This window comes from Poromitra crassiceps, assembly GCF_964638095.1.
Source record: "Poromitra crassiceps genome assembly, chromosome: 16".
In the NCBI taxonomy this organism is placed as follows: domain Eukaryota; kingdom Metazoa; phylum Chordata; class Actinopteri; order Beryciformes; family Melamphaidae; genus Poromitra; species Poromitra crassiceps.
Window position 1 is genome coordinate 10,509,894 of NC_139645.1, and position 72,089 is coordinate 10,581,982.

The 72,089-nt window shown below is 44.3% G+C and overlaps 2 protein-coding genes across 2 annotated transcripts in view; both read left to right on the top strand.

The window, feature by feature from the left end:
• The window catches only part of LOC310790876 (very-long-chain (3R)-3-hydroxyacyl-CoA dehydratase-like), a 14,735-nt gene extending 10,965 nt beyond the window's left edge, over positions 1-3,770 (top strand). Inside the window, exons 9-11 of the mRNA XM_083652582.1 lie at positions 448-554; positions 850-981; positions 2,669-3,770. Coding sequence (XP_083508708.1) covers positions 448-554; positions 850-981; positions 2,669-2,745 — 316 coding nt within the window. The 3' untranslated portion in view covers positions 2,746-3,770. The remainder of the gene's footprint in view (positions 1-447; positions 555-849; positions 982-2,668) is intronic.
• Positions 3,771-11,934: 8,164 nt separating this feature from the next.
• LOC310791079 (sodium/potassium/calcium exchanger 1-like) lies at positions 11,935-32,463 on the top strand (the record flags this gene model as incomplete). Its single annotated transcript, XM_083652789.1, has 10 exons — positions 11,935-12,894; positions 17,261-17,419; positions 18,708-18,821; positions 19,057-19,177; positions 20,051-20,266; positions 28,626-28,786; positions 29,030-29,290; positions 30,089-30,178; positions 31,517-31,683; positions 32,214-32,463. The coding sequence occupies 10 exons, from the start codon at positions 11,935-11,937 to the stop codon at positions 32,461-32,463; spliced, it is 2,499 nt and encodes an 832-aa protein (XP_083508915.1).
• Between the last annotated feature and the right edge of the window lie 39,626 nt (positions 32,464-72,089).

The following is a 72,089-nucleotide window of genomic DNA, read 5'->3' on the forward strand; positions in this document are numbered from 1 at the left end:
TGTTGAAATGTTAATAAATGGGAGCTTCCCCAAACAGCCATCGCTTTCCCGACATTCCTCTCTGTGCACGAACCCTTTCATATGGTAATTAAACATCAAAACACCCGCGGCTTATAGACCGGTGCGGCTTATAGAAGAAAAAAATAGTCAATTTTGGTCCCGCGGCTTATAGACCGGTGCGTCTTATAGTCCGGAATTTACGGTAGCTTAAAAATACATGTGAATTTCGCGGCCGTAGAATAGCTAAATCTGTCCATGGTTAAAAAATAAAAATAAATCAGCAGATATTGATTGAGCTAGCAAGGCAATTTTGTGTTTATATGTGTGGTATTTATTCAGTTTGGGAAATCGCCATCTCTAGTTGGCTGGCTGGCTGACTCAACAGAGCTACAGGCTGATAGTACGTATGTATGGTATATGATGAGACTGTCCTTCTCTATACAATAGGTATCCGTTCTACATGCTGGCCTGCATTGACACAGAGTGGAAGCTGTTAACCTGGATGAGATACACCGTGTGGATCCCTCTGTACCCTCTGGGGGTGCTAGCTGAAGGTTGGTGTTCTCCTCCTGGTACAAACTCTAGCTCAGGAGTTGGCTTCTGTTCCCGGGACGTCAAACGCATACAGTGGCAGCAATCTGCAGGTGGCGCTCCAAGCTGAAAGGCTACACTTTGCTACACTATAAGGGATTGCTTTAGATAAAATATTTATATTTATCTATATTGTTTATTACTGTTTATTAAGAGGTTGAATTGGGTTATGTTATGTTGGTCCTGTGTGTTTCCAGCGGTGGTTGTGACCCAGTCCCTGCTAACTGTGTGTCGTGTCGTCCTGTGTGTGTTTCCCAGCGGTTGCTGTGATCCAGTCCCTGCCCATCTTTGACCAGACCCGTCTGTACAGCGTCCCGCTCCCCGAAGCCTTGGGCCGCTCGCTCAGCTTCTCCTACACCCTGAAGCTCTACCTGGTGCTCATGTTCCTGGGTGAGGCGTCTGCTCACACACCATCACCCACTCTGAAGCCCTGTTCGCACCAGACCAGTTTCACATCGGGACATCGAGCGATTTGTGATAATTACGGAGACCGTCTGGGTTATTATTCCAGTAGTAACAATTACATCGCAAATTACCTTACCCGTATTTCGGTGAAGACGGGGGTCGTCTGCTAACATTCTGCCCGTGTGAATCAGTATCTCGGTAATTTAAGGGGGTGTAATCGTTTTTTCGCCTGCATTTTGTTTTTGTTTGGTTTTTGCGCATTATTTCCGACTCTAGTCATGAACTATGGAGGCTGTAGTGGAAACCTTGCAGCAGAGCTTCGACAGCAATTTGGGCGCAAATTCAGTGACAAGCAGCTAATGATGGAAACTCCTCAACTATAAGAAGTCCCCAGATGATACTAGTCCTTTGTGAATAGGTTATTACCCACCTTCTCTGTCTCTTCCTTTTGCTCTCATTCCTTGGTGTTGACACAATACTTAAAAGGAAGGACACTTATGATGAAATGTCAAGTACCAATCAGGTAAAAAAATTATTGTGGGCAAAAAAAATCTAAAAGTGCAGTCTAATACAATATACACACTACTTAGAAGGTCCTCAGTGATAAATAGGAATTTATGATCCAAAAGGTGCATGATGTAAGTTAAAGATAATATTTTTTTTTAACATGATGGGCATCCACTTCCCGGCTCGGGAACACACCGACCAGTGAGCACGGAGTCTGTACGGCCTCGGGAGGCAATGCAATCTGTTATTGAAACGTGACCAACAAATTGGTCCCATAAAATAAATTATTTACGGACACCGGACCTAGCGGAAAACCCTCTATAAAATGTATAGTAGTATCCTATAGTCCCCTATTATGTACTTATAATCATGTTTTCTGACGATTTCTGAGCAAACCAGGTGACTAATAAAAATAGTATATTGTTTAATACAACTTTTTGTACAACAGTTGTACAAACATTTTCTTCTCATAGATGCATGATGTTTTTTTTATATATATATTTTTTTTTCAAAATTTTTATAGAACAGAACACAAAACAAAACAAACAGGTTCAGACACAGGAAAAGCGAAAAAAGAACATAATATACAAAAATCACCAACATTAAATATTGCAACACAGTGCTACATAAGGTGCTTATGCACTTGTAAGAGATGTACATGGGATCTCGCAAAAGGGGTACATGAGGAATCGACTGGTTGAGTCACCCATCGGCCCTAAGCTCATCGAGGTAGGCTAGAAACGGCTCCCAGATAACTAGAAATTTTCCAAGTGAGTTGGTTCTCAGGGACCTGAGTCTCTCCATCCGTATAACAGAGATCATATCCATCAACCACAGTTGATAAGAGGGTGAAGAAGGGGACTTCCACTCCTTTAAAATTAGTTTTTTTGCAACAGTTGTCCCCAGTGTATAGATGCATGATTTTCAAATGAAATGTAGGCACTAGTGGACTCTATAAAGCAAAGTTTTGAATGCATGCTTGGCACAAAATAAGTGAATTTCATGATCCTGTGCGAATGCAGAGGTTAGGGAGAAAAGCATGAACTACATCAGGTCCCAACAAAATACCAGTCCCGTGTGAATAGGACTTTGATTGGTTTGGTTGCAGAGACAACATGACAATGAGTTTAACTATACATTGACAGACTCCTCCTCTTCCCCCCAGGTCTCTTCATCAATTTCCGACACCTCTACAAGCAGAGGAGGAGACGATTCCGCTCCAGGAAACGGAAACTCAACTAAAGGAGTCTGGTTCATTCTGCACACCTTGTAATCCCACCGACTTAAAATAATCTTTCCTTTCCCGTTACTGCTGGCTGCCTTCTCTCCCTCCACACACGCAACAGACCACACACTGGAGTGCCGTTACCTTATTCCTCCACTAGGTGAACTGTCGGCCAGACAAAGCCCCGTTACTTCTAGCAGCCTGGACTCACCTGGTGAGACTGTACTGGCTGATCCAATGCTTTACTCATGTGAATTGGAGCTACTGCCGCGGTTCTCTTCAAACTCCTCCATCTTTATGGAGCTTTTCAGATTAGAAGCATCGACCTACAGCCACTGTCTGAGGCTTCGTACACACTTGTTCATTTAGTTGTAAGTGGATTTTACAACTTTAAAGGGACTGAAACCATTTACAGGGTAACTGAAGTTTGTGCAGCTATTCATAGTATTCTGTTGCATCAGTACAAGGCTATTTCAATCAGGAGAGACTCATTAAGTGAAACATTTATTACATATTAGACTCCATGACAAGGTGGTAGTGAAGCTGAGAGTAGACTAGAATATGTCCCCTATGGAGTCTAGACCTGGTGGTGGACTGATCCGATTTCCTCAAATTCATGACGATGCTATAGACATTTTCAAACATGCAGGCCTGAACTAAGAGTTGCGTTACGAGTCTTCGATACATATTCCGAAAATGTAGGAGTTAATGTAGTTAATGTAGGAGTTAATTTTGTAGTTAAGTGAAAGTTGCATGGTAAATTAATTCTCAGACAAAGTTTTGGACTTGTCTTCACACAATGGACACAAACCTACAAGAGAGGCAAACGGAACTGTTCTTGGTAAACAGCAAGTTATTTACAAAATCAAGTCCTTGGTCGGTCCTCGTTAGTGCAAGTGTGATTTTGATCGTTTCAAGGATCTAAAAAGGCTCTCGAGACATTTTAAAGCATGTGTGTACGATGCCGCAGTCTCACTGGTTTCATCTCCATAACCCTAAAATGATAAAACACATTTTGAAATAATCTGATGTTTTGAGGCATTTTAACACATTGAGTGCCAAGGACGTCTGTGGACGTCCTAAAAAAAAGTAACGAGGAGTGCCAAGGACGTCTGTGGACGTCCTAAAATCATAATTCATATTATTCCATAATTCTGCTGTTTAAGGTCGTACCTAGCCAGTGAGCATGAATCCCTTCAAGGGATCACACGGCGCCACCTTAAACATCGTCACAGGAGCTGCTCCACCCACCTCAGATCCTTTACTTTGTACAGGAGACAGCGGAGAAAGCGTGGAAACCGATGCATGCTTTCTGCCAGAGCCGTATATATTGCTCTGTCTACAGCGGAGAGTGGGCTCGGCTGCATCCGCGCTCACAACTGAGCTCTTATGCTTCTATCTATCTACACACGATTTCCTAGAAAGCCAGCATCCGAAGCCGAACGGCCAAGCCTTTTCGTTCAGTCGCGTTTGCCAGCGCGCATCATTTCCTTGATGGGCGCTGGGATCTGTCCGGGGCAAAAACGGAGTCGAAAAAACAAACTCTGTGCGTGTGGGAGGAGCCCGCAGCTCAGAGGTGGAGAGGGGAGAGGGGAGAGGGGAGAGGGGAGAGGGGGGGGGGGGGGGAGAGGGGTGTGGGCTGCACAGAAACCACACCACACGCCACCACATCAGAAAACACCAGCCAGAGTCAGTGAATGTGCTCGAAATTAGAGTGCAAAAGGTATTCATAAAAGGGACTATATCTTGGAAAGTTAAAAAAAACGACAGAAAACCCTTGAAAGTGCACTTTTTTGAGAGGCTGTCATTTCATAATGGAACTGTCTAGAAACAAAATTTCTTCTTTGGAAGAAGCAGGAGTGTTCAATGTTTCATTAAAGTCCAGCCCTGTTAATATAGCCATAATAGAAAAAATTCTATAGCTGTTTTCAACTGAATGGAAGTGAATCTGGCACAGGCTCCAGACAATTTTACTGAAGCGCTGTGGCACTCAATGTGTTAACCCCAATTTACATCCATAAGTGCATTCCTAACGTTAAGCCTTGCATGACACATGCAGTCATTTCCTACTTTTGAGTATTGACCAAGCCATATAAATCATAGTGATCCACCTTATTTTTGAATGCCCCACTGTAAAAAATAATTGTGGGTACAAGGTCCGGTTTAACGTGACTTTATTGTTGCAGCTTGCCATTTCCTTTGTTATACTCGGCTGCAGACCCGAATTATAAACCGGAAACTGGAGTACGTTATAAAAGTTATATAGTCACGTTATAAACAGCTAACCAACCCTGGGGGTCCGTATGGAAACAGTGTTACTCGAAATGGTTAAAAGTTAAATCAATTTGGTCATTCAGTGGCGTTTTACTGCCATGTAAAGTAACTATTACGCTAGCTGCTAGCATTAGCCACAGTAGCAGACTACCCACAATGCATTACGTTATCCCAGCACCCGAACTTCACGGCTGTAGAGCAGAATGGCTCGGCTGTAAAATCCTCAGACGTTTTTTTGTCAAGTTAAAACAGTCTATTACACCGGAAGCGGAAGAAGCACCCATCAGGCATCATGGCAGCTAGAAATAAGGTGGATAGGAAATATTTTTCACTCTTGTCCTAGAACACGCAATCCTTAACAGACTCATGCATGGGTTATATTGATAACCAATACGTGCAGATACCTCGACTAAAATATGTTTGCCAGACCCGCAACGGGCCGGCGTAGAGGAGCCCTTGGCGGGCGGGCTGACTTCACTCTACCCCATTGTTAAAACACGCATGCTTGGGCAGCAGCAGGTAGCTGAATGAAGCCTGATACAACTAGTTTTCCTGAACAAGCTGGTATGTGGCCTTTGTTGACAAAAAGTGACAATACAGCTAGAGCTGATCTAAAACAGGCCATTTACACCTGGTATTAACATGTGTTTTCTGCCATCAGATTGCAATCCGATTGTGCTTGACCACATTAGCCTGATTTCATTTACACCTGGCGTTAGCATGCGTTTTGGGTGATCAGATTGCAATCTGATGGCAATCTGATCACCCAAAATGGGTGTCCTCTCAATCCGCATAAAGTTGCTGTATCCAGATTGAGAGGACACATTGCATTTACACTTCTGTTCAATGTGTACACAATGCATCCCTGACCACCTCCGGAGGTAGCCTAGGTAAACCCAGCCCCCACGTGACCTGCTCTCTCAGTTCCCAGTCACTAGTGACTGAGAACAGGGCCCCGTTCCAATACCCATACTTGTACTTCTTTCTTGTAGTATGTACTGCCGCTGCCCTCACAAAGTATGGATTGTAGTGTGCAGCATGCACGCAAAATGCATACTATTGGGACACACTACATCTGTCGTCACGTGAGCTTCCTGAACTCCGACCTCTTGCTCACTTCCGCCGACGTCCGCAGCGCCACATTTGATTTTTTTTTTTTTTTTATTCAATAAACAAAGTCTGGCAGTAACAAACAGTACATTATACAAAAAATTCAGACTAAACATTTACAAAATTGGAACAGACAATCAAATAAACAAAATAAAATAAATAAAGCAAAAACATTAAGTCAGAGTTCTAAACAGGAATCAAGATATGCATGTTTTGGTACACACCATGCTTGTTTGGTTTTAACATATTTCAAGGCTTTCTTAATGTTAATTATCTCATTCATGAACACGCAGCTCAGTCAGTGCGACGTAACTCCAGTAGGTGGCGGTAATGCACAAAAAGTTGTTTGCCAACCGCCATAAAACATTAGAAGAAGAAGAAGACATAACTTCCTGCTGCGCAAAGGATTGTGGGGAAGATTGGCTGGTGAAGCATGCATCGATGCATACTCCGAAATAGGAGCTGATGTAGTACAACATCCTGGTACTCTTGGCATACTGCATCTGACATACTATGTATTGGGACATACTAAATCTTTTTTTGCCTACTAAATAGTATGGAAGTATGGGTATTGGAACGGGGCCCAGGTCTGAGAGCAGGTCACGTGGGGGATGGGTTTACCCAGGCTACTCCGGAGGTGGTTTGGCCGATCAGATTGCAATCCTTCTTCAATGCGTTTTGGGGGTGTTTACACCTGTACTTTCAAGTGGTAACACAATCTGATTGCAATCTGATGGCAGAAAACGCATGTTAATGCCAGGTGTAAATGGCCTAAGAATAAGCATCCCATCCAGTTACCCGCTAAACTTTTCACTAATTGGTTCTTGACACTTTGGGCTCCTTCAACTTGAAAGTTCGCCCGAGTTCTCCTGATCACTCGGTTCAGGAAAGTTCGACTATCAGCGTGGGGCATCTGATTAGGATGCAGGAAGAAATCCAGGAAACTTTCTCAATTAACAAAAAGTTTATTTAACAGTAGTCAGTTGCTTTTTTTTTTTTTTTTTTTTTTTTTTTTTTATATAAAAAAATAGTCTATTTTTAAAATACGGCCATAGACACCCTTCACAGCTGCAGTCCAAGAGAAGTTGGCAAGGATAAAGTTGTGCTTAACCCTTCTGCACAACTCCTCTTGGACTACAGCTGTGAAGGGTTGAGCACAACTTCATGAGAAAGAAACAAAAACTTCTCCTCGTCATCGTGGACAATGCAGCGTCTTCAGTCTTCAGAGATGTCAGTTGCTTTTATGATGGAGCATGGACATAACACACTGCTTTAGGTCTGGAAGGAAACAAACAGGATTAAAACACAGTAAATCAAATTAGTCCATCTTAAAGAAATAAGGATAAATAAGTCATTTAAACCAAACTGGACATATGATATATAAACTAAGAGAGAAAGGACACAATAGCCGAGAGCGAGACTTCTTACCAGCGCTGCTGGCAAAGGTGTGTGATTGAGGGAGTGAGACTTCAAATAAGGAGTGATAGGGAACCCAGGTGAACTTAATTAGGAAAGTGACTAACGAGGGAGGCAAAAAGTGTGAACACATGAACCAATTAGTGAGGAGTAAAGCTGAGGAAAGAAGTGCGGTAAAGGAAGTGAGCTAGGTGAGGAGAGGAAGTGGAAAATGGGGATCTTTAGAACAGTATGCATGGAAAGATATGCAAAAATATATTATGTCATTAGCCTCATGTTCACAACTCAGATTTTTGCCCCTGACTGTATGGGAATCCCTATGTTTAGTTTTACTTTTGTCCTATCCAGTCTATTCACCATTGCGCCTACCTTTTGAATTTGTTCTGTATTTATTTGGGTTAATTTAAGGTGTTTGTTTTGTATTTGTTTGTTGTTGATTGTTAAATTTCTGAGTCTCACTGTCCTTTCAGCAGGCACCATCTACGTAATTATACTAATAATAATAATAATATGAGTAATGATGAGTAATTATACTCATGTACGTTAAAAAACGAGACGAAAAAAAAAGCTTCACTGGTGCGAATTATTCACTGTGACATTTCGCCCCTTGCACACTGATCAGATTTTTTCCGCGTGTAGACACCTTCTGTCGCCTGGCTGGTCGCTTGGTGCTGCAGCTTGATTGGCTGTCTTGCTGTCTTTCTGTCTTCAATTGGTTCGATTTCAAATTTGCCCCTCTCGTCGCTGCCGTCCGCCGCTCATCGCCTTGCAAAGCATGCTACCTGGCGACGTATCCAATACAAAATGAATCGGCAGTAGCGACACCAGGCGTCTACACGCGTTTGCATTGACTTTGTATGTAATATCGTTGCGTAACCTCTCACATCACAACCTCCCTTCACTAAATGACTCAAATCCGTCCAATCAGGCCAGTTTGCAGCATTTCAACTGGAAGGCCTCCGCTAATCTGAGAGGAGCTGCTGCTGTTGGCCAATCCGGGTCCAGTATTGTGACAACTTGGTCTTCGCATTCATTTAATAAATTACGCCTTTCGATAAACTACATTTATTTGTCAAATATAATGAAGAATGGTTTTCTTAAACTGAGCCGTAGTTTATTACAAGATAGAACTCCCAAACGGAATAATACAGGACCTTAAAATCAGTGTGCTGAAATATTGTTGATCTGCAGGTACGGTATATGCTAGTCTCTCCCCAGACTCAAATATTACGTTGAATCGCTGTGCTCCGCATACTACATAAATGAGTCTGTGCCAGTTCACAGCCACTGCTGTTTTTTTTAAGGCAGTTTGAAATTGAATGAGTGACACGTCGTAGCACCGATGAGAGAGCGGTTTGAAAAATGGGCTGCGCCTCCTGTGTTGTCTGATCGCACAGTCGTTACTGATTGGAGAGGACTGAATCCATCACTGGCATATGACTGGCCAAGTGAACGGTTCCCTCCCATAACCAGCCCTCTGAGGGAAAGTGTCCCAGACCCAGAAAGAGCTCTGCACGCAGTAACGTAGTGTATCAGCGTAAGAACTCTCATGGGTCTGGTGTTGAGACTAGGTATATGCAGACTGAGACTCACTTTACTGATTTTTTTTTAAAGCGCCATTATGGGCTCCAGTAACTACATGCATATCAACACTTTTGTCTGTTTTCACGTTTATTTGTCTGTTTTTTCCCATGTGTTTTACTCTACTTTGTTTTTATAGGCTATGTTAACTTACAATAAAACAAAATAACTGCCTATATAAACAGGTTTTTAACTTTCAGCATTGGTTTGCCGAGTTCTGATAATAAACTTGTGTGAAATGAAATGAACTGAAAATCGAGCTGTGTCTCCGTGCAGATTACGAGACAAAGACCCCCTGGGGAGTGGGCACAAATACCTACTAAGCCCCCTTCCCCACCTGGATATCATTTTGGAATCCGTTTAAGACAGGTCACCTCAAGCAACTGAATGCACGTCATGTTGCAAATTAAATAGCAAAAACAGGTAAACAGCTGTAGGCTAAACAAATAATCGCAGTGCCCCAAATCTATGGCCATAGGTGCATGGTATGAGTCAGTGGGTTATTTTTTTCAGATCAGGAGTGGCAAACAACATTTTGAGGTCTTTATAAACCTTGACTTTACATTAATTAGTGTGACCAGATGTCCCACTTTTTGTGAGACTGCACAGCATTTTCATGCCTTCTCCCATGTCCCACATATTAAGATGATGTTCCACATTATGATTGGTTCTAGTTTTCAAAAGCCAAATGACAGAGAGAGAGATAATTGTTTAAGAAAAGTCTTCTATGACAGACTATCTTTGGGTTGTGGACTGTTGGTCACTGGTCACTACTAAATAAGATAGAGGATGTCATCTTGGCCTTTGGGGGGAAGATTATCACCATTTGGTGACATTTGAAATAATCAACAGATTAATCGATAATGAAAATAATCATTAGTTGCAGGCCTACTCATCAATTGGTAACGTGTCCCACACAAACATACTCTTTTTTCCCACATCGTTTCCTGGGATCTGGTCACCCTACAGTTCGGACAATAGTGTAGCACTCTACTGCTAAAGTGCTATTATACTGTAGAACACCCACGTGACAACGCCATGTTGACCCCTTCCAAACAAATGTTTAGGTTACTATGGGAGATTATGGGGCTTTATTAATTTGTTGATGTAAATTATTATAAGCCCTTTGACAGCAATGGAAGTTTTGGACAGTTAATGGAAAGTTTGTGACAGCAGCAGCATGTGTATGAGGCTCTGGCTTGGGCCCCTCTGAGCTCTCGGGCCCCTACGCCTGTGTAATGTAGCCTATGTCAGACTTGTTTATTTATTTATGCATTCATTTATTTATTCATTTATATTGCAGATCAGTGTTACTCTGTTACTTTTTGCTGGACAAAGTGTAGCCTATGACTGACAAGATGTTATTAGGCTATTTGACAGTATAATAGTGTGATAAATTATCAGATGTAAATTGACCAATCCGGAAATTCATGGCTATCCTTGTGTTTTTAAATGGATTCTCGGGATTATTTTGTATGACCTGACAAAAACTATTAGACCGAATCTAAACTCATTAGGAGGTAATTGGCGATGGCCACACATTGGTCCACACCATGGACTGTATAGTCCACACCCAAACGAAGCCCAAACTCCGCCTGCCAGTGGGACAGCCTCCCAACAGCAAATGATTGTTGTGCAAATGCACCACGCGTCGACTTTCCCCTTTTACCGAAAGTGTGACGAGCAGAATAATGTGAACGTTGGTGTGTTGATATACATGATAAGGCTAAAGGCTGTGTGTAAAGGAGAAGGTGAGATCTGTATCGCCCTAATCCTCTTTAGTAGCATTATGCTGAGCCTGGTGGAAGCCTTGCGTGGCCTGACATGCGGTGCGCCCTTGTAGCTCCCCAAAAAACCGGAGTCAGCATCTTCGCGCTGCGTCCATTACGCACAGCTGGAGGGACCGTCCGCCCGCACGGCACGCAGCACCCGGCCGACCCGACCGGCCTGTGAGGTAAGAAGCTGCTGCTGTACACGCTTCCCCCATGGATGACAGTGTGTGGTGTTGTGTTTTTCTTTTTGGATGGTGGGGGAATATAGATTAGCTGTATGCCCTTGCGTGATACAGTAATCCACTCTGATTACAATAAAAGCTTGATGTGCGTTCCCCCCCACTATCATTCGTTTCGAAGTACCGTAATTGCATGCTGCAGGTAGGCTATTTTGTGATTATGTTTTTTTTGAATTCACGTTTCTAATCATAGGCTGTATAGTTGCGGTTGTCTGGAGTTGCGCGCGTCAAAACGTCCTTTCCCGAACAGGTTTAAATCGTAATCAGAATGAATTTCTATGTTTTTAATTTCGATGCAAGTCTTAAAGTTATTATTTTTTTACCGAGTTGACGGCCATTATGTGTCTTAAACGGACGTGTTTATGAGAAGCAGAAGCCTGTATGATTATGTAGCCATAGTAACAGGTGGCTGTCTGTATCCCCATCACCACCCCCCCCCCCCTCCCCACACACACACACACACACACACACACACACACACACACACACCACCGCCACCACTACTACTCTCCCTATCTACAGTAGCCTATGTTCTGCCTCTGGAACTATGTGAGCAACAATTACCTTCAAAATGGCCAGATTATAGGCCTACCCATTATAATGTGACATAGCCTATGTCATTTTCAGTCCTGTATTAGCCTGTTGTTCTTCACTCCACAGGTTGAGGATGAGAGACACACACTATGCATGCGTGTGTGTGTGTCTCTGCTCTGTCAGCGCCGTTTTCTTGCCAAATAACGGTGCTGGAACTCTCAAAGTATAGCGATGCCTCCGACTTAATTAGCGTCGGGAGTGGAGGAGAGCACCAACGAACATGCATTCGCCCCTGAGGAGGAGGCTCAGGCGGGGCCGCGTCCTGTTCTTCCTCTCAGGTGTGCTGCTGTGTCTGGTCTACACGCTGACTCTGAGGGCCGGGCCATCGTCGTCACCGCTGCCCGGGGGCGGGGGGAAAGGCGCGGCGCTGAAGGTCCACATCCGGGAGGCGGTGGCGCCGAACGGGACGGAGTACGAGGAGGCGGTTTTACCCGAGAGCACCAGCAGCGCTCCTCTGGTGATACTCGTCAACAGGACAGATCTAGAGCAGTGCCTCTACGTGGACCCGGAACTCAAACCTCTTCCGACAGAACCGCCCCCGCCGACGACCACCGCCGACGCCCGACCACCCCCCACGCTCCGCACCCCGCACAGGAAGGGCGAGTACCCGGAGGACCTGTTCTCCGTGGAGCAGCGGCGGCAGGGCTACGTGGTCCTGCACATCATCGGCATGGTCTACATGTTCGTGGCCCTGGCCATCGTCTGCGACGAGTTCTTCGTGCCGGCGCTGGGCGTCATCACCGACAGGTTGGAGATCTCCGACGACGTGGCCGGCGCCACCTTCATGGCGGCCGGAGGCTCGGCCCCCGAGCTCTTCACCTCGCTGATCGGCGTGTTCGTCGCCCACAGCAACGTGGGCATCGGCACCATCGTGGGCTCGGCCGTCTTCAACATCCTGTTTGTGATCGGCATGTGCGCCATCTTCTCCAGGGAGATGCTGCACCTGACCTGGTGGCCGCTGTTCCGGGACGTCTCCTTCTACATCCTGGACCTCATCATGCTCATCGTCTTCTTCCTGGACAACACCATCGTGTGGTGGGAGAGCGTCATGCTGATGCTGGGCTACATCACCTACGTGACCTTCATGAAGTTCAACATCCAGATCGAACGGGCCGTCAAGACGCAGCTCAACAAGCACATGGGCATCGTCAAGGTGTGGACCGCCGAGAGGCCGGAGAAGGTCAGTAGGTGGCGCGAAATCTGGAGAAAAACCCTCATAAGATGGGTTAGTTTGTCCTTGTTAGATGGTCTTGATAGCGTAACAGGAGAGGAAGCAACAACACAGCAAAATCATCAGTGTTAACCCATCACAGTTAATTTAATACTTTGAGTTCTGAACAGCCCACCTAGAGCCACATGGCTATATGAGTGGACTAACAGCTCTCCAGTCGACACCTCGCAACTCCTACTCCAGGTCATTGAAATATCAACCCTTGTTAACACGGGAAAGTGGGCTGTATGTAGGACTTTTAGGCAGATTACAGCCATGATTTGGAAACAGGACTGATTTGCAAGATCAGGCCAAATCTACACGACACAGCATCTTCCAGTCTTAATGAGTGCTGATTTTTCAGTGAGAATAAAAATAATATACAAGTTGCAGATTGTTGACTGGAGAGTTGTTTATCCAGAACTGATGTGGCAAACTGGTCTGGGGCTGGTGTGTTAAATTAACTCTGCTGGATGTGGACTGATGGAAACACATTGCGTTGATTTTCAACACAGATTTTGCTTTACAGCCACCGTCAGTCAACACGACAATATCAGCCATAATCAGATAAAACAGGCATACAGGCGAAGCCGATTGTCTCCATATAGCACTTGTCACTTGGATCAGCTTCTAGATACATAGAGGCCATTTACACCTGGCATTAACATGTGTTTTCTGCCATCACATTGCAATCCGATTGTGCTTGACCACATTAGCCTGATCTCATTTACACCTGGTGTTAACATGCGTTTTTCCTTATCCAGATAACATCCAGATAACTTATTAACACCCAAAATGGTTGTGCTCTCAATCTGCATACAGTTGCTGTATCCAGATTGAGAGGACACATTGCATTTACACTTGTGTTCAATGTGTACACTACACAATGCGTCCCTGACCACCTCCAGAGGTGGTTTGGCCGATCAGATCGCAATCCGTCTTCAATGTGTCTTGGGGGCGTTTACACCTGGCATTTCAAGTGGTCAAACACAATCTGATTGCAATCTGATGGCAGGAAACGCATGTTAACGCCAGGTGTAAATGGCCTCATAGTGTATTTTCTAGCCTTTCATCTCAGCACAGTTGGGGCCATCACCTGCTCAGCTGCAGTGAGAGAGGGACAGTGATGTACCCGTCTGAGCGCCTGAGCAGGTGACGGCCTGCGTTTGTCTGGAATCCTTTGATGCCGGTGAACAGAAGCGATCCCAGGTGTCAGAGACGCTGTGTGACGTCACACTGTCTTTGTCACAACCTTAAAATGCCAGGATGGAAATGTCCAATTAATTCTCATAGAAAATACTGCAGTTCCTTGGTGAAAAGATGTAGCCTATGTTTAAAAAAAACACAAGCGCAAATTCACAATAGCTGTGACCAGATGTGCAAATGTCCTAAAATGCATGATGGCAGGGCCAGCCCACCCTACTCTGCCTTATGTGTCCTCTAGAGAGAGAGTGGCGTCAGCGGAGGACCAAAATGCGTGACTCAGTAGCCAATGAACAGCCAGGAAGGGATCTCGCGCTACTTTTGAATGCTAAAATAAAGCTGATAATGTACAATTTGATTCTAAAAAAAAACCTTTCAAAGTACAACACAAACTGTCGACAGTGCTCCTTAATCCAGGACCTTACTTCCTGGAACTCTAGAGAGTAAAAAAACGGTCCATTGGAGTGAATGGAGATGTCGCGACTCTTCTATATATACGGCTCTGCCTCTGCCACCCTGCATTTTGCCCCCCCCCCCCCCCCCACTGCCCCCTTTTAGCCAATTGGCATGAACACAAACACACCTTTACACACACACACACACACACACACACACACACACACACACACACACACACACACACACACACACACACACACACACACCACACCACACCACACACACACCTGACCTCCATGCTAAATGTGAGCCTTCTAGGGCCAAAACTGTGGCTCCCAAAGGGGGGGGGGGGGGGGGGCGGCGGGACTTTTTGTGGACTGACTGACCGACAGAGCGACCTATAGATCTGCTGGTCGCAGCTAAAAAGGAACTGTATGTGTTACGGGGGGCTTGATTGGCTGCAGACTGAGCACCACTCTTCAGCGGTGGTTGAGCATAATAATCACATGCAAAAAATGTGATCCAGTATTCCAAGTATCACAAAGACATTCTATAATTATCCTCAAGGACCTGTGCATCCTGCTGCTCCTTCAATCAGCGTGCTGAGTGTGCAGAGGCATGGCTCACTGTGCATCCTGCTGCTCCTTCAATCAGCGTGCTGAGTGTGCAGAGGCATGGCTCAATGTTTCCTTTATATATATCTGTGCATCCTGCTGCTCCTTCAATCAGCGTGCTGAGTGTGCAGAGGCATGGCTCAATGTTTCCTTTATATATATCTGTGCATCCTGCTGCTCCTTCAATCAGCGTGCTGAGTGTGCAGAGGCATGGCTCAATGTTTCCTTTATATATATGATCAAAGATGTTGCATAACGATATGGCTTTTTTTTAAATCCACTCCTTTTGTCCAGGCAGTATCAGACGAACTCCAGGAAACGCATCGCAGCTGATGAGTTGTAACGAGTAATCACTGAAATCTGTCCAATCGGGCCAGTTTGCAGCGTTTGAATTGTCATGCCTCCTCCACTCAGCAGGTTTAATTGAGCCAATCAGGGTGCAGTATTGTGACGACTTAAGTCTTCACATTCACTCGGTTTACCTCATTCAATTCAACGTTCAACGAAGCTACATGTAGGCTATCTGCAGAACGTCACGGAGAACATTACTCTGATCCCGATTTTGAGAGTAGATTTGAAAAGTGAACGTGCCTCCTTTAAACGGGCAGCCTGCATCAAGCGGCTGAGGATTATACTTGCAGATTAAGAACCATTTTAAATCCATACCTGCATCTTGGCCTCCTCACCTGCCGTCTCCTTCACATGAACATCATGAGCTCTGGAGTCATGTGATTTCATTTCAGCAGTGTTGTACTCGAGTCAGGACTTGTGACTCGACTTGAGCACTGATGACTTGGACTGGATTTGGACTCGAGAGATTCACGCATTCAGGCTCAGAGGTTGGAGACGAGGACTCGGACTTGTTAATGATGAAGACAGTTTTTTGTGTGTTAGTTTTTTGTAATAGGCCCTAATAATTTGGCAAAAGATATTTATAACTGTATTAATACCATGACATTATTAAATTTCGTGCAAGGGCAGGCACGTAGGTGTGTTCCACCACCCACATGCGGATTCACACTCGCAAACCACAAAGCAAACACATTCCAAAGTGTGTGCTGCGTATCCATTTTGGCATCAACTCATCTATTTAGGGGTGCACCGATCGATCGGCAAGCAATCTGTATCGGCCGATTTTGACCTCAAATATGCGATCGGCTGATTGCCGATATTTCAGCTGATTGCCGATATTCATATATATATATATATATATATAAAAGCCCTATCACTAATCAGGCTTTCCAATGATATAAAATACAATGGCAATTGGTATTATTAAAGGGGAGAAATAATCGACCGAAATAACGTTTCCAAACTTTTTTTGAGGAGTTTATATATCGGTGATCGGTAATCGGTGATCGGTCGATGATCGGTTGGGCAGATATTTCCCATAGGCGATCGGCAATCGGTGATCGGTGGCAAAAAACGTGATCGGTGCGCCCCTACATCTATTACCTGACATTGATTCCTCGGTACTTCAGAGGAAATCCTATAATAAGAATCTCTGTGTGTGACTGAGTCAGCAGAACTTGTGTTCGCCACAGCTATACCATTTTACGTGCCATCACGCTGAATCTTTCAGGAAGTGCAAAGAGCACTAGGGTGACCTAACGGAGCCGGATTTTTGAATTAGGTCATTAGGGCAAAAAAAAAAAGGCTAATTAGTGGCCAAAATGAACAGACACAAGTTCAGCACAATGGATAGCTCCATTTGTTAGCTACTGATGGAGCACACCTGAGTGGAGGCACAACCCTCAGGTGTGGTATAATAAGCATATACCACGGCCTGTCGTGATCTGTTGCTTAATTATACCATGGTCTGAGTGAATACTTGTTTCTGATTGGCCAGCGGGTGTGCATGAAACCGTATACGGTGGTTATTTGCCTCCACGTCGTGCAGTAAAATCGTATAACGCACACCTAGTCGTTGATTATCCCTTACATATGCCAGGCTGAATTTGAGTTTCACTGTACTTTGGAACAAAACTGTACTAGTACAATGTGTGTACTAGTACAAAACTGTACTAGTACAGTGTGTGTACTAGTAGTACACACAAATGTACACATACATCAAAGTATACAGTATGCTAATGTATTGATATACTCTCCTAACCTTCCAGGAGAGGGAGCCGTCTCCTAGAGCTCCTGCTCCTGCACTTCCTCCTGCTCCTCCTCCAGCTGCTCCTCCAGCTGCTGCTCCTCTGGATCCTCCAGAGCCTGAGCTGAGGCAGGCCAGCCCACAGCCTGAGTCCAGACAGGGCAGCCCACAGCCATCACAGGCAAGACTCAGGGTTCAAAAACACTGTTTATGAGTTTGATCGGTGGTAGTTACTTTGCGTTTGAGTGAGTTTGAGCTTTAGCCTACGTAGGTACGTTAGCCAACCTCGCCGCCGTCGGCAAGCTCCAATCATCCAATCAAGCACAATCAGTCAGCGAGCTCCACCAATCAGAGATGTCGATATTACACTTTAGTGTAGTGTAGTATTTCTCCATGACATCGCGAATAAAACATGTTTTTTCTTAAAAGTTGGAACGGTCTATCATGTGTTTTTATATAGAACCTACAGTAGGGCTGTCACTTTTCATTCGAAATTCGAATGCAACTTCGAATGTGGGGGAGGGGTTCGTGTTCGATATGTAAATTGACTGTTCGATTTCTTTTTCTTTTTTTTTATGAACCAAAATTAACCAACTGCTGCTTGCTGGTAATGTTAATCCCATGTCAGAAAAAGTCTCCAGATTTGTCGCATTTGTCTCTTCTGAGAAAGATTGTCTCCAGGGTCTAAAAAGTTGTCTCGAGTTGGATGCAGCCAAGTTTGTGAGGCAGTGTTGTGACTGTGAGCGTCCAAGCTAACACGTCGGGCTGATGATGCCCGGTGGCCTGGACTGATTTTTGTTTTTTAATTAACCAAAAAACTTTGAATATATTCGAACGAATTTCGGGCAATTAAAGTTCGTTCGAACTTTATTTTGGGAAAAAGTGACAGCCCTAACCTACAGTAGGCAACATTATTTGACTCCCCCTGCTAGAATAGACTTGTGCCAGTTGTGGATATTAAAATTAGGAGTGCTGTTCTCTCTGTTTCATCACACCTACCTGTACAGAAAAACATCCCGGAAAACCTGACTTGACATTTTTGCACATTTTATTTATTCAATTGCTAAATTGTGTTTGGTCTGATATCCAGAGTCATTGAAACAGTGCAGTGGATAGTTTTTGTGTCCTACTGTATGATGGTCTTGGTTCAGAAGCTTTTCCACCCACAAGAATACATTCTGGGAGAACAGAAACACTGAATCCTTGTAAGTGTTTTTGGCATAAATAGTCAAATTTGAAAGTAGTGAATACTGGCACAGAATATCAGCCATCGGTAACTTCAGTCTGGTGTTGTTGTTGTGTCGGCCTTCAAAAACCCTTAACGGTCAAACCTGAGTGTAGCTAGTATCTGAACTTCATGCTCCAGTATGCTGTCTTTCCTCTGACTCCTCCTCTGTGTGTGTGTGTGTGTGTGTGTGTGTGTGTGTGTGTGTGTGTGTTTGTTCGTGTGTGTGTGCGTGCGTGCGCAGGGGCCTCCCACGCTGCAGCGCGGTGGCAGCGCTCAGTCGCTCCACAACACCTCGCAGAGGAGCACCATCTTCCAGCTGATGATCCACACGCTGGACCCTCTGGGAGAAGGTAGAGTACAGACCTCCTCACCTGGACCCTCTGGGAGAAGGTAGAGTACAGACCTCCTCGCCTGGACCCTCTGGGAGAAGGTAGAGTACAGACCTCCTCGCCTGGACCCTCTGGGAGAAGGTAGAGTACAGACCTCCTCGCCTGGACCCTCTGGGAGAAGGTAGAGTACAGACCTCCTCGCCTGGACCCTCTGGGAGAAGGTAGAGTACAGACCTCCTCGCCTGGACCCTCTGGGAGAAGGTAGAGTACAGACCTCCTCACCTGGACCCTCTGGGAGAAGGTACAGTTACAGACCTCCTCGCCTGGACCCTCTGGGAGAAGGTAGAGTACAGACCTCCTCGCCTGGACCCTCTGGGAGAAGGTAGACTACAGACCTCCTCACCTGGACCCTCTGGGAGAAGGTAGACTACAGACCTCCTCACCTGGACCCTCTGGGAGAAGGTAGACTACAGACCTCCTCACCTGGACCCTCTGGGAGAAGGTAGAGTACAGACCTCCTCGCCTGGACCCTCTGGGAGAAGGTAGAGTACAGACCTCCTCGCCTGGACCCTCTGGGAGAAGGTAGAGTACAGACCTCCTCGCCTGGACCCTCTGGGAGAAGGTAGAGTACAGACCTCCTCACCTGGACCCTCTGGGAGAAGGTAGAGTACAGACCTCCTCGCCTGGACCCTCTGGGAGAAGGTAGAGTACAGACCTCCTCGCCTGGACCCTCTGGGAGAAGGTAGACTACAGACCTCCTCACCTGGACCCTCTGGGAGAAGGTAGACTACAGACCTCCTCACCTGTCCTGCTCTTAAATTCACAAGATGCTTGGTGTGACAACTGTAGCTCGCTCCTCAAAGTTTGCAGAGTAAGCAGCCCGTCCTTCGGCCTCTTGTTACTTTTAGTAGATAGTCTGATCGTACGATATACTTTCTGTTCCAGTCAAGTCAGAATGTAATAAATGGGTTGCTAGAAAGCTGTATAAAAAAGACATTGTAGGCTGCAGTATATGTGGCTGTGATCCTTTCACTGTGTCACAGCACATCGCTGTGTGTGTACTGAGCACCTGCTGGTGGAGTCAGTAATGCTGCGGTGACTCAGTGGTGGTCCTCAGCAGCTGTGTGTTCTGTCAGCGTGGCGTGGGGGCGACCTTCAGCGTGTCCCTGGCCGGCCGCTCGAGTCCCTCGGCCTCGTGGCGCTTGGCCACGCTTGATCCTTAATCAGCTTTTCAATGCGGGCTAATAAAAGCTAGGATCAGAGCCAGCCCGCTGCTACGCCGAGCTCTTCATGCCCATGGAGCCGCTGTGGCTGTTAGCCCGGGCCTGTGAGCCTGCCAGCTGTGAGTCACTGGACGGCCAGTGTCTTCAGCATGAACCTGAGCTTCCCGAGAGAACTCAACCAGCTTCTTCTTCTGAAGCCGGGTTCCTGTTTATGTTTCCCAGTTTGCTGTTCAAGGACACCAACACAGGTGTGGAACAACAGCTTTTAGACCTGTGTTTTATTTTCTTATTTTAAAGATTATTTTGGGGGCATCTTTGCCTTTATTACATACAGTAGTTCAAAGAGCACGCGCACACACACACATGCACGCACGCACGCACGCACGCACACTCACACACACACACACACACACACACACACACACACACACGCACACACATACACCAATTAGTGATAGCACTACTCACAGCAGTTAACAGGTAACACCCACACACAGATAGACAGACAGACAGCGATTTAGTGATAGCACTACCCACAGTAGACGGCAGGTCACACGCAGATCAACACACACACACACACACACACACACACACACACACACACACACACACACACACACACACACACACACACAGTGATTGCATGATCCAACGGTTATCAGAACAGAACTAGTCAATATGAATCATTAAAACCCTAATTAGAATTGGAGAATTGCAACACAGTCACCCACCTTCTCTATTTTTTTTTTGCATGTTACTTTTTTCCTCTTTCTTGATCTTGAGCTAAAGGGGAAAAAAATCCACCCTAAAACACTTTAAAAAAGCAGTTGGTGATTCTGGGTCCATTTAGTAATTTGCCAAGAGATGTTCAGCAATCATTTGATAAAAGCTTCCTTGTTGTCTCCATAGAGCCGTCCTTTAGAGGGGCGCTAAAAAGAGACAGACCGAGGAGAGGCAGACGAGGTAAGAGGGGCAACAACACGTCTCCCCGCTCTCCTGTTGTCTTGTGGTGTGTCTCGCCCAATTCGTTTACTGACATCTGCCCAAAAACATCCTCATAGTCATGAAGATCACGATGTGTTTACATGCTGGTGGGAAGGTCTCACATCCGATTGCATTCACATGCTATGTTGTCGACAAAGCAAAACCCGGAAGGCAAATGATAAACAAAGACAGAAAGACAGAAGTCCAGGAAGAGGTTAACAGCTAATTTGATAAATTCCCTTCAAACAAAATGTCATGTTAAGATGGCTGCTAGTCTGGCAAACTACAACGCTGTAATAAAGCTCTATGTGTGGCGTACACAGGTCTTTTCTTACTGTTGACTGACACAAAACCGCCATGTTGGGAAGGTCAACAATTGCCATTGCATTATGACGCAGAAACAATAATGGCGTAGCAAAATTAACCCTGATTTATCAACTTCATATTCACTTTACTTCCGATTGCGTTGACACTTCCTGTGACAGTACAGTTATTGTGTTCATTGTGTTATCAGCCTCTAGAATCACTCAATGTCAAATCGCAGCCAGTGTTTGCAGACTAGGTTTCAGCAGGTAAACCAGACGGCGTTTCGAACAGGAAGTCATAACACAACTGGGTCAAGTGGGGGCGGGGCTACATAAGGTGACTTGCGAAATTTCCAAGAAGGAAATTTGTTTTTTTCTGAAATACCCCGATAGCATGTGAATGCAGCGTCACTGATAGAGACAGTCCGCATGTCAGGGAACGCCCATACAGGCTCTAGGGACGCCCACAATAGCTGGCACAGCCTGGCTGGGGGCATGGTCAGGGTGGGGTAAAAACCCCCGTTCTATCCATTCAGCAAAGTTAGAATTTAGCTGATAGCCCAGCCCAGGCAGACACGATCGGGGATTTAACCACCGCAGTAAACGCACATCTGAGCAGACGTCTTGTGTTCTGCTCTAGAACCCCCAAACATGTAGTTTAGAGCCGCAGCACCGTCTTTTGGTGAGTCAGCCCATGAGATATATCGGCGGTTTTACCCCACTCGCGCGCCAGCCGTTTAACATTTTGTGGGCGTTCCCAGACGTGCGGACCGTCTATGACGAGACGTGGCCTCAACCTATGGGAGGAGAGAGCGATAACATTTGTAGTAGTAGCTAACTCTGCTGTATCTCTGCCAATCAGAGACATCCTTTAATGGTGATGTCAGAGGGGAGGAGTCAGTGCAGAGGAAAGGTAAGCCGCTGAATGCGCCGCTTGTGTTGTGTTGTGTCCACGTCTCTCCCGATGCTGCATCCTGCTGAGCACAGTGGCTCTGCTTGTGTCATTTTTTAATTGAATGGGTGTCTGTGTGTTTGTGTTTGTGTTTGTGTCTGTGTGTTTGTGTGTTTGTGTCTGTGTGTTTGTGTCGCAGTGTGTCGTCGTTATGAAGTCGTGTGTCTTGTGGGTGATACGTAAGGGATAATGTATACTGAGCCGGTGATTACTGTGGAAATAATGACCGACAGGTGAATGATTTAGCCCGACGCGGAGCGGAGGGCTTAATATTCACCTGAAGGTCATTATTTCCAGTAATCACCGGCTCAGTATACATTATCCCGCTTAGAACACGGCCTACAACTAAATCATTCAATAATCTGACAAAAATAATTATTCAAATAGATTTTTTAATAGCGTTTTCAACACAAAGCGGTTTCATTCGTAATTGGCACACAAGACATCACAGCTGCAACTGGTTGGCCTAATTAGTAGCGTCTGCGGACAAAATGCTCTTACCAACTGATTAATCCAGGTGTGGCAGAGCAGCGGTCGGTTGTCGAGAAATAATGACCGGTGAATATTGTTGATTGACCAATCAGAATCGAGTATTCGAGAGAGCCGTGTTCTAAGATGATATATATCTCGGTATTTTTCTACAAAGTGGGCTAAACGTTCAGTTATTATGAGTCAAAGCCCCATGTGTGATGTCACAAGCACTTTTATTAAAACAAGACTGTGATCCAAATCAAATGCAAACACAGGGTTTCCTTCCCTGACTATAGAGAGGCAAAGTGAACGTCACTTCCTGCTTCAGCACTGCACCAGGGATTTTCCTTCCGCAATTTATTTTCCCCGTAGACATTTCGTTAAATGTTTATAAAAATAGTTTTACTTGGTCAAACCAAACGGTTCAGCTATATTTAGAATCGGGAGAAACCATGGAACATTTCACTCTGACCAACAACAAAAAAACATAGTTTTTTATCTTCTTTAAACCCATTCTTTTTTATGTTTTGGTCTGAGTGAAATGTTATGCGATCTCTCCTGTTTCTAAAGATATCTGTACCGTTTGGTTTGAACAAGTACAACTATTTCTATAAGCATTTTACGAAATGTCTATGGGGAAATAAATGGCGGATGAAAATCTCTGGTACAGTGCTGAAGCAGGAAGTGACATTCCACTTTGGCTCTCTATTGGTGCGTTCACAAAATATCTACGCAATATTTTTGATAAATAGTCATCAGTAATTTGGATATAATGACTATAATAATAGAACAGCTCAAACAGTCTGTTAAGTTCAGAAGATGACATCACTTTACTGTTATGCAGCCTTTAAAACCAGGAAAAAACAAAACAACTGCCATATCATGATATTACGATAAAGTATAAGTAAAGATATAAGATGATATCTAGTCTCATATCATGATATCGATATAATATTGATATATTACCCAGCCATATTGTGGATGTGCTCACACTTGGTGTCGGCTTGGCTGCACAACATTGTTTGTTCAGATGTGAAGAGAGGTCTGTCTTACGTCCTGTAGTCGTACAGTATGTGAGACCTGTATGAGATCTGTATGAGGTCTGTCTTACCTGTAGTCGTATGTGAGACCTGTTTGAGATCTGTATGAGGTCTGTCTTACCTGTAGTCGTATGTGAGACCTGTTTGAGACCTGTATGAGGTCTGTCTTACCTGTAGTCGTATGTGAGACCTGTTTGAGATCTGTATGAGGTCTGTCTTACCTGTAGTCGTATGTGAGACCTGTTTGAGACCTGTATGAGGTCTGTCTTACCTGTAGTCGTATGTGAGACCTGTTTGAGACCTGTATGAGGTCTGTCTTACCTGTAGTCGTATGTGAGACCTGTTTGAGATCCGTATGAGGTCTGTCTTACCTGTAGTCGTATGTGAGACCTGTTTGAGACCTGTATGAGGTCTGTCTTACCTGTAGTCGTATGTGAGACCTGTTTGACACCTGTATGAGGTCTGTCTTACCTGTAGTCGTATGTGAGACCTGTTTGAGACCTGTATGAGGTCTGTCTTACCTGTAGTCGTATGTGAGACCTGTTTGAGACCTGTATGAGGTCTGTCTTACCTGTAGTCGTATGTGAGACCTGTTTGAGACCTGTATGAGGTCTGTCTTACCTGTAGTCGTACAGTATGTGAGACCTGTATGAGATCTGTATGAGGTCTGTCTTACCTGTAGTCGTATGTGAGACCTGTTTGAGACCTGTATGAGGTCTGTCTTACCTGTAGTCGTATGTGAGACCTGTATGAGGTCTGTCTTACCTGTAGTCGTATGTGAGACCTGTATGAGATCTGTATGAGGTCTGTCTTACCTGTAGTCGTATGTGAGACCTGTTTGAGATCTGTATGAGGTCTGTCTTACCTGTAGTCGTATGTGAGACCTGTTTGAGATCTGTATGAGGTCTGTCTTACCTGTAGTCGTATGTGAGACCTGTTTGAGACCTGTATGAGGTCTGTCTTACCTGTAGTCGTATGTGAGACCTGTTTGAGACCTGTATGAGGTCTGTCTTACCTGTAGTCGTATGTGAGACCTGTATGAGGTCTGTCTTACCTGTAGTCATATGTGAGACCTGTTTGAGATCTGTATGAGGTCTGTCTTACCTGTAGTCGTATGTGAGACCTGTTTGAGACCTGTATGAAGTCTGTCTTACCTGTAGTCGTATGTGAGACCTGTTTGAGATCTGTATGAGGTCTGTCTTACCTGTAGTCATATGTGAGACCTGTTTGAGATCTGTATGAGGTCTGTCTTACCTGTAGTCGTATGTGAGACCTGTTTGAGACCTGTATGAGGTCTGTCTTACCTGTAGTCGTATGTGAGACCTGTTTGAGACCTGCATGAGATCCTTCTCTTGATTGCAGCCAGGAATAAAATAAAGCCACTGAACCGTCCAGTCACAGGGACATTACAGAGCAAGTCTCAGCACCGCCAGTCTGAAGGTGAGTTGTCTGCGGACGTTTAGTCCTGATCCATTTCAAACAACTGTTGCTGTCTGTCGTCCAGTTGGTATTCTCTATATTGTGATTCTTGTTAACTGGGTCTGCCTAAAAACAGGAAAACACCTTATTTGTATGTATAAGAAAATATATTGATGTAGAATAAATTAAAGTAAGAGTTCTTGAGTCAGAGGTTTGACTTACTCGAATATATATATATATATATATATATATATATATATATATATATATATATATATATTCCCGCTATTCCCATCAGTTCCCTTCCGTCCCGAGCATACAGTAGGGGGCAGTGTGTGTTCTATTATGTACCGTTACTCTCCGAAAACATTCAGACTTTTTCAAACAGCCGCTGTTCCCCTATAATACACGACATCTCTTCATTTTGACCCACTCTTCAGTCGCAGCCAGGCCTTGATCTGATCTGTGCCAGCTTCTCCAGCTCAACGCTTGTCTCCAGTCCATCATCGGTTGTTAGTGTGATGTTTGGCGATTGAAGGAGGTTGTTCTGTACAATCAGAGCAGCCTCTCAGTGGACGTGTGTGTGCGTCACAGCGCAGAGTAAAGGAGGTACTTGAGAGTCGGGGGGCTGCTGAGTGTTGCAGAGTGCAGTGCGGCCACAGGGAGGCTGGAGAGGCCTCTCTATACAAGCCTGACTCACTCAGATCAGGGATTAACATGCAGATGTGACCCTGTGTATATGCATGAGTGAGACACAAATCAATCTCTTTTCCTCTAGCAGCAACGCATGTTTCCCTGCAAACACTCCACAACAGGGGCGTAGACAGAAATTCAATTATGAGTGGGCCTGGATAAAATTGGGTGGGCCTGGATAAAATTGGTGGGGCAATTGCATGACGAATTTTTGCGCGCAAAGCGTGCAAAATTCCTAGATGTCATGAAGTCGTCATGCATTAGACTCTGGAGATGATGTGCCCTGCATTTTTAAGCTACAAAACCATTAGCTAGCAAGGCAGCAGCAAGTTTGCCTCTAGAAAACAAAAACAAAAAAAATATTTTTTTTAATTTTTGGGTGGGCCAGGGCAAGAAGTGGGTGGGCCGTAGAAACGCCCCTGCTCCACAACACTGGCTCTTGATACTGGCCAACATGGCAGAATGATATTTGGCAGAATTTAAAATTCAATTCAAGAGAGCAATTTTCAGTCTAGGGTCAGGCTGCAATATAAATAGAGACACTGCCGAGCGTTGCACACAAAGATCATATATATATGGAAGATGAACACTCCAACTTACTTCCTTGACAGCTAGATCCACATTTTTCTTCTCGCCAATTCTCAATGGCTTCCTTGCTTTGCTCGGGAGTACAACAAATCTTTAATTCGGCGATGATTTTTTTTTACATTTGTTGTCTACGCAGCCCAACACACAACAGCTTTTAGCGATGTTTCATTCAAGGAAAATGACGCTGGTGTGTGGAAATGAATGGAGAGCTTTCCCCCCCGTGATGGGCGTGGCCTATTTCATGCAGTGTCTCTATTGGGGGCTCGTCCGCTCCAGCGTGTGGCTGTGCTGGGAGGATTGGTTGCAGTGACAGGATTTCAAAACATTCATATGTGAGAAATGAAAGTTTATTCCTCTCAGCTCCAGAGCGGTGGATTTCCTAACTCTTTCCTCATTGGTGGAAATGTGTCTGATTTAACGTTCAACGTGTTTGTTTTTTACATCTGTGAGCCTCACCACCACTGCAGATTGCTTTTGCATTGACCTTTTAGGCATTTCGCTGATTGTCCAAAGCGACTTACAATGAGGTCAACGGTAGAATTAGCCTCAATTACTAGATCACCCAAATTAAAGGCAGCCAGTAGTCAGGAGGTCAAGTGTCAGAGCGATATCGCCCTGACAACAGACACAATAAGATCTGAGGAGGGAGAATGCGTGAAATCAATCCCTGTTGTGCTTTCGGGGGCTCTTTTCTCACCGGACACTTTGTGGATAGGAAACTAAAAGAACAAGATAGCCGTGGTCGGAGGCATTATGTTTTCGGCTTGTCCGTACGTACCATGATCGTTAACGCGATATCTCAAGAACGCCTGTGAGGGAAGTTCTTCACATTTCAAACATCCACTTGGACTCAACGATGAACTGATTAGATTGTGGTGGTCAAAGTTCAAGGTCACTGTGACCTCCATGTGGTTTCGAGGGGTGGCTTTAGGGGAGTGGCTAGACGGGCTGTGGGTGGTGGGAGAGGGCGGTGCTAGGGAAAATGGGCCGTAGCTAGGGATAGGACGGTCGTAGAGAGTCAGGGTTTGAGGGGTTAGGGTGGGGGAGTGGCTAGGTTCATGCTAGGGGTATGTGGGTGGTGGGAGGGTAGGGTGAGGGGTAGGACCATTTTCCCTGTTGAAAACGATTAGCCGTGTTGTTGAGGTACCCCCAAACTTTGCCTAAAGTGCCATAAGGCTGAATGGCCACACCACTGTGTCGTGAGCTTCAAGGTATTTGTGCTTGTATGAGTCTGGACACAGATGGGTGTAGACTGCAACTTGACTTGTTGGCAGAGACATACAACCGTGAGGCGCTTATCTCTAGTTAAACCAGCCATCAAAGTAACAGTACTTAATCAAATAAATAATAATTGATTGGATTTATATAGCGCCTTTCTAGATACTCAAAAGCGCTTCACATATCAGGGGAGGGAACTCAACTCATCCACCACTGATGTGTAGCACCCACCTGGGTGATGCACGGCAGCCAGTTTGTGCCAGAACGCTCACCACACATCAGCTATCAGCCTATCACGGTGGAGAGTTGAGGACTGAATGTGCCAATTAAGTAACGAGGGATGATTAGGTGGCCATGATTGAAGGAAGGCCTGTTTGGGAATTTGGCCAGGGCACCGGGGTCACACCTCTACTCTTGCGAAGAGTGCCCGATGCGATCTTTAATGACCACAGAGTCAGGACCTCGAGTTAACATCTCGTTGGTGCTCACTCACAGGACAGAGTCCCTGTCTCTGCCCTGGGGCATTGGGGAGATTATTCATCAGATCAGATTACTTCTACTTGAGTAGTTTTCTTTTTCTGTTTTTTTTTTGTACTCTTTCCACCCCTGAATAGGAATGAGTTAGGCGGATCGGTAGCATCCTCGCCTCTCAAATTACAGCTTTGAATGGACCTCAACTAAGAAAGAAAACAAAACATTGCAAAGTGGAGAATACAGGCTCTTTAAAGCTCGGTAAAGTTGCACTCCAACTTATATCTAGTGGCCTGTCTGTGTGTGTGTGTGTGTGTGTGTGTGTGTGTGTGTGTGTGTGTGTGTGTGTGTGTGTGTGTGTGTGTGCGCGTGTGTGCGTGCGTGTGTGCGTGCGCACACGCGCGCGTTTGTGTGTATGTGTTGAGCCAAGATTAATTCCTTTCTCTCTTCCTTCTTTATATATAAGGTGACCGAAAGTCAGAACCGAAGGCTGACCAGGCTAACACTGCCGGAGCAGCAGGGGGCGCTGCAGCGGAGCCGTCCACCTCACAGCCTGCCAACGCCGAGGAGACGAGTGACAAGACTGAGAAGAACGAGAAGAGTGAGGAGAAACCGGACAAAGCCAAGGTACACACAGCCGGGCAACTAAATATTCCCCCATTTTGACAAAAATTTCGTTTTTATTTATTTATTTATATATTTATTTACTTATATTTCATCGTAATGGTTTGCAAATGATTTGGCAGCTCACTTGCAATACTTTAGCAGCCCACCAGTGGGCCCCGGGCCCACAGATTTGGAATGGCTGCACTGCAATGGCTGCTTTGACAAATGTGCTACTGTCTCTGTCGTCCCTGCTGTCTCCTGCAGGAGGCGCCAGATGAGGGCGGCGGATCGGACGGCTCCGACGGCAGCGACCAGGACGAGAGCGGCGACGAGGAGAGCAGCCAATCCAGCGAGAGCGACGGTGGCGATGACGGTGATGAAGCTGACGGAAAGGAGGAGGAAGAGGAGCACGAGGAGCCGCTGTCTTTGGAGTGGCCGGAGACCAGACGCAAGCAGGCCACCTACCTGGTGCTGCTGCCCATCGTGTTTCCCCTGTGGCTCACCGTGCCCGATGTCCGCAACCCGGTGAGTAACGTGGCAACGTAAGTCAAGTGCCGTATGCGTACGTTTTGTGCCTATGCATCTTTTTTATACGTGATCTGGTCCCAGGTTTATAGAGAGCTCCAGGGATGACGTATTTTTGTAGGCTGAATGCGGAAGTCCCGAACTTCCTGGTTCTTCACTGTTTCTGTCTATGGGATTTTTGAATGGGTTTTTGGCGCGATGCTTCAAATAATGTCTGTGGGCAACGCAAGTTTAATCAAACGCGAACCAAGGTTCCGCGGGATAATCTTCACACATGAGGACCACTTTCATGAGTTTTGAAGCGTAACTGCGAGCCCTAGAGGTAAAAAGCTCGTGCTAAGCTAATCCAGAACTACACACAGTGTTGCATAGGCGTCCATGCATTGATTGCGAGAGAAAGAATTTCCGCGTTCACTCGTGATGACGTATAATATCCGCGTCGACCGTTTGCTAGCTAGCCACCCTTTTAACGGCACATAAAAGCTTCAAAACTCATAAAAGTGGTCTTCATGTGTGAAGATGATGTTACTAAACACTGGTTCGCGTTTGCTTAAGCCAGCGTTGCCCAGAGAGATTATTAGAAGCATCGCGCCAAAAACCCATTCAAAACTCCCATAGGCGAAAACTGTGAAGAACCAGGACTGTTAGCATCGATGATTTCCGGACTCGTTCCTGGAGCTCTCTATAATGCAGCAGATTGACATTACGCCTACATGTTCACATGATAAGTCATCCTGTGGCATTTTCTCTGTAAGAAGAATCCAGGAGAATAATGGTGACCTCCTTTGCATTCTCCAGGCGTCCACCAGGTACTTCGTGATGACGTTTATCGGCTCCATCCTGTGGATCGGGGTGTTCTCCTATCTGATGGTGTGGTGGGCTCACCAGGTCAGTTGATGTTTCACTCGGGCAAGATTAGCTGTTTACATCTATTGTGAAACTGGTTTTATGTAGCCTGATATTCACACTGAACGGACATCTGGTTCCACTCCATTATTCCGCCTGAGATGTCCTCCTCCTTAGCTGTTTTGAGTGTGTGTGTGCGTGTGTGTGTGTGTGTGTGCGCGTGCGTGTGTGTGTGTGCGCGTGTGTGTGTGTGTGTGTGTGTGCGCGTGCCTGCGTGCGTGTGTGTGCGTGCGTGTGTGTGTGTACATGTGCGCGTGGGTGTGTGTGTGTGCGCGCGTGCGTGTGTGTGTGTGCGCGTGTGCATCTAGGTGAATATAAATGAAAGCTTTGAGGGGAGAAATACTGAGGGAGGTGGGGGGGGGGGGGGGGTGGTAGGAATTTTCCCCAACCCAATCACTAGTGACTGATATACACTATCTGAAAGCAATCCTAGTGACCGATATACCTGGACCAATCACTAGTGACCAAGTCGTATATTCTGAACCAATCACAAGTGACCCACGTATCTGAACCAATCACCAGTGACCAAGTCGTATCTGAACCAATCACAAGCGACCCACGTATCTGAACCAATCACGAGTGACCCACGTATCTGAACCAATCACTAGTGACCCACGTATCTGAACCAATCACTAGTGACCCACATATCTGAACCAATCACTAGTGACCGAGTCGTATCTGTCTGCTCTGACACTGCTTCAGTCACACTGATGCTGCAGCCTGTTTGCTTCTACATGCAGGGTTAGCCAGACATGTAGCCTCCCAACATCACCAAGAATGTTGCTCCATTTTGACAAAAATCTTGTTTTTATTTATGTATTTGTTTATTGATTTATTTATTTATTTCAAAGACATTGGTTAGGGGAGGTGATTTCAACAAAGTTATTCTGCTGAAATGCCGAAGAAAACACAAACGGTTCAAACTTTAGTCCCTCCCACAAAGGCGCTGATTGGCTCCATTGTTTCTCCCAGCAAGAACAAGCCGTTGACGAGGAAAACCCCGGACTCTCTGACTCGCTCGCCAAAAAACTGAAAAGTGATTGATGGAACCAGGAACCTTGAGTCTGGAACCAGGCTAGGTTTTACATGCTGTAGGGATTGACGAGTCCAACTTCAACTCCTAAGTTGTAATGGAGTTGATGGAATCGATTCTAAGTCAAGTCCGATTCCAAAGGGAAATTGACACAAAAATGTGTGTGCTGGTTCATTACACCCATTCACCACAAGCATCCAGCAGTCCTCCACTCACTCACCCGCTCTCCTCCCCCGGCAGGTGGGTGAGAGACAGTGACTCACTCGCCCGCTCTCCTTCCCCGGCAGGTGGGCGAGACAGTGGGCATCTCGGAGGAGATCATGGGCCTGACCATCCTGGCGGCCGGCACCTCCATCCCCGACCTCATCACCAGCGTGATCGTGGCCCGGAAAGGCCTGGGGGACATGGCCGTGTCCAGCTCCGTGGGCAGTAACATCTTCGACATCACCGTAGGGTGAGTGGCGGGAATTCGGCTTAGAAATAACGTTCAGATTGATTCCCTACGTGCTATAAATAATGTTCTTCACCGGTGATTCTCAACCTTTTTCAAATGATGGACCACTAATCTAGTCCACTTTAGGGCCACGGACCTCCATTTGATGAGATGTTGTCTCTCTGACCCAAATCTGAGAATATTGATATTGTCAGGTATGATTGTGTCCAGAATTCCATGGCATTGAGAGGCCGTTTACACCTGGCACTAACATGCGTTTTCTGTCATCAGATTGCAATCAGATAGTGCTTGACCACATTAGCCTGATTTCATTTACACCTGGCGTTACCATGCGTTTCTGATGACCCAAAATCGGTGTCCTCTCAATCCACATACAGTTGCTGTATTCAGATAGTGCAAAGGATTAAGATAGGGTACATAGGGTGTCTTAGTTTTCTTATAACAAAGGCTGCCTCTCCCAGCTGCGTGATGTCCTGGTTGGAGACGCTGTACTGTATGTGAGCTGTGAACTGTCTACTCTCTGCTTTCAGCCTGCCGGTCCCCTGGCTCCTCTTCACGCTGCTGCACGCGGGCGAGCCCATCACCGTCAGCTCCAACGGCCTGTTCTGTGCCATCGTGCTGCTCTTCCTCATGCTCCTCTTCGTCATCATCTCCATCGCCCTGAGCCGCTGGAAGATGAGCCGCACGCTGGGCCTCACCATGTTCGCTCTCTACTTTGTGTTCCTGGTGCTCAGTGTCCTGCTGGAGGACCGCGTCCTCACCTGCCCCGTCTCCATCTGAGCAGGAGTCCGATTGAGAGAGAGAGAGAGACAGATAGAGACAGAGAGAGAGAGAGACAGAGGGACAGACAGACAGAGAGAGCGACAGAGACGGACAGAGAGAGAGACAGAGACGGACAGAGAGAGAGACAGAGACAGACCGAGAGAGAAACAGAGACAGAGAGAGAGACAGAGACAGACAGAGACAGAGTCAGACAGACAGAGAGACAGAGACAGACAGAGAGACAGAGACAGACAGACAGACAGACAGAGACAGACAGAGACAGACAGACATACAGACAGACAGAGACAGACAGACAAACAGACAGAGAGAGAGACAGACAGACAGAGAGACAGAGACAGACAGACAGACAGAGAGACAGATAGAGACAGAGAGACAGACAGACAGACAGAGAGAGAGAGACAGAGAGAGAGAGAGACACACATAGAAAATGTTAGACAGTAGACGAGAGGCAGAGCTGTCGGTAAATAGGCACATAAAGGAGCAGCGATGTACAAGGACAAATCCACCTGGAGCTCCTCTCACACTGTTAGATAGCATCAGTCAATTCAGTTATTTAGTGATTTAGTGTTGTAAGTTACCACTTCTTTCCCTCAACCTGCCGTGTCTATTTCTGCTGCAGTAGAAAAAAGTGATTTCCTACGTTTCCCAGAATGCCTTTCAACAATGTTGCAGCTGTTGGTTATATGTGTACGTGCAGACAGAGAGAGAGAGATAGTGAGAGCAAGAGAGCAGTTTTTTTCAGTCAGCCCCGTCTCTCTCCTGTGTCGCATGCTGGTCTCTCTCCTGCTGCTGTGAAACTGCTCTCTCTCCTCTTCTATGGTGGATTTCTCCCTGTGTGATTGGTTGAACGTCTCTTGGGCCAAAATGGCGGCTCTAGAAAGAAGCCCTCGCTCTTTGATTCTGAGGGACCGACACCAAAACCTGACGTTCACCAAAGATGTTTTTACATCCTGAAACATCTTCTCATATCAAACTCCATTGTGCAGTAGCTGCTGGAAACACCTGGAGGTGATGTCACCTCGTCTTCGATTGGCCAGCTAAGGAAGGTCAATGCACCGAACTGCTGAATGGACAGAAAAATGCACCAATAGCTGTGTCTCTTTTAAAACGGTGTTAAAATTGTGTTGAGGGTCTTCCTCTGATGCTGTGAGCAGTGTTTTTGGAGGGACTCTGATAGGGTCAAAACATGAAGCTATAGGATTCACTCTGAAGCTGTTGGATGCAACTTCAGTTTTATTTTGTTATTCAGTATTCCTAACCATAATCTCTAAAACCACTTTCCCTATTCAACCAAACTAGTGTTGTTCATGTTTAGTGTAAAAAAAACACACACACAAAAAAACATTTGAGTGTGAAAAAGTATTTCAGGCATCAACATAATGAGTTGAGAAGTGGAGAGATACAGTGACTGTATGTGTGTGACGTCATGTGTATCCATAGATAGACTGTCTAGCTGCCAGGGAAAAAAAGGCTTGTTTCACAGCTGGACAAGCCTCACATTTTGTCAGCTGTTCCCTGTGAAGTGGATGCAAACATGTATTATTGATAGGCAAACTATCAATATGTCAAACTAATACTCCATGCTGCAATAAATTATTTTTTTAACTGTAAAGTATGGGTGTGTGGATTATTTTATATATACAGTATATATATATATATATATATATATATATATATATATATATATATATATACTGTATGTATATATATATACAGTATATATATATATATAGTGAGTCTTATGCCCTAGTCTGTATGGAACTAGTGTATCACAGGCACAGCTGAAATGTGGAATCCTACTTTATTTAAATGTCATAATTTGCATATTTTGAGTCAAAGTTAAAATTAATTTTCTTAAGTCATTTACATTTGCAATTTCATACACTAGTATTGACATTTCATGTCAACAGATATTTACACACTTTATGTTTAGCTTTATTCAAGATAAAGCAAATTGGACTATGTTTTTGCATCGATATGTGTAATGCAATTATGGGGGGGAGGGGGGTGGGGCAAATCAATTTTAAAATAATCTCAGTGTTCAAGAAAATGGCATTCCGGCACATCTGGAAAAGGCCTATGGTTGATACTCATGGGGACAAAATCCTTACTGTAGATGGTCAAATTGGGAGAGAGGAATCAATGTCTAAAGGAAAACACTTTTTAAACGGAACCTATTTCTAGATCGTATGAAAATGATAATTGATGTCATTTACCTTACATTAATTATTATATGGCATTTGAATTTTCATGATCAGAGACATATTGGCGGGGACATGTTGCCGGTCTGATGTATATAGTCCACTATTTGTGCAGTAGGCATCAGTTTCAAACAGGGCCATTGTTTCCATTTGGACTAAAACATTTACCAGACAGCCATTTTTTGTGATCAATTTTTATTGAGTTTTTTTGTGTGATACATAAACACAGGACAACACAACAAAGCACACAAACAAATACATCTACATACATACATAAACACTCACCCCCCCCCCCCCCCCCCCTCCTCCACCACAGATCACAGTTAACAGAGCTCCCACACATTTTCATGGATAACATTTCAAAACGTTTTCATTGATCGATAATAACATTTCCGTGTAATGTGACTCTGAATCAATACCAAGAATTATTACTATGGACAAATAGGACACAGCTGCTCTTTATATTCGTTTTTAGTGCTTTAGTGTCACTGCATCATGGAAGCTATTGAACTACAACAGGAATTTAAATTTGACATAATTAATATAATACAAGTAGCACTAAAATTGACACATTAGAGCTACGTCATTTCGTTATGTTACATTACATGGAAGGTTATCAACAGGAAGATTACTGTAACAATTTCATTACACACAACAAAATGTCATTACTTTTCCTAAACTTTCAAGGATTTTACTAATTCCATGATTTGTCCAGGCCTGGAAAACAAGATTTTGAAATATCATGACTTTTCCAGGTCTTCCATGGAACCCTGAATTAAATGTTTACTCTCCTGTGTGTATTTTCATGTGTCTCTTCACGACTGCTTTAAGACCAAAACCTTTACCACAGACTGAGCAATTAAATTGTTTATCTCCTGTGTGGACTATTATGTGTCTTTTCAAGGTTGCTTTCTGACCAAAACCTTTACCACAGACTGAGCAAATAAATTGTTTATCTCCTGTGTGGACTATCATGTGTTTCTTCAAGTTTACTTCCTGACCAAAACCTTTACCACAGACTGAGCAAATACATTGTTTATCTCCTGTGTGGACTATCATGTGTTTCTTCAAGTCTCCTTTCTGACCAAAACCTTTACCACAGACTGAGCAAATAAATTGTTTATCTCCTGTGTGGACCATCATGTGTGTCTTCAAGGCTGCTTTATAACCAAAACCTTTACCACAGACTGAGCAAATAAATTGTTTATCTCCTGTGTGGACTATCATGTGTCTCTTCAAGGTTCCTTTACGACCAAAACCTTTGCCACAGAGAGAGCAATTAAATTGTTTATCTCCTGTGTGGACTATCATGTGTCTCTTCAAGTGTGCTTCATTACCAAATATTTTATCACAAACTGAGCAGCTGAAGTGTTTCTTCCTTGGAACTTCACTCTTTTTCTGTGAGTCTAAACCTGACTGAGGTTCACTAGTTTCCATGCATTCATCATCACTGTCTTCAGTCTCAGAAGAGTCTGAAGTCTTGTCATCACTAGTTGGTTGTGAATTACTAGCTGGTTCTGATACTCGACAGTCCTCTCCATCAGCTTCTGTTTTCATCTGTTCAGTTGAGCAGCTGGCTAGAGCCTCTGTCTCTCTCTTCTCCTCAGTTTGGCTTTGATGAAGCAGGAAGGACTGAGGTTTCTCTTCCTCATATTCACTCTTCACAAGGACAACAGAGAATGGGAACTTGGTGATATCATCAGCCTCCTCCGGCCGTTGAAGCTGCTCTCCCCCCTGGCTGATCCAGAGTTCCTCCTGTTCCTCTTTAATGTGTGGGACCTCTGGGTCCTCCTGTTCCTCTTCAATGTGTGGGGGCTCTGGGTCCTCCTGTTCCTCTTCAATGTGTGGGGGCTCTAGGTCCTCCTGTTCCTCTTTAATATAATGTGGGGGCTCTGGGTCCTCCTGAAGCTGCTCTTCCTCCTGACTGGTCCAGACTTCATCCTGTTCCTCTTTAATGTTTGGGGGCTTTGGGTCCTCCTGTTCCTCTTTAATATAATGTGGGGGCTCTGGGTCCTCCTGGTGCAGACTGGGGCTCCACTCCTGCTGCTCAGGGGGAACCTCTTCTTTAACCAACAGCTGCTGGAGGTCTGGAGGCAAGGCTTCTCTGTGTAACGGCCACTGCACCCGACACAGCTTCACCACAGCTCTCAGCTTCTGGACTTTAGACATTTCAATGTTCACACAGTGACGGACAGGAACATTTCCACCTGAAATTTAGTGCTAAACCTTTTCCTTCAAAGCTCCAATAAATAGCTTCACAGCTAACGTTAGCTTCACAGCTAAACCATTAATCTGAGTCCATTACGTCTTCTTCTTCCTCTGAGTTAACGGAGCCCCGCTTCCACGTCAGATATTCGTGATATTATCATCCGCACAAACGAGTATTCTGCTCGTAAATTAAACTTCTGAAAGTACAACATGGAAATAATATGCTAGGCTACTGCTAACGTTACTCTCGAGCATGGGAGCTTCAACATACGTCACCACCACAATACCTAGAATGCATTGCCTTGCGAAGAATGAATGCCGAGGAGTCGGGGGGACAAAGAACTTTTATGGAAAGAAATGACAGCTCCATATTGCCCCATTGCAACATCAGCGCCCAGCAGCCTCCGCCATTTTTTATTTTTGGAAGCGTGACAGCGCCAAAAGAACCTCGCACAGGCTCGCAGTGGTCAGCTGCGGTAGCGCGGGCCCCTATAATCAGCCTCTCTAAACAGTAACTCAACGGGAGAACACTCGAAATTTCGTGGATTCACATGTTTTCTGGGCGTACTGCAAATCTTGATTGAAGTGGTGTAGTGCAGGGATGTAAAACAACAACCATATTGTGGAAACTAAGCAAAATTTTTCGTTTTCTTTGTTAAGTTTTTTCAAGATAAATAGCTAATGCGGCTGTCGTCTACTCCGTCAGAAGTGCGTTGCCGTGGTTTTAACCTCGGGTCCTTTGCATTTACTATTTATCTTGAAAAAACTAAAAGAAAAAAAAGAAAAATTTTGCTTAGTTTCCACAATATGGTTGTTGTTTTACATCCCTGCACTACACCACTTCAATCAAGATTTACAGTACGCCCAGAAAAGATGTGAATCCACGAAATTTAGAGTGTTCTCCCGTTGAGTTACTGTTTAGAGAGGCTGATTATAGGGGCCCGCGCTACCGCAGCTGACCACTGCGAGGCGCATTCTGTTTCCAAAAATGGCCGGAGTGTCCTCTCTTTCCTTCCATGCTCTTTGGGGGGGAGGGGTCTTCTTCTTCTTCTCTTACGTTTAATGGCGGTTGGCACACAACTTTCGGGTGCATTACCGCCACCCATTGCGGGGGGAGGGGTCGCAGAAGACTGAGAACACAACAGAGAACAGCTATTATGAAATTTGTGTAGCAAATGGCAAAGGACAGGCTGATCACTGGCTTTATTACCTTCCATCCCCTGAATACATCTAAGAGCTAGATCATTTGCTCTACAGATGGATGGATAGATAGACAGATAGATAGACAGATAGATAGATAGATAGATAGATAGATAGATAGATAGATAGATAGATAGATAGATAGATAGATAGATAGATAGATAGATAGATAGATAGATAATCATTCAGATAGGGGCGGGGACATGTTGCCGGTCTGATAGTCCACTATTTGTGCAGTAGGGATCAGTTTCAAACGGGGCCATTGTTTCCATTTGGACTAAAACATTTACCACAGACAGCCATTTTTTGTGATCAATTTCAATCAACACAGGACAACACAACAAAGCACACAAACAAATACATCTACATACATACATAAACACTCAACCAACCCCCCCCTTCCCTCCACCACAGATCACAGTTAACAGAGCTCCCACACATTTTCATGGATAACATTTCAAAACGTTTTCATTGATCGATAATATAATTTCCATGTAATGTGACTCTGAATCAATACCAGAAATTATTACTATGGACAAATAGGACACAGCTGCTCTTTTTATTTGTTTTTAGTGCTAGTGTCACTGCATCATGGAAGCTATTGAACTACAACAGGAATTTAAATTTGACATAAAAAGATTAATATAATACAAGAACTAAACTAAAATTGACACATATTAGAGCTACGTTATGTCGTTATGTTATATTACATGGAAGGTTATCCACAGGAAGATTACTGTAACAATTTCATTACACACAACAAAATGTCATTACTTTTCCTAAACTTTCAAGGATTTTACTAATTCCATGATTTTTCCAGGCATGGAAAACAAGATTTTGAAATCCCATAACTTTTCCAGGTTTTCCATGGAACCCCGAATTAAATGTTTACTCTCCTGTGTGTATTTTCATGTGTCTCTTCACGCTTGCTTTACAAGGAAAACCTTTACCACAGACTGAGCAATTACATTGTTTATCCCCTGTGTGGACTATCATGTGTGCATTCAAGTGTCCTTTAAGACCAAAACCTTCTATCTAGACGGCTCTGGGAAAAACCTACCGCACAACTTCCTGGACACCCTTAGCTGTTCTAACATCACTCTAACCACACAGTCTCTTGGGGCTTATTGCTTTATTTATTCACTGTTACAGGAGTAGTTCTAGGATGTATCTTTTGGTATCATCACAAGTCTTTCTTGTTTCTTGCTTGAGGAGAGACATCAGCATGTTTGTTGATTGCCCTTTCCAAGTTAATAGTGAGTTATAATTAAAACAGGTTTAGAGTGGCTTGTCCCCTTAAAATGCATGTGAGTAATCTGCTGGGCCAACAGACTTAAGTTATAACAACAGCAGCTGCTTGGGGGGAAGCTTGAATGATTCTTCTGGATGTGGAAGAGTTGTTGGATTGGCTCCAAAGCAGCCGTTGGCCTCATAACAAGGCCATGCAGTAGTGGTTGGTGGCCTAAACCTGTTAAACACGCATACACAGGACCTGCTTCTGCATGCTGCCTTCAAGGGCAGTCAGAAATCTCACGATCACAACCTGAGCACGCTAACAAACAAAGTGATATTATATGACTATAGTGGGAATACCCAAGTTACTGATGTTTAGGGGGCAAAGATTATGGAAACCATGTCAATAATCGATGGTAAAAGTGATGTACGTTCTTATGTTATTGTTTGGCAAGTTATTCATGGTATAGTTTTATGATTTTATTGTCAAGTTTAACTTGACAATAAAGGAATAGTTCACCCAAAAATGAACAATCAGTGTTTCAACTGGCATTGGGGGTGAGTAGATAATGACTGGATTCTCATTTGCAGCCCACTACTGCACCCCCACATCCTGGCCCACAGCATCAGTAGCACTTAATTACCTCAGAGTACAGCAGGACAGGCAGTGGACAGAAGGAAGTCTGCAGCTCCGGCCCAACACACTCATCATCCACAGTCTGTCTGCCCAAAGTTGCCAGCTCAGAGGCAGTTGTTCCCTCAGCAGGCACCTCCACCTACCTACCTCTGTCCCTCTGACTGACAAGCTTGAGGACAAATTACACCATCAGTGATGTCATCAGTAACACATTATGCTGCTTGGCATAATAGCGAATTCACGTTTGTTGTATTGAGTTAATTTGTTATATTTATTTTATATAATTCTTTCATTCATTTATTTGTGTGTGTTACGGATACACGTGTGTCAGGTACATATTTTGTAATAAATCTGCACTATATTTATATAGCTGTACTTTTGACTTAGCCTATTTCTACCAAAAATATCTGTAACATGAGTCAAGCAAAGTATTGCTTTGTGCCCAAGCAGAAAATGAAATGATCAGAAAATGTACATCAACAGAACACTATTGCAAACCGTCCATCTCATGTGTACTTTGTGCTTCAGGAGATCCTGATGTATTTTAAAACATTTGCAATTATCAATAGACTCCATGGACTTCACAATGCATTTAAATCCAGTGAGAGTATAGGTCCTACAGTATATTCCACCCAAACGTACTTCTAGTTTTAAAGGTATATTCCACCCAAACAGTACTTCATGTCCAAGTTAGGTATAGTCCAGGCAAATATTACTTCTGCCTAAGTACTTGTGGTTTTAAAGGAGAGAGTATACCTTCAAAACTATATATACTTGGACAGAGAGTAGTATTTAGGTAGAATATAATTTTAAAACTATAAGTACTTGGACAGAAAGTTTGAGTAGAATATGTGTGGCGGCCTGGGTGAAGCCTTCACGTCAGTGCTACACATTGTTGTTAATGAGCCAAAACTGAGTTTTGCAGGTATTTTGAGTGATTTGGTTACAGTCATGTCCATAGTACATCATGAGGAATAATTATTTTCATAAAACAAAAGGGAAAGTATTTATTTTTATGGTTTTGTTGGAATGCCACTGTAGAAAATATGTTGTGGAATGTTTTTCACACATTTTACTTTTAGACACATAGCAGATTAAAATACTTGTAACTTTGGTTCTGAGAGAGCTGTCATTCAAAAAGCTATATACAGTATAGTGGAGAGTTTCTAATTTGTGGAAATATCAAACATTTTAAATCTAAAATTGTCACCGTGTGAAGGGTTTATGCAGGCCTTTGAAAGAAGTACTTGGACATAAAGCACTAAAAGCAAAGCAGTATTTGGGTGGAATATATCTTCTAAACTTGAACATAAAGTAGTATTTGGGGAGAACATACCTTCAAAACTATAATACTTGGGTCTCTGGCTCCACAGATCCATAGTCTGGCTCTACAGACTATCTTGATTCAGCAGTCTAATTAGCTCAGTTGAACTATACTGATGATTAACTATACTCACAAACTGACCCTAGTAACTCCTGTAAATTTTGTTTATCTTATTGTAAAGTGTTACCCATATTTTTACTGACAGGTTTTCTTGTATTATGCTTGTACCCATTTTTATTTTTATTTCATTGTTCCAAAGCCCTGTCATTCATCATATTGCTTTTTACATAATCACTTCATTGTATTTAAAGCACACTAACTCTTTAGAAAGCACTATGCCGTTAAAGTATATTGTTATTATTAAAACTATATTTTGAGTAAAGGAACACACTGCCGATTTTCAACCATCTATATCATTACAAAATCAGTAGGGGCCTATTTATAGCAGAAAACTGTAAACAGCTTTGCAGGCATTCATTTAGTTTGACAGTTATTGAGAGTTGATTTAAGCTGTGGACCAGTGATGTCATTCATGCACAAATGACAACGCCAAGCAGCCTCGCCGAAGTAGAGACCAGACAAGAGCACCACACTATGAGACCGCTGGCTCTGACGCACCTCATACTGTTTTTACAAGCATAGCACAGAACTGTGGCTATGTATATAATGCATTATAGTATATGACACCCCAAAAACCTACAATCCGCTACTGTACAGAAAAAAATATATCCCTGTTTGTTTTGTTAACTGGCCCCTGGCCTCCTATCATTATACAAAAGTGGCCCCTGGACAAAGCAAGTTGAATATCCCTGCTGTAGGCAATGGGAGAGGAAGACCAGTTGCCCCTTTCTTTGGGGTAACATCTATTTGCTATTTTATCAGACTGAACAAAAAGGCAGTGCATTTTAACAAAGAACTTTATTTCACAACTGTGGTGAACAAGTAGTACAATGTGATGACCCCACCTGAATAAATTAACTTTTTGTGGTAAAATAATATCCATGCTCAGTGACTGATAGCTAGCTGCGTTGAACTGAGAGCACAAAAATGAGAAATCAGGACAGCTGAGCTGTATGAGCGAGAAACACACAAACAGAAGGGAAAAACATTGACCCGACAAAAAATGCCCAGTGTCACCGGTAACACCGGTGTTATCACGACTGTTAACCAGTGTCACCGGTAACGGCGATATCAATACTATTAACCAGTGATACTGGGAACAACGGTGTTATCATGACTATGGGTGTCTATCCAGCATGGAACTACTTTTTTAGGGTCTGAGGCTATCTGAACCAGGTTATGTCAGGTTTCTCAGGTGAATCAGAACAATTAACAGTTCGATCTGCTTCACTAAACACATTTAAATATTAATTTCCTGCTGTCCTTTTTCCGCCCGTTTAAATCAGAACTTTCCTCAGCTGTTCAGTTAGAAACAGGCTTAACAATGGGCCTAGCTAGATCTACATGATCTAATTAACAACATAGAACAGAATTATATAATGAATACACACACTGTATGTACCAGGGAAACGGCGCAATTAAGGTGTTTCTCTCCTGTGTGGTAAGTCATGTTACCGTTCAAATTTCCATTTTGACTACAGCTTTTAACACAGACCAATTAAATGGTTACTCTGCTGTGTGGATCTCTGTGTGCTTCCTCAGGCTTGATGAGCGACTGAAACTTTTGCCACAGACTGAGCAGTTAAATGGCTTCTCTCCTGTGTGGACTACCACGTGTTGCTTCAAGACATGTTTAAAACCAAAACTTTTACCACAGACTGAGCAGTTAAATGGCTTCTCTCCTGTGTGGACTACCATGTGTGTGTTCAGGGTTGATAATTGACTGAAACTTTTACCACAGACTGAGCAGTTAAATGGCTTCTCTCCTGTGTGGACTACCACGTGTTGCTTCAAGACATGTTTAAAACCAAAACTTTTACCACAGACTGAGCAGTTAAATGGCTTCTCTCCTGTGTGGACTACCATGTGTGTCTTCAGGTGTGTTGATTGACTGAAACTTTTACCACAGACTGAGCAGTTAAATGACTTCTCTCCTGTGTGGACTACCATGTGTTGCTTCAGGCTTGTTGATTGACTGAAACTTTTACCACAGACTGAGCAGTTAAATGGCTTCTCTCCTGTGTGGACTACCATGTGTTGCTTCAGGCTTGTTGATTGACTGAAACTTTTACCACAGACTGAGCAGTTAAATGACTTCTCTCCTGTGTGGACTACCATGTGTTGCTTCAGGCTTGTTGATTGACTGAAACTTTTACCACAGAGTGAGCAGTTAAATGGCTTCTCTCCTGTGTGGACTAACATGTGTTGCTTCAGGTTTGATGATTTACTGAAATTTTTACCACAGACGGAGCAGTTAAATTGTTTCTGTCCTGTGTGGACTCTCTTGTGTCTCTTCAATCTTGAATCGTGTGTCTCTTCAATTCCCTCTTCAATGTGTGGGGGCTCTGGGTCCTCCTGGTGCAGACTGGAGCTCCGCTCCTCCTGCTCAGTGGGAACCTCTGCTGGTGCAACTGAAATAGAGACATACACATGAATGAAGACTGTGAATGCAAGTCAATAGCTGTGGCTGTGTGGGAAACCCCTGGTCTCGCGCTCGCTGCTTCTAGCTCAGAAAAACGAGTGATGGCAATGGTCAAAATGCCAAACTCGAGGCTTAAAAACGGGAGTCCATTACCCAATTGGTGATGTCACAGTGGCTCCGCCCATATTTTTATACAGTCTATGGGTGGACCCAGAGTCATATATATAGAAGAGTCGCGACATCTCCTTTCACTCCAATGGACCAGTTTTTTACTCTCAAGAGTTCTTGCAAGTGGACCACCAAATCATTTGGAAAACAGAGCCATGTAAACCGCGCCATCACCTCCAGACAAAGCATGGACAGTATGTGACCATCACCTCCAGACAAAGCATGGACAGTATGTGACCATCACCTCCAGACAAAGCATGGACAGTATGTGACCATCACCTCCAGACAAAGCATGGACAGTATGTATTCTATGTAACCATCACCTCCAGACAAAGCATGGACACTATGTGACCATCACCTCCAGACAAAGCATGGACAGTATGTAACCATCACCTCCAGACAAAGCATGGACAGTATGTGACCATCACCTCCAGACAAAGCATGGACAGTATGTGACCATCACCTCCAGACAAAGCATGGACAGTATGTGACCAAGCCACTTGGATTTTTGGAGAACAAGCTCTCCGAATACTGAAACATGTTTCAAATGCTGTTAGTGACTGTTAAGATGTTTCAGCTTTTCACCACCAAGGGCACTGCTAGATGATGTCACTAAGTTGACTATACAGTACAGTACAGTACAGTACAGTACAGTACAGTACAGTACATTAGAGTACAGGATAGTTAAGTGTTGGTACTAAGGATTTGGAATTCTAACAGGCTCACAGCATGCTGTTGTGTTTCTGACTTGGATTGTGGTTGTTTTGATTCATCAACACGTTGAAAATCCTTACTACTCTACTGTAGAGTCAACCTAGTGACACAGTGTTAATCTTTCTAGCAAATCTATGTAAATGTCAGACTGTCTTGTCTTGTCTTGAGGTGAAATGCAAATGAACTAGACAAGTCATATTATGATCAAATGAGTCATATGATCAAATGTTGCATAATACTCTTTAAAGTATCGGATATTTACTGTACTTAAGTACCAAAAGTATTTTTCTGATATTAAACGTACCTAAGTATTTAAAGTAAAAGTACAATTAAATGGGGCGTCCCAGTGGCTCACCTGACAGGAGTGTTTACCACTAAAGCATTTGCTGCGTTCATGTGCTCCTCGGATATATCGTGTTTACGAGTTGCGAGCACATGAACGGCCCTAAAATGTCTTATTTACGAGTGGGAATTTGGGAAATTTCGATGATACCCGAGTTTCCGAGTTGTGACGTTGCGTGAGGATTCAGGACTACAACATTGGCGGAAAGTATGGAGTCTGTGTCGCCAATTGACTGTAAAAAGTTATATAGTATATCGTTATTCTGTTCATGGCTATCATTTATTTTAGTAGTTGCACATTATGGCCTATGTAGCTAAGCTATACCATAATGACCCACTACTTGCATGCTTTTGGTAAGAAAACACCGGCCACGAGAAAACAACCTTACTTCTGGCGGCCATGTTTGCTGCTCTTTCCGACCAAGAGCACTTGAATGGTGTCGTGTGGTAATTATGACTCTAATACAGGTAAGTAGGAGCTTCCGAGGAGCACGTGAACGCAGCATTAGCCTTCGTCCTTCGCGTGACCGACCCGGGTTCGAATTCGACCCGTGGTCCTTTGCCACGTCATTCCCTATAAATGTCTATCTACTGTCCTATCCAATAAAGGCAAAAATGACGCCCCCCCCGCCCCCCCCCAAAATAAAATAAAGTACAAATAAATGCTGTTAACACGTTGAGTGCCAAGGACGAGATATCTCGGCTTACATAATCCAACCGTTGAGTGCCAAGGACGAGATATCTCGGCTTACATAAACTTTTTTTTTTTTTGACGGTGGGACATCGATCAACCCCTTTTACGTCTCCTACACCAGAATTGGAGGTATTGAATGTGTATAATCTATTTTACCGACCCACTGAGTGTCGACATGTCTCTCCACAGTAGAAAGAGGCGACCCAAAACTGGACGGAAAAGCGCGAGGAAGCCGTTCTCATACTGTAAAATTGATGGCGAAAACGCTGATGCACAGCGGTGGCAACGGTGGGGGGTTCCAAGAATAGATTGGATGCACACTTTGAAACACGCAGCATAAATATGACCAGAATCGCATCAAAGCTCTCAACCAAAACTCCACGAAACGAGCGAGTCCACCCAGACTTCCTCAAACAGCGGCCGCGCAAACAGGCAGCAGCCAGGCAGCAGCAACTTCGTTGTGACACGCCCGCTGGAGAGCCAGGGAGGCAGGAGGAGAACACACACGGAGGGAGGAGTTGGAAGCAGAGGGGGGTTTCCTGCTGTTATGGAGGAAATTACTGTTCAAAACTATTGTTTAGATGTCTGACTCTTACTGATGCCAAAAATGAATGGTTAAAGTGACTGTTCTATCGAATTTCACAAAAAGCCGTTTATCTCTGAATAATTTTTCTGACGCTGAAACCATGCTGTATTCAACTGCTAATGCTTACATAACTACTAACTCTACAAACTAACTCTTTTAGACAGAGAAAGCACACATTCTATTAGTTCTTTTTAGATGATTGGTGTTCACGAAGTCTTAACAGAAAAGAATCCTCGGCTCCCTTAAAATGAGCCAGAATCCTAAAAAAAAACCTGGCAGAACCTACCTACAGCACTGAAAAAAGGGCTGGCAGTCAATGTGTTAATATAAAAGAAAACAGTCATCATCGATTCTACTCATGTTCATGCCCATCTGATAGGCTGCTTGAGTGGAAATCTTCTTCTTGAGTTCTATAGCGGTTGGCAAACAACATTATGGTGCATTACCGCCACCAACAGTATCGCAACTTGCAAGCTAGGAGCACTGATTCGCCAAACCTGCTTGCTTGCAGGCTACCAAATTTCCTCAGATTTTATTTAGTAGTAATGAGTAACAAAGATGCTTAGGGGAAATGTAATGGAGTAAAAGTATACATTTTAGTTAGGAAATGAAGTGGTGTAAAAATTTAAGTTGACAGAAATATTACAGGGTTCCCACATGATTCCGTAGACAAAATTCCTAAACTTTTCCATGGTTTTTCGAGGGCCAGACCTCACACTGGGCCGACGGCAAAGAACTAGCGACTACAAAGGCCAAAAAGTTGCACTCCAACTAGTCTCTCCCCAGACTCAAATATGATGTTGAATCGCTGCGCTCCGCATACTACATAAATGAGTCTGTGCCACGTCACAGCCCTCGCTGCTGTTTTGAGGGGGGGGGGGGGGGTATGAATGATTGACAGGTCGTAGCACCAATGAGAGAGTGGTTCATTTTCAAAAGTCAACAGTCAGGTTGGGTGGGCGTGCCTGATCGCTATTATTATTATAAGTCACTACTGATTGGTGGATTCAGGATTCCGAACCCACCAATCACTGGCTAGGATTCCGAGTCCGAGAGCAGTTTGGAGCTCCGTTTTATATAGTTGATTATTGTATAAAAATTAAACGGCAAACTTTTTCATTCTCTAATTGTCAGTTATTTTCATACGAACAGTAGTGGAATGTACCACTCAAAAAACTGAAAGAGCTGGAAGGTTACCTTTGTTTGGCTTTTGCACTGTGGCAGTTGTCTGTTTTGCTGCTCTTTTCTTTGCAACATTCCTATTTCCTTGCGGTGTACTTGTGCTGTCTTGGGCCTTCCTTTTGGCGTCACGGTTTGCTCGTGGTTTGAATGTTTTGGTTGCATCATCTGTGCTGAGCTTTTTAGCTTTTCGATGCGTTCCTCTCTCCTTGACTGACTTAGTCTCTGAGCTTAAGCTCGAGCGATCAAAGTCATCTTTAGGTTCCCTCTGTGTGTCATCATCCTCTTCACTGCTGCCCAGCTGAGGCATTGGTGGATGAGGACCTCTACGTATGGTCTGCTCAGATAGTCTGTGCAAGAGGACCACTGCCTTTTTCACTCCATTTAGAGAAGTAGAAGTCGTCTCCTCTCTTTGTGGCTTTGTGCCTGTATCTGTATCCCAGGTCTCGCTGTCCAGTTGTCGTGATGGAGCGGTAGCCATATTATCTACAAAGACAACAACAACAACAAAACATTGTAGCTTGCAAAACTCAAAGGCAACAAGGACATAATCACACATCAACGCATGGCATGTTACTATTCCAACACCAAAACGTCATCATCCATGGAAGATATATTACTATAACATAGCTGAATTAATTTCATTACAGACAACACAATTAAATTCCATAACTTTTCCAAAGCTTTCATAATTTTTTTACTAATTCCATTCACTTTTCCAGGTTTGTAAGTTTTGGTGAGCTATTTTGCGACTATTTTAACATAGACGGTATGGGCGCCCGCTTCCAACTTGGGAACAGTCGCAGAAGCACCAGCCAGCCAGCATCTGCATTCTGCAAGCAGGTCCATGTAAAAAGCATTTAACACTGAAACGTGACTATGGAGCAATAAAATTGTTTTTTTTTCTACACCCGACCCAGTGAAAAGCACATGGGATAGTTCTCCCGATTATGAAGCAACCCAATCGCCAGAATAAAATGTAAAAAAAATAGAACCAAAAAAGAATTTAAGACAACTCCAGCTCATTCAGAATGCTGCTGCTAGAGTTCTAACAAAGACTAAGAAAGCTGATCATATTACTCCAGTTCTCAAGTCCTTACACTGGTTGCCAGTGTGTCATAGAATAGATTTTAAAATACTGTTAGTAGTCTACAAATCACTCAACGGCCTAGGCCCAAAATACATCGCTGAAGTGCTCCCAGCCTCCCACGCTATGAACCGTCTCTAGACCTCTCAGGTCAGCAGGGTCCGGCTTACTAACTGTCCCTAGGATCAAATCAAACCATGGGAAAGCCACACTCACCCACTATGCTTCTGCTAGCTGGAACAATCTACCTGAAGACCTCAGATTTGCCCCAACTTTACTTAGTTTTAAAAATAGACTAAAGACTTTTATGTTTACCGTCGCTTTTAACTGCTGACAGATAGAACATTTGTTTTATTCCTCTGTAAGTTTTTAACTATTTTTGCAACTACTCTGTTGTGACGCTTTTAAATGTCTATTTTATCCTCTTCTTTTATTCTCTTCTTTTCTTGTGTCGACCATCTTATGTGAAGCACTTGCTTGCACTTGAATTGCCTCTATCTGATTTGATGCAAACCCAATGCTGTGGCAAGTAAGGGCAACAGAAGACGCAAGGTACCATAAGAGGGTATGGTTGTGTCCAAACTACAGTATAAAGACAAAGCTGTTATGAAATATCTATTTCATCCTTTTTTTATTTTCTTATGTCATCCATTTTATGTGAAGCACTTTGAACTGCATCTGTGTATGAAATGTGCTATACAAATAAACTTGACTTGACTTAAAAAAACAGAATATTATGTACAATAGCAACATAAATTTGAATAGGCTATACTATCCTATAGTAGGCTCTAGCCTACTATAATGTTATAATCATGGTTTCCAGTTACTTCTGAGCAAACCAGTCAAGAAATAAAATAGTATCATTTAAATATGAATAAGTTATCAATCATTTAATTGATTAATTTCTGGTAATATGCAATATGATGACGAAATAGTGTATCTATGAGAATCTACAGACTTCAATCAATGTTTGAAGCAGAAATAGCTTTATTATCACAGTTTGCCGATGTGATGACGTAATGAGTGGTGTCCCATTTCCTAGGCGACTGTTTTCAACCCCTACGCCTTGTGGCTCCATTTTGAAGGACAAGGGGGAAATGCGAGGGGCACTCAAAAAATAAGGGGTAGGGGTCAAATAAGAATTGGGATTAGGCCAAAGATTCTTTGGACAAAGATATGATATTTGCTGATATCACAAAGTCTACCACAATATTATTTTGATTCAATTCAGGGGTCTGTGATTGATATGACATGATATATGCCCATTTAACAGAATCAGCTACATTGATGTGGAGGGTGTGGTTAGATGGTTTCTCACCTGTGTGTTCTCTCATGTGTCTCAACAGAGTTCCCCTGTGGTCAAATCTTTTACCACCTGACTGAGGTTCACTAGTCTCCTTCCAATCATCATCACTGTCTTCAGTTTCAGGTTCAGGAGAGTCTGAAGTCTTGTCTTGACTAGTTGGTTGTAAATAATTACCTAGATCTAAGTTAATGGCTGGTTCTGATACTGCACAGTCCTCTCCATCAGCTTCTGTTTTTTTCTGTTCAGTTGAGCTGCTGTCTAGAGGCTCTCCATCTCTCTTGTCCTCAGTTTGGCTTTGATGAAGCAGTGAGGACTTAGGTTTCTCTTCCTCATCTTCACTCTTCACAGGAACATGAGTGAATTGGAACTTGGTTATATCAACCTCCTCGAGCCCTGGAAGCTGCTCCCCCTCCTGACTGGTTCGGAGTCCCCCCTCCTGTTCCTCTTTAATGAGTGGGGGCTTTGATTCGTCCTGAAGCTGCTCTCCCTCCTGACTGGTATGGTCAGGAGGGACAGGAGGGAGGAGGAGGAGGAGGGTACCCCTCAGGGTATAGTAAATATGCTGCACCTGACTGGTACAGAGTTCCCCCTGTTCCTCTTTAATGTCTGGGGGCTTTGAGTCCTTATGTTCCTCTTTAATGTGTGGGGCCTCTGGGTCCTCATGTTCCTCTTTAATGTTTGGGGGTTCTGGGTCCTCATGTTCCTCTTTAATATGTGGGGGTTCTGGGTCCTCATGTTCCTCTTTAATATGTGGGGGTTCTGGGTCCTCCTGTTCCTCTTTAATATGTGGGGGTTCTGGGTCCTCATGTTCCTCTTTAATATGTGGGCGTTCTGGGTCCTCCTGTTCCTCTTTAATGTGTGGGGCCTCTGGGTCCTCATGTTCCTCTTTAATGTTTGGGGGTTCTGGGTCCTCATGTTCCTCTTTAATATGTGGGGGTTCTGGGTCCTCATGTTCCTCTTTAATGTTTGGGGGTTCTGGGTCCTCATGTTCCTCTTTATTATGTGGGGGTTCTGGGTCCTCATGTTCCTCTTTAATGTTTGGGGGTTCTGGGTCCTCATGTTCCTCTTTAATGTGTGGGGGCTCTGGGTCATCCTGAAGCTGCTCTTCCTCCTGAGTGGTCCAGACTTCATCCTGTTCCTCTTTAATATCATGTGGGGGCTCTGGGTCCTCCTGGTGCAGACTGGGGCTCCACTCCTGCTGCTCAGGGGGAACCTCTTCTTTAACCAACAGCTGCTGGAGGTCTGGAGGCAAGGCTTCTCTGTGTAACGGCCACTGCACCCGACACAGCTTCACCACAGCTCTCAGCTTCTGGACTTTAGACATTTTAATGTTCACATAGTGACGGACAGGAACATTTCCACCTGAAATTTAGTGACAAACCTTTTCCTTCAAAGCTCCAATAAATAGCTTCACAGCTAACGTTAGCTTCACAGCTAAACCATTCATCTGAGTCCATTGAGTCTTCTTCTTCCACTGAGTTAACGGAGCCCCGCTTCCACTTTATATACTCGCGATAATATCACCCGCACAAACGAGTCTTCTGCTTGTAAGTTAAACTTCTGAAAGTACAACATGGAAATAATATGCTAGGCTACTGCTAACGTTACTCTCGAGCATGGGAGCTTCAACATACGTCACCACCACAATACCCAGAATGCATTGCCTTGCAAAGAATGAAGAATGCCGGGGAGTCGGGGGGAGGGGGAGGGGTCTTCTTCTTCTTCTTCTCTTACGTATAATGGCGGTTGGCAAACAACTTTCGGGTGCATTACCGCCACCAATTGCGGGGGGAGGGGTCGCAGAAGACTGAGAACACAACAGAGAACAGTTAGCGTGCGTGTCAAATCAAACCACAACATGCACGCATACCAAACATTTTATTTCAAGATTGTGTTGTTCTTCCTGTGTACGTTCACTTTTCACTGTTCATTGTCTTTTAATTGATTATTTATCGTTGTTTATTGGAAAGTGTATTGAGACACCTTGGTGTAAACATAGATACATACATTCCTCTATTCATATTATGTCACATGACATGAAAGGAGAGCTGAAGGAACTATCAACCCATGATTGAATCTGGCAGCAAGATCAAATTTATTTCAGCAAGTTGAAACTGTCCAGTCCTTTCCTCTTGTCCTCTGAGGCTCTTTCACCACACACAGCACTACATTGAGTAGTAGTAGTAATAGTAGTAATAGTAGTAGGCTAGTTGTTTTTACAAATAGGCTACATCAACAATATTATTCTTGTTAAGTCACGTGCAGTTTTTCCAGACAAAAATGTAAAGGCGGCACTTCACTTCAGGACTTAATTGTAATGAATAACAGCTATTATGAAATTTGTGTAGCAAATAAAGGACAGGCTGAGCACTGGCTTTAATACCTTCCATCCCCTGAATACATCAAAGAGCTAGATCATTTGCTCTACAGATGGATGGATAGATAGACAGACAGACAGATAGATAGATAGTGTAGCGTATCGGGTAATTACGTGTATTGGGGTGTTTCCGTGCTTGGCTAGGAACTGATATGTGTGGGTGTGTTCCTAGGGGGAAGGGGATATATGTGACCAGCGGCCGGGGCGGAGGCCAGTCAGGCTATGTGAGGGAGCTGACCGGGTGGTTGCAGAGCTAGCAGCGAAGCTAGTTGCTAGGAGCTATATTGTGAAGACAAGAATAAAAAGCCTGTACCAACTTCAAGTCTCCAGTTCCTTGGACAAATACCCACTTCGTTACATTGGTGTCAGACAGTAAAGCGGTAACGCCTCTGATTCGGCCGAGAGGGGAGAGGGTGAGAAGGAACGGCAAAAGAGACGGGTGGTGCGGCTTTTTGGCTCTAGATCTAGGGCTAGTAAGTTAGCTACCAGGGGTGCTAACTGCTAACTGCTAGCTGCTAAAACCACGTGCGATGGTGCGCGGAGAATGGCCATCGGTGAACGGGAGGAAAGGAGAGCTGACGGCGGGGATCAGCTCGATGCTGGCGGGCATGGAGGCCCGTGTGTTGAGAGAGGTCGGACGGCTGGTAGAAGAGACTCCTGCCTGGGCAGTAGAGGTGATGCGGGCGCTGCGAGAAGTCATGCAGCGGGTGGACTTGATGAGCGCGGAGGTAATGCAGCAGGGAGAGCGGCTGGAGGAGCCACGGAAGAGACTGTGTTGGACCTGCAGAGAGCCGGGCCACGTGGCGAGGTGGTGCCGATGCGGTCCCGGGAGACGGACCGGGTATGCGGGACAACGACATGGACAGCAGGGAGCCTGCTGGGCATGCGGCGAGATTGGACACCTGGCTAGAGAGTGTCAAAAGGCTGTCGGAGATCGGGGGACAGCGGGAGAAGAGAGACGTGCAGGCGGCGGACAGGTGAGACTCTGCTGGACTTGCCAGTCACCGGAGCACTTGGCCAGGGACTGCACTGAGAGTGTGGAGGCCGGAGGTGAGACGCAGGCTGGGAAGAGCGTGAGCAGCCGGGGAGAAGAGAACGTGGTGACGGATAGGAGAACGGTGCTGCAGGGGAACAGCCAGAGGGAAGAGAGGGACATCGTCTGCAGCGTTGTTACGGTCGGGAGAGCGACGCTCGTGTCTCCGAGTGAGCGAGAGGGGTTACCGCCGGGGGAACCGGCCCAGCCTAACCGCTATACACCCCCTAACGTTGCACTGCGGAGAGCCGAGGGGAAGATCGACGCCGGTGGTGTTCGCTCTGCTGTCCTCAACCCTGGAGGAGGGGGACGGAAAAACGAGCGGAGAGCCGAGGGGAAGATCGACGCCGGTGGTGTTCGCTCTGCTGTCCTCAACCCTGGAGGAGGGGGACGGAAAAACGAGCGAGTGCGAGGCCGGGAGGAGGACGCCAGGGTCAGCTGGAGAGTCGACGGGCGCGAGTGGAGACCGGAGGACGAGGATGTCGATCCGGTGCTCGTTCGTGCATTTGGCTACTGGAACAAACAAAAGGGGGGACCGAAAAGAGTGCTTCAGGTGGGACAGAAGCTGGGAAAAGGGGGGGATGGAAATGGGGTTTAAAAGAAAAGTTAAGGAAAATGTGGGGGCTTGTGTTTAATTGAGATGTGGGGGTTATTGTTGAATGGGAAATGTGGGTTGAATTTAAATGTGTGAAAAAGAAAGGAAATAATGAAAAACTAGACATTATGGAGTGCCTAATGGGAAACTAGACATTATGGGGGTACCTAATGGAAAACTAGACATTACGGAGTACCTAATGAAAACTGGACATTATGACGGGGGTGCTGAAAAGAAAAGACTGTTTGTTGGGGAATTAGAATTTGATGTGGTGATGGGATGGGAAAAATATTGTGTTGGGTGTGTTTTGGTACAGGGGGATGTGTGTGGGTTGTGCATGTCGCGTGGAAGCGACATTAAATTTGTGTGGGGGAAATGTAGCGTATCGGGTAATTACGTGTATTGGGGTGTTTCCGTGCTTGGCTAGGAACTGATATGTGTGGGTGTGTTCCTAGGGGGAAGGGGATATATGTGACCAGCGGCCGGGGCGGAGGCCAGTCAGGCTATGTGAGGGAGCTGACCGGGTGGTTGCAGAGCTAGCAGCGAAGCTAGTTGCTAGGAGCTATATTGTGAAGACAAGAATAAAAAGCCTGTACCAACTTCAAGTCTCCAGTTCCTTGGACAAATACCCACTTCGTTACAATAGACAGATAGATAGATAGATAGATAGATAGATAGATAGATAGATAGATAGATAGATAGATAGATAATCATTCAGATAGGGCCGGGGACATGTTGCCGGTCTGATGTATATAGTCCACCATTTGTGCAGTAGGGATCAGTTTCAAACGGGGCCATTGTTTCCATTTGGACTAAAACATTTACCAGACAGCCATTTTTTGTGATCAATTTTGATTGAGTTTTTTGTGTGATACATAAACACAGGACAACACAACAAAGCACAAAAACAAATACATCTACATACATACATACATAAACACTCAAACCCCCCCCCCACCCCTCCACCACAGATCACAGTTAACAGAGCTCCCACACATTTTCATGGATAACATTTCAAAACGTTTTCATTGATCGATAATATAATTTCCATGTCATGTGACTCTGAATCAATACCAGAAATTATTACTATGGACAAATAGGACACAGCTGCTCTTTATATTGGTTTTTAGTGCTTTAGTGTCACTGCATCATGGAAGCTATTGAACTACAACAGGAATTTAAATTTGACATACAAATATTAATATAATACAAGAAGCACTAAAAATGACACATTAGAGCTACGTTATGTCGTTATGTTATATTACATGGAAGGTTATCAACTATGGAGGACCAGGAGAGCCTTACGCTAATGAATAGAGTGTCCCCTTAATAATTATCCAATCGTACAATTAAAAAGAGTAATTTCAAAAAGAATTCACAAATGACGTATTAATACATCATTAAAAAGTCGTATTTGGAAAAGGAACTTCAAAAACATCCATTAAACAGTGTATTTCAAAATGGAATTACGAATACATCATTTAAAACATCATTTAATACATCGTTTCCTTATTCCTATTCGAAATAACCATTTGGAATTGTATTTGAAGTCACTATATTAAATCCCCGATTCGAAATAACGATTGGAAATGCCATTTACCCATTGCATGACACTTTTGGCCTTAGCCTAGAAAAACTGTGTAAAACAATGCAAATTAGACATGTACTTTAATTTTAAATTCGACATACCTTGTAGGCCCTGGAGAGTCTTAAGCTAATGAATAGAGTGTTCCTTTAATAATTATCTAATGGTACAATTAAAAAGAGTTATTTCAAAAATAATTCACAAATGACGTATTAATACATCATTAAAAAGTCATATTTGGAAAAGGAACTTCAAAAACATCCATTAAACAGTGTATTTCAAAATGGAATTACGAATACATCATTTAAAACATCATTTAATACATAATTTCCTTATTCCTATTCGAAATAACCATTTGGAATTGTATTTGAAGTCACTATTTCAAAACCAATTCAAAAAACCGATTGGAAAACCATTTCGTTTTAACATGACACTTTTTTGCTCTTTGTCCCCAGCCAAACAGTGTCAATCGTGAATCCATGGTCCTAATGCAAATTAGCCATGTAACAGGCTCTCTGATTGGCTAGAGAGCTTTGAGCTTTCTCTGGGTGTGAACACAAAGAGGCAGTCCACTGAGCCAGGCTCTTTCGCGCCTCAAAGCTCTCTAGCCAATCAGAGAGCCTGTTACATGGCTCATTTGCATTAGGGGGCTCAATTCATGATTGACACTGTTTGGCTGGGGACAAAGAGCAAAAAAGTGTCATGTTAAAATGAAATGGTTTTCCAAACGGTCTTTTGAATTGGTTTTGAAATAGTGACTTCAAATACAATTCCAAATGGTTATTTCGAATAGGAATAAGGAAATTATGTATTAAATGATGTTTTAAATGATGTATTCGTAATTCCATTTTGAAATACACTGTTTAATGGATGTTTTTGAAGTTCCTTTTCCAAATACGACTTTTTAATGATGTATTAATACGTCATTTGTGAATTATTTTTGAAATTACTCTTTTTAATTGTACGATTAGATAATTATTAAAGGAACACTCTATTCATTAGCTTAAGACTCTCCAGGGCCTACAAGGTATGTCGAATTTAAAATTAAAGTACATGTCTAATTTGCATTGTTTTACACAGTTTTTCTAGGCTAAGGCCAAAAGTGTCATGCAATGGGTAAATGGTATTTCCAATCGTTATTTCGAATCGGGGATTTAATATAGTGACTTCAAATACAATTCCAAATGGTTATTTCGAATAGGAATAAGGAAACGATGTATTAAATGATGTTTTAAATGATGTATTCGTAATTCCATTTTGAAATACACTGTTTAATGGATGTTTTTGAAGTTCCTTTTCCAAATACGACTTTTTAATGATGTATTAATACGTCATTTGTGAATTCTTTTTGAAATTACTCTTTTTAATTGTACGATTGGATAATTATTAAGGGGACACTCTATTCATTAGCGTAAGGCTCTCCTGGTCCTCCATAATCAACAGGAGGATTACTGTAACAATGTCATTACACACAACAACATGTCATTACTTTTCCTAAACTTTCAAGGATTTTACTAATTCCATGATTTTTCCAGGCATGGAAAACAAGATTTTGAAATCCCATGACTTTTCCAGGTTTTCCATGGAACCCTGAATTAAATATTTACTCTCCTGTGTGTATTTTCATGTGTCTCTTCACGCTTGCTTTACGAGGAAAACCTTTACCACAGACTGAGCAATTACATTGTTGATCCCCTGTGTGGATTATCATGTGTGCATTCAAGTGTCCTTTAAGACCAAAACCTTCTATCTAGACGGCTCTGGGAAAAACCTACCGCACAACTTCCTGGACACCCTTAGCTGTTCTAAAATCACTCTAACCACACAGCCATTGGGGCTTATTGCTTTATTTATTCACTGTTACAGGAGTAGTTCTAGGATGTATCTTTTGGTATCATCACAAGTCTTTCTTGTTTCTTGCTTGAGGAGAGACATCAGCATGTTTGTTGATTGCCCTTTCCAAGTTAATAGTGAGTTATAAAACAGTTTTAGAGTGGCTTGTCCCCTTAAAATGCATGTGAGTAATCTGCTGGGCCAACAGACTTAAGTTATAACAACAGCAGCTGCTTGGGGGGAAGCTTGAATGATTCTTCTGGATGTGGAAGAGTTGTTGGATTGGCTCCAAAGCAGCCGTTGGCCTCATAAGGCAATGCAGTAATGGTTGGTGGCCTAAACCTGTTAAACATGCATTGCACACAGGACCTGCTTCTGCATGCTGCCTTCAAGGGCAGTCAGAAATCTCAGGATCACAACCTGAGCACGCTAACAAAGTGATATTATATGACTATAGTGGGAATACCCAAGTTACTGATGTTTAGGGGGCAAAGATTATGGAAACCATGTCAATAATCGATGGTAAAAGTTATGTAGGCTACGTTCTTATGTTATTGTTTGGCAAGTTATTCATGGTATAGTTTTATGATTTTATTGTCAAGTTTAACTTGTCAATAAAGGAATAGTTCACCCAAAAATGAACAATCAGTGTTTCAACTGGCATTGGGGGTGAGTAGAGAATGACTGGATTCTCATTTGCAGCCCACTACTGCACCCCCACATCCTGGCCCACAGCATCAGTAGCACTTACCTCAAAGTACAGCAGGACAGGCAGTGGAGAGAAGGAAGTCTGCAGCTCCGGCCCAACACAGTCTGTCCGCCCAAAGTTGCCAGCTCAGAGGCAGTTGTTCCCTCAGCAGGCACCTCCACCTACCTACCTCTGCCCCTCTGACTGACAAGCTTGAGGGCAAATTACACCATCAGTGATGTCATCAGTAACACATTATGCTGCTTGGAATAATAGCAAATTCACACTTGTTGTATTGAGTTCATTTGTTATATTCATTTTATATCATTCTTTCATTCATTTCTTTGTGTGTGTTACGGATACACGTGTGTCAGGTACATATTTTGTAATAAATCTGCACTATATTTATACAGCTGTACTTTTGACTTAGCCTATTTCTACCAAAAATATCTGTAACAGGAGTCAAGCAAAGTATTGCTTTGTGCAAGCCCAAGCAGAAAATGAAATGATCAGAAAATGTACATCAACAGAACACTATTGCAAACCGTCCATCTCATGTGTACTTTGTGCTTCAGGAGATCCTGAGGTCTTTTAAAACATTTGCAATTATCAATAGACTCAGATTCCATGGACTTTACAATGCATTTAAATCCAGTGAGAGTATAGGTCCTACAGTATATTCCACCCAAAAGTACTTCTAGTTTTAAAGGTATATTCCACCCAAACAGTACTTCATGTCCAAGTTAGGTATAGTCCAGGCAAATATTACTTCTGCCTAAGTACTTGTGGTTTTAAAGGACAGACTATACCTTCAAAACTATAGGTACTTGGGCAGAGAGTTTGAGTAGAATATGTGTGGCGGCCTGGGAGAAGCCTTCACATGTCAGTGCTACACATGGTTGATAATGAGCCAAAGGTCAAAACTGAGTTTTGCAGGAATTTTGAGTGATTTGGTTACAGTCATCTCCATAGTACATCATGAGGAATAATTATTTTCATAAAACAAAAGGGAAAGTATTTATTTTTATGGTTTTGTTGGAATGCCACTGTAGAAAATATGTTGTGGAATGTTTAACCGCATTTTTTTTTTTTTACTTTTAGACATAACAGATTAAAATACTTGTAACTTTGGTTCTGAGAGAGCTATCTCAGTCATTCAAAAAGCTATATACAGTATAGTGGAGAGTTTCTAATTTGTGGAAATATCAAACATTTTTAATCTAAAATTGTCACCGTGTGAAGGGTTTGTGCAGGCCTTTGAAATAAGTACTTGGACATAAAGCACTAAAAGCAAAGCAGTATTTGGGTGGAATATATCTTCTAAACTTGAACATAAAGTAGTATTTGGGGAGAACATACCTTCAAAACTATAATACTTGGGTCTCTGGCTCCACAGAACCATAGTCTGGCTCTACCGGCTATCTTGATTCAGCAGTCTAATTAGCTCAGTTGAACTATACTGATGATTAACTATACTCACAAACTGACCCTAGTAACTCCTGTAAATTCTGTTTAGGGGACACAAAAAAAGTAACTAATGGACAGCTAATAATTAAGTAATGATTCAGTACTCATGAACTACTCAGGATGATGTACCACTTTACATTAGGGTACACAAAAAGAGTAACTAATGGACAGGTAATATTAAGCAATGATTTAGTTCTTATGAAGTACTCAGTATGATGCATCACCAATAGGGTACACAACAAGAGGAACTAATCAACAGGTAATAATTAACTACTATACTCACAAACTGAATGTAACTAATCATTAAGTAATGATTAACTATACTCAAAAACTGAGTAAACTCATGTAAATTTTGTTTATCTTATTGTAAAGTGTTACCCATATTTTTACCGACAGCTTTTCTTGTATTATGCTTGTACCCATTTTTTATTTTCATTTCATTGTTCCAAAGCCCTGTCATTCATCATATTGCTTTTTACATAATCACTTCATTGTATTTAAAGCACACTAACTCTTTAGAAAGCACTATGCCGTTAAAGTCTATTGTTATTATTAAAACTATATTTTGAGTAAAGGAACACACTGTCGATTTTCAACTAGCTATATCATTACAAAATCAGTAGGGGCCTATTTATAGCAGAAAACTGTAAACAGCTTTGCAGGCATTCATTTAGTTTGACAGTTATTGAGAGTTGATTTAAGCTGTGGACCAGTGATGTCATTCATGCACAAATGACAACGCCAAGCAGCCTCGCCGAAGTAGAGACCAGACAAGAGCACCACACTATGAGACCGCTGGCTCTGACGCACCTCATACTGTTTTTACAAGCATAGCACAGAACTGTGGCTATGTATATAATGCATTATAGTATATAATGACACCCCAAAAACCTACAATCCGCTACTGTACAGAAAAAAATATATCCCTGTTTGTTTTGTTAACTGGCCCCTGGCCTCCTATCATTATACAAAAGTGGCCCCTGGACAAAGCAAGTTGAATATCCCTGCTGTAGGCAATGGGAGAGGAAGACCAGTTGCCCCTTTCTTTGGGGTAACATCTATTTGCTATTTTATCAGACTGAACAAAAAGGCAGTGAATTTTAACAAAGAACTTTATTTCTCAACTGTGGTGAACAAGTATGTGATGACCCCACCTGAATAAATTAACTTTTCGTGGTAAAATAATATCCATGCTCAGTGACTGATAGCTAGCTGCGTTGAACTGAGAGCACATAAATGAAAAATCAGGACAGCTGAGCTGTATGAGCGAGAAACACACAAACAAGGGAAAAACATTGACCCGACGAAAAATGCCCAGTGTCACCGGTAACACCGGTGTTATCACGACTATTAACCAGTGATACTGGGAACAACGGTGTTATCATGACTATGGGTGTCTATCCAGCATGGAACTACTTTTTTAGGGTCTGAGGCTATCTGAACCAGGTTATGTCAGGTTTCTCAGGTGAATCAGAACAATTAACACATTGAATGCCAGCCATGTTTTCATTCCTGTAGGTAAGTTGTGCCAGGGGTGTTTTTGACGATTCTGGCTCATTTTAGAACAGCCGAGGATTCTTTTCTGTTAAGAATTCATGAACATCAATCATCTAAAAATAACTAATAGAATGTGTGCTTTCTCTGTCTAAAAGAGTTAGTTTGCAGAGTTAGTAGTTATGTAGATATTAGCCGTTGAGTACAGCATGGTTTCAGCGTCTGGAAATTTATTCAGAGATAAATGGCTTTTTGTGAAACAGTCACTTTAACCATTCATTTTTGGCATCAGTAAGACCGTCAGACATTCTAAACAATAGTTTTGAACAGTAATTTCCTCCATAACAACAGGAAACACCCCTCTCATTCAAACTCCTCCCTCCGTGTGTCTTCTCCTCCTTCCTCCTGGCTCTAACAGCGGGCGTGTCAGAAGCGCGTTGCTGCTGCCTGCCTGCCTGTCTGCCTGTCGGGCAAGACGAGTCTGAAATGGATTACTGTAAAATCGCGTCGCCATTTCCTTGAATGGCTTGCTTCCGCGGTGTGTGTGTGTGTGTGTGTGTGTGTGTGTGTGTGTTCGCGCGTTGCTGCGCGGCTCTGGGGGGAAGGGATCTCTGTCCGTTCTGTGTGTGTGTGTCCGGGCTTCTGACTGTAAAATCGCCAAGCCATTTCCGCGGGAGGCGGCTGCTTTTGTGGCTTTTGGGTCCCGTGGCTGTGACTTCTCTCGGTCTCTGTCGCCACTTAGTGGTCGGTAAAATAGATTACACACATGCTCTTGCTCCAAATAGTTATCTCGAAGATGTAAAAGGGGTTGATTGATGTCCCACTGTCAAAAAAAAAAAATCTTTATGTAAGACGAGTTAGTCCGTCCTTGGCACTTAAGCGCTGGATTATGTAAGACGAGTTAGGTCGTCTATGGCACTTAATGAGTTAACAGTTCGATCTGCTTCACTAAACACATTTAAATATTAATTTCCTGCAGTTTTTTCTTTTTCCGCCCGTTTAATTCAGAACTTTCCTCAGCTGTTCAGTTAGAAACAGGCTTAACAATGAGCCTAGCTAGATCTACATGATCTAATTAACAACATAGAACAGAATTATATAATGAATACACACACTGCATGTACCAGGGAAACGGAGCAATTAAGGTGTTTCTCTCCTGTGTGGTAAGTCATGTTACCGTTCAAATTTCCATTTTGACTACAGCTTTTAACACAGACGGAGACGGCAATTAAATGGTTACTCTGCTGTGTGGATCTCTGTGTGCTTCCTCAGGCTTGATGAGTGACTGAAACTTTTGCCACATACTGTGCATTTAAATGGCTTCTCTTCTGTGTGGACTACCATGTGTTCCTTCAGGTTTGATAATTTACTGAATCTTTTACCACAGACTGAGCAGTTAAATGGCTTCTCTCCTGTGTGGACTACCATGTGTGTCTTCAGGTGTGTTGATCGACTGAAACTGTTACCACAGACTGAGCAGTCAAATGGCTTCTCTCCTGTGTGGACTACCATGTGTTGCTTCAGGCTTGTTGATCGACTGAAACTTTTGCCACAGACTGCGCATTTAAATGGCTTCTCTCCTGTGTGGCCTACCATGTGTGTCTTCAGGTGTGTTGATTGACTGAAACTTTTACCACAGACTGAGCAGTCAAATGGCTTCTCTCCTGTGTGGACTACCATGTGTTGCTTCAGGTTTGATGATCTACTGAAACTTTTACCACAGACTGAGCAGTCAAATGGCTTCTCTCCTGTGTGGACTACCATGTGTTGCTTCAGGACGTTTTTAAAACAAAAACTTTTACCACAGAGTGAGCAGTTAAATGGCTTCTCTCTTGTGTGGGCTACCATGTGTTTCTTCAGGTGTGTTGATTGACTGAAACTTTTGCCACAGACTGAGCAGTTAAATGGCTTCTCTCCTGTGTGGACTACCATGTGTCTCTTCAGGTTTAATGATCTACTGAAACTTTGACCACAGACTGAGCAGTTAAATTGTTTCTCTCCTGTGTGGACTACCTTGTGTCTCTTCAGGTTTGATGATCTACTGAAACTTTGACCACAGACGGAGCAGTTAAATTGTTTCTCTCCTGTGTGGACTCTCTTGTGTCTCTTCAATCTTGAATCGTGTGTCTCTTCAATTCCCTCTTCAATGTGTGGGGGCTCTGGGTCCTCCTGGTGCAGACTGGAGCTCTGCTCCTCCTGCTCAGTGGGAACCTCTTCTTTACTGACCAACAGGAGGGCTGCTGGTGCGACTGAAATAGAGACATACACATGAATGAAGACTGTGAATGCAAGTCAATAGCTGTGGCTGTGTAGGAAACCCCTGGTCTCGCGCTCGCTGCTTCTAGCTCAGAAAAACGAGTGATGGCAATGGTCAAAATGCCAAATTCGAGGCTTAAAGACGGGTGTCCATTACCCAATTGGTGATGTCACAGTGGCTCCGCCCATATTTTTATACAGTCTATGGGTGGACCCAGAGTCATATATATAGAAGAGTCGCGACATCTCCTTTCACTCCAATGGACCAGTTTTTTACTCTCAAGAGTTCCCGGAAGTAAGGTTCTGGATTAAGCAGCGCTGTCGAGTTGCAGCAAAATGGACAGTTTGTGATGTACTTTGAAAGGGTCAGACGTTTAAAAAATCAAATTGTGGACCTAAACAAATGATTGATGGGTACCAAATACTTTTGACTGTAGCTTACTGCTGATTGCTGACCCCAAAACTGAATGACAATAGCTCCCTGAATCTGAATTACTGAATCAGCGCCACGGTAGACTTCCTATTACTATAAAAGATAAGCGGCACTAACTGATGCATTCTCATCTACAATAACTATAAAGAAAAATATTTAAATCGATAACGAACTATAATAACCATATAAACATCCAAAATGATAACGATGACTATATTTTTTGTACAATGTTTGCAGAGACAACATAAAACACTTTTAACTAGGGGTGTCACTATACACTCAGTTCACGATACGATACGATAAACGATATTGGGTTCACGATAACGATACGATATTTTAACAATATTTTTTTGCGATCGATTTGTAAGTTGAGGGGGCATCCTCCACGCTAATTTGAGTAATTTCACCATTTTCATCCTCCGTGTCTGTAACGTCCCTCGTCTGTTCAAACAAAGTGTTGGAAGATCTTTCCTGCTTCTGCTCCCAGACCGTAGTCGAGAAGCACAGGGGAGGTTTCCTCTGTCCTCCAGGGCCGAAGTAGCTTACTTGCTAGCCTCGGGACCAACCACCCACAATACACAGCAGCGGGAGACACAACAGCACACCGGGACACACCTTCAGCCTTGAGATGATGTTGCATTTATTACCGACCACTTCTTCCGTACAGTACAGTTGTTATTATTATTCTATGTTACGTGCTAACTTTGCCATTAACGTTAGACTTGTCCGCTCATTCATTCACACGCAGCCTCTTCCTTGTCTTGCTGAGCGCGGTCTCAGCCACGCACACACACCCCCACTCGCTCTCTCTCGTTCCACCACGCACTCGCTACGTAAAACCACTAGCACCTCCCATTCTCTTAAATGGCTACGCACGTAGTTACCCTGATCCCATAACACTACCCCCACTCTGGATAGCAATTTTCAGCACAACAATTGCACTCCAGCACCGTAGATACAACATGTTTTCTTTTCTTAACATGCATTTAAGCAATCCTTATTGCATTCAGTCTAGGTGTAAGACAGTGGGCAATAGTAAAGGTACAGGTTTTCAGTGCTATCTAATTTAGTAGCAGCAACAAGCTTTCTAGAGTGAGCATATATCACAGTGGACATAAACCATGACAAAGGCATTCATTACACCCATAATACAGACTATGGCTTATCTTGAGCAAATTAGCGAGCGTGAAAATTCAATCTTAAACTTCTTTTAACTCAAAAACATTACCCTCACAGGGAATTATAGCACAGCTTCAAGTTCTGATCACATCACATGTGGTATGCAAACCACTACTCAAGGCTTTTTTTTTCTTTTTCTTTGAGAACATATAACATTCGGACAGCAGCGAAACATTGCAAAACATTTCTTCTCTTTCTTTCTCTGACCAAGGCAGCGCTCGGCTTGCACCTTGTCAGGATGAGTTATCCTTTGAACTCAGCAACTGTCCATCAAACTGTTCAACTCAGTGATCCACCCACTCACCATGCCTGGTGGGTGATCTTCGCCGGCGGTTCGGCCTTTGGGAACGAGGGCCCCGCTGATGTCGCGCCGCGACACCACCCCCACTATCCTCAGACTCCCTTCCAACCCCCAGTGGGGTTAGTCCTTCATCTCCTCTCCTCCTTTCATTATATCCGAAAGATTTTTCCAGAAGCCAACTGCATGAAGATGGCGGAGTGTCTCTTCGTGGCTTAAGAGACCGGATCCGGGGGGACCGGATCTGGGGGCCCTCGACTCCCCAAGTGGGGTCACTCCTCCGCCAGGTGACTCTCCTCGACTCCCCCCGTGTCCCACAGTCCTCACACGCACTGCAGTAGTTCCGCACATCCTCCTTGTGTTTGCCCCAGTAGTGTCCCCCACGAACACGGCGGAGCGTCTCCTCAGGCCCGCGATGCCCGAGACAGCCGGGGCCCTTGTGCGCCCACCGCAGTACCAGCCCTCGGAGGGAGCTGGGTACAACCGTCTGGAACCCTCTTTTCTCCCCCCTCTCCAAAACTCCATCCTCACTCAGACGCAGCTTCGCAAACATATCCCACAGTCCCCTCGTGGCACCGGAAAACGTGTGAATCTCCTCCACAGGGGGCCGGCGTCCGGCCACCACCCACGTGTACACCGGACCGATATCCGCGTCCTCCGCCTGCCTGCGTTTCCACTCCTCCGCTTCGACCGACCAAATGGCCATGTCGCCCTCGCCATGTCGCCCTCGCTCGTCCTCCTGTCCCCCTCCCCCAGGGGGCGGCGTGTTCAGGACAGCAGGGGGAACACCAACGACAGCGACCTCCACCTCCGCAGCAACCGTGGGGGGTGTGCAGCAGCTAGGCTGGGCCGGCTCCTCCGGCGGCAACCCCTCTCGCTCCCCCGGAGACACGAGCGTCGCTCCCCCGGCCGTCACAGCGTTGCAGGGGATGTCTCTCTCTTCCTTCTGGCGGTTCCCCTGGAGCACCGTTCTCCTGACCGGAAAAACGTTCTCTTCTCTCCGTCCACTCACACTCTCAGTGCAGTCTCTGGCTAAGTGCTCCGGCGAACGGCAAGTCCAGCAGAGTCTCACCTGCCCGCCGCCTGCACGTCTCTCTTCTCCCGCTGTCCTCCGATCTCCGACAGCCTTTTGACACTCTCTAGCCAGGTGTCCAATCGCGCCGCATGCCCAGCAGGCTCCCTGCTGTCCAGGTCGTTGTCCCGCGTACCTGGTCTGTTCCCCGGGACCGCTGCGACACCACCTCGCTCGGTGCCCCGGCTCCTTGCATGTCCAGCACAGTCTCTCTTGCGGCTCCTCCGGCCGTGCACCACGCTGCGCCACGACCGCGCTCAGCAAGTCCACACGCTGCGTGACATCTCGTAGCGCCCGCATCAGCTCCTCTGCCCAGGCAGGCGTGGCTTCCAACAGCCGTCCGACCTCCTTTAACACACGGGCTTCCATGCCCGCCAGCATCGAGCTGAACGCCACTATAAGGGGACCCAGTATAAGCTCCTTCCCCCCGTTCAGCGACGGCCATTTTCCGTTGCGTAGTATGCGTACCATCGCACGTGGTCTTCTTAGCAGTTAGCAATTAGCAGTTAGCACCCCTGGTAGCTAGCTTTTAGCCAGGTGGGCTTGGTAATTGTCCCGGTTTATTTCACTGTTTTTGTGCTCACCACTGCTGCTTGTTGGACGTTAGAACGTCCTGCCGCGGTCGCCAGTGTTGGAAGATCTTTCCTGCTTCTGCTCCCAGACCGTAGTCGAGAAGCACAGGGGAGGTTTCCTCTGTCCTCCAGGGCCGAAGTAGCTTACTTGCTAGCCTCGGGACCAACCACCCACAATACACAGCAGCGGGAGACACAACAGCACACCGGGACACACCTTCAGCCTTGAGATGATGTTGCATTTATTACCGACCACTTCTTCCGTACAGTACAGTTGTTATTATTATTCTATGTTACGTGCTAACTTTGCCATTAACGTTAGACTTGTCCGCTCATTCATTCACACGCAGCCTCTTCCTTGTCTTGCTGAGCGCGGTCTCAGCCACGCACACACACCCCCACTCGCTCTCTCTCGTTCCACCACGCACTCGCTACGTAAAACCACTAGCACCTCCCATTCTCTTAAATGGCTACGCACGTAGTTACCCTGATCCCATAACAAAAGCAATGAAAAGGAGAGCGAGCATGCAATCAGATGCAGATCAGTGCCACCATGTTCAGCTTCTTTTTCTCGCGATATGAGATTTCATCTCAACGATACATATTGTCACGTTTTGATATCGCGATATATTGTGGGAGGATATATTGTGACATCCCTACTTTCAACCAATCAACATACAATTCTTGAGTATTTATTTTTCTGGCAACTCCCAACATTTGAACACAAATATCTGTACTTTCTACTCCTTACTTTTTCAAAACAGGCTCCTTACTTGTGGACCCCAGGAAGCCTTTGTGGAATGATGGGGATCCTAATAAACTAAACTAAACTTTAGTTTGAATGCATGACAGACCAAAAACAATGTCAAAGACGTATCGAGAGGGGGGAAATAACTTGTTAACACTCCAACTAGGGCTGTCACGTTTTCCAAACAAAGTTCGAACGCATTTGAAATTACACGCAATTTGTTTGAATATAGTGGAAGCTCATAACGGAGCTACTTCATAGAAACAAGAGGGTTGAATTCACAGTTGAACACGTGTACTCGCGTTGGGTGAAAATAGCTAAAGAATGTGTAGTGCCATCTTTGACAACATTTTTACCTCTAACCTCTCAGCTCCGACCGCGGCTCAGAGCAAACTGTCTGGACTGCTTCTCATAAGGTGCGTTTGTTTAACGTCGTCCGCACGACCGGGTACAGTGGAGTTTTGAAGGACAAGGGGGAAATGCGAGGGGCACTCAAAAAATAAGGGGTAGGGGTCAAATAAGAATTGGGATTGGGCCATAGATTCTTTGGACAAAGATATGATATTTGCTGATATCACAAAGTCTACCACAATATTATTTTGATTCAATTCAGGGGTCTGTGATTGATATGACACGATATATGCCCATTTAACAGAATCAGCTACGTGATGTGGAGGGTGTGGTTAGATGGTTTCTCACCTGTGTGGATTCTCATGTGTCTCAACAGAGTTCCCCTGCGGTCAAATCTTTTACCCCCTGACTGAGGTTCACTAGTCTCCTTCCAATCATCATCACTGTCTTCAGTTTCAGGTTCAGAAGAGTCTGAAGTCTTGCCATGACTAGTTGGTTGTAAATAATTACTTAGATCTAAGTTAATGGCTGGTTCTGATACTGCACAGTCCTCTCCATCAGCTTCTGTTTTTATCTGTTCAGTTGAGCTGCTGGCTAGAGGCTCTGCCACTCTGTTCTCCTCAGTTTGGCTTTGATGAAGCAGTGAGGACTTAGGTTTCTCTTTCTCATCTTCACTCTTCACAGGAACATGGGTGAATTGGAACTTGGTGATATCAACCTCCTCTAGTCCTGGAAGCTGCTCGCCCTCTTGACTGGTTCGGAGTCCCTCCTGTTCCTCTTTAATGTATGGGGGCTCTGGGTTCTCCTGAAGCTGCTCTCCCTCCTGACTAGTCCAGAGTTCCCCCTGTTCCCCTTTTAAGTTACTGATCCAGAGTTCCCCCTGTTCCTCTTTAATGAGTGGGGGCTTTAAGTCGTCCTGAAGCTGCTCTCCCTCCTGACTGGTCCGGAGTCCCTCCTCTTCCTCTTTAATGAGTGGGGGCTTTAAGTCGTCCTGAAGCTGCTCTCCCTCCTGACTGGTATGGTCAGGAGGGACAGGAGGGAGGAGGAGGAGGAGGAGGGTACCACTCAGGGTATAGTAAATACGCTGCACCTGACTGGTGCAGGGTTCCCCCTGTTCCTCTTTAATGTCTGCGGGCTTTGCGTCCTCCTGAAGCCGATCTCCCTCCTGACTGGTCCAGAGTCCCTCCTGTTCCTCTTTAATGTGTGGGGGTTCTCGGTCCTCCTGAAGCTGCTCTCCCTCCTGATTGGTCCAGAGTCCCTCCTGTTCCTCTTTAATCTGTGGGGGCTCTGGGTCCTCCTGAAGCTGCTCTCCCTCCTGATTGGTCCAGAGTCCCTCCTGTTCCTCTTTAATGTGTAGGCACTCTGGGTCCTCCTGAAGCTGCTCTCCCTCCTGACTGGTCCTAAGTCCCTCCTGTTCCTCTTTAATCTGTGGGGGCTCTGGGTCCTCCTGAAGCTGCTCTCCCTCCTGACTGGTCCGCAGTTCCTCTTTAATGTGTGGCGGGTCTGGGTCTAGAAGCGCTGCTTCTCTGTTCTCCTCAGTTTTGGCTTTGATGAAGCTGTGAGGACTGAGGTTTCTCTTCATCATCTTCAGTCTTCACAGGGACAGGAGTGAACTCTGGAGGTACAAATTAAATACACACTTTTTTTTACATTAAGGGACACTACCTAAACGTGTTGCCATCACTTCATAACGTTAATGGGAAAATGATTGAAGGGTACCAAAGACTGTCAGCTGTAGCTTGCTGCTGATTGCTGCCCCTAAATCAGAATGACAAGATCTATCAATCCTGTCTCTCAATTAGGAAAATATAGCCGCAAGCGGCCATGAAAGAGGGTTCAAAGACTAACCGCAGCCAAACCTAGCCTGGTAAACCAGCCGGTCACCTGAACTCACATTTCATTTTGTGGTAGAACGAAATTAAATGTGAGTTCACGTGACCGGCTGGTTTACCAGTGGCCTGGGTAAACCCAGCCTCCACGTGACCTGCTCTCAGTCACTACAGTAGTAGTGACTGAGAGCAGGGTAAGCCTGAGAGCAGGTCACGTGGAGGCTGGGTTTACCCAGGCTAGTTTACCAGGCTAAGCCAAACCTGCTCAGCTTCCCAGACAAGCTTGATGCAGGAGCTATGGTCCAAATATATCATTTTTGGGGGTTTGTGGTGCCCCATACGATCTTACAGGAAACCTTTTTACCCAGGCAGGACCTGGGTAAACTGAACTGCTTTAATGATAACTTCTACGGGGCTGGGGAATCCACAACTGACCTGTCTATGGGTATTGTAAGGGGCAGAATAGCAGGAGGCGTGGCTATCCTCTGGCATAAGAAGCTGAACTCTGTAATAAATGTGATCAGGCTCGAAACCGATTGGTGTATTGCCTTACAGGCTGCAGCCCGTCTGGTATTCAACCAACCCAAATTCTCTCATGTCACTCCCCTCTTCCGGGACCTCCACTGGCTTCCCATCTCAGCTCGCATCAAATTCAAGACACTGGTACTGGCCTACAGGGCAGTACACCAGTCAGCTCCCCTGTACCTGCAATCTATGGTCAGGTTCCAAACCTCTCACCGCTCCCTTCGCTCCTCTACCAGTGCAGGGCGCCTCGCTCCTCCTTCGCTACGGGCGCTCAAAAGTCGCTCATCCCGATCTCGACTCTTCTCCTCCCTGGCACCCCAATGGTGGAACGAGCTGCCACCTTCGGTCAGGACTGCTGAATCACTGCCGATCTTTCGGAAAAGACTAAAGACTCACCTTTTCAGGCTCCACCTGGGCCCTTCTTGATCTAACTTCTTTCTCTCTCTTTATTTAATATATAAAAAAAAAAAAAAAAAAAAAACTAAACTATAACTCGTACCACTGTTTTTGTAGGATTTGTAGTTGTCATAGACTGTGCTCCATTTGCTCTATTGCTCTATTGCTGACAAAAAGTGTGTTACTGTAAGTCGCTTTGGATAAAAGCGTCTGCCAAATGATGTAATGTAATGTAATGTACAGGTTAAGCTTGATGACAGAGAATGTATTATCCTTAATGTCTACACACCTTATGAATGTCATCAGAATAGACTAGCTTTCGTAAATTATTTTATTTCGGATAGCCTGTCTTCAAGTATATATGTGGTAGGTGATATGAATGTGGATTTATCTGACAGAAGTTCTCTGTTCGCTAAACACATGCTTCAGTTCTGTATGGATAACTGTCTTACTCTGTCCAGTGAGCTGCTTTTGCCAGCGGATAGCTACTCATACATAAGTGAAGCATGGCACACCACATCTTGGCTGGACCACTGCATCAGTACCGCTGATGCCACCTTACAGTCAATGGAGATTCTGTATGAAGCTACTGTGTCTGATCATGTTCCATTTGTTATGTCCTTGGATACAGATATGCTTCCTAAAATGTCTGAGGAGGCCAATGGTCTCAGTATTCCCAGAGTAGACTGGGCAAAGATAACAGAGTATGACGCTCTGGCTTTTTATGGGAGGACAAATGATCTTTTGAGTGTTGACTTCTTGCCCATAGATGCTATTTTGTGTTCTGACGTAAACTGTAATGTTGCCTCTCACTGTAATGACTTAAGTATGACTGTATTGGGGGAGCTTTGTGTGAGGCAAGCACTCCACTCCTCACCCACCCTAGTAAGGCATGTAACATCAAGCCAGGGTGGAATAAATATGTAGCTGCCCATCATGCAGAAGCCAAGGAGGCTTACAGGTCCTGGGTTCTAGCCGGCAGGCCTAGACAGGGGCAGGAGCCGGAGTTTAAAAAGCTCACCAATGCCAGGCTTAAGTATGCAGTTCGCTATATAGGTAAGCATGAGCAGGCCATGAGAGCTGACTCTATGGTCGAAAAGCTGCTGGATAATGATGTCACAGGCTTCTGGAAGGAGGTAAAGGCTCTGAACAGGGCCGGGGCATTGTTACCCTGCACCATAGAGGGAGTCTCTGGTGCTGCTAATATAGCTGAACTGTGGAGGCAACATTACTCTGTCCTCTTCAATTGTGTTAAAAGTAGTCCTTATAATGTGGGTATGTAGAGTCTGTTACAGCTAAAGAAGTTTACCAGGCGATCTTACAGCTAGCCGATAACAAAGCATGTGGATTAGATCATATTTCTGCTGAACATCTTAAGTTAGCTAGCCCCAAGGCTGCAGCTCTTCTTGCCATGTGTTTCAATGGCTTTATGACCCATGGTTTTCTGCCGGCATCTACAGTATGTTGTCAG